The 72,089-nt window shown below is 38.3% G+C and overlaps 1 protein-coding gene across 5 annotated transcripts; it reads right to left on the bottom strand.

Moving 5' to 3' along the window:
- Positions 1-4,365: 4,365 nt before the first annotated feature.
- On the bottom strand, positions 4,366-46,339 carry pfkpa (phosphofructokinase, platelet a). Of its 5 annotated transcripts, XM_058392711.1 has the most exons (23): positions 46,101-46,339; positions 37,789-37,862; positions 36,947-37,024; positions 35,922-36,111; positions 34,135-34,300; positions 33,242-33,286; positions 32,971-33,079; positions 28,306-28,401; positions 26,886-26,978; positions 25,027-25,152; positions 23,727-23,791; positions 23,568-23,637; positions 20,387-20,533; positions 17,537-17,607; positions 17,324-17,411; positions 16,014-16,166; positions 13,137-13,289; positions 11,628-11,792; positions 11,105-11,166; positions 10,675-10,786; positions 10,030-10,129; positions 6,438-6,543; positions 4,366-4,934 (listed from the first exon to the last, which is right to left on the bottom strand). In XM_058392711.1, exons 1-23 carry the CDS (start codon positions 46,189-46,191, stop codon positions 4,778-4,780), a joined length of 2,517 nt encoding a protein of 838 aa, XP_058248694.1. In that variant the 5' UTR covers positions 46,192-46,339; the 3' UTR covers positions 4,366-4,777. The 5 variants fall into 5 exon arrangements, with proteins under 5 accessions (XP_058248694.1, XP_058248685.1, XP_058248660.1 ...); XM_058392702.1 differs by lacking the exons at positions 13,137-13,289; positions 28,306-28,401 and adding an exon at positions 28,623-28,718; XM_058392677.1 differs by lacking the exon at positions 16,014-16,166 and having other exon boundaries at positions 46,101-46,338.
- Positions 46,340-72,089: the final 25,750 nt, after the last annotated feature.

Genomic DNA, 72,089 nt, shown 5'->3' on the forward strand with positions numbered 1-72,089 from the left:
TAGTCTCTTTGCCAGGCCATTTGAATGCTTACCGGCTTTGAGGTTTAATTGGTGCGGCGCTTAAGGTGACTGAGGTATTAAATGAAGATAAAGTTGAGGAAGCACACATCTGGCTCAGCGATGTAACCACAACCAGCGCCTTCATTTACAAGCCCTAATCAGTCTGATGAGATCAGATCAGAGTCTGATTTAAGAGAGGCTAAGAAAGAGCGAGGGGAGAGATGAAATGGTAATTACTATTGATTCCCTATGTGCATATGACCCCTTAGGCCTCGCTTTGCATTCTTAAATCAACTCAAATGATTGGATTTGCTAATTCTTTTTCATGCACCGCGTGCCATTAGGAAGGCTGCTATGAAATACCACCATAAAAAAAAAAAAAACCCACAACACACACCTTCCCATATTCATCCCAGTGATCCCAGGTTTTTGATCATGTTTCTTCCTAAATCCACCTCAAAGGTAAAGGTGATGCCCATGGGGTCGTGTTTTCTTTTTTTCCTTTATCACCCGCGTCTCATCGACACCGCACACAAAGTTAAAACGACTAGCAGATGTAACCGCTTATGATTCGGATCAGCATATACGTGCTGGGTAAATCCATTTAAGTGTGACGCTTTGCTTCAATTACGAGCGCAAAACTGACACAACAAGCCCCCTGGGATGTTAAAAAAGAAGGATGAGAAAATGGCTCTGTTAAAGGACACAACGCATGCCAAATATATAAAACACACACACACAAACACACACACACACACACACACACACACACGTACTGAGAGTAAGCGTATTTCCATTGCAGTCAGCAGTCAGGAAATTTGGCAGAAAGTGAGAAATGAGGCATTGCAGATTATAAAGCATGCTGCAAAAGCATGGCAGGTCCATGCTGCAGAGCACGTGCAGATCCTGTCACTCAGACAGAACTCTAACGCCCTCTACTGGAGAAATCAAACAGCCTGAACTCACAATTTGGCTCTGTAGCAATGTATAAACTATAGCATATGCAAATATATCATATATGCTAAATTAAAGTCTAAAAAAACCCCAAAATCTGGGCCAATTCTGTTTATTTCTCTCCTCACATTCCTTTAATGGAAGTCATATAGCCATGTAGTTCTAATAATAGCTTTCATTTTATATACAGACAATAGAATTGGAATAGAAGCTACAAACAGAAGAATAGAGAAATAGAGAAATATTATCTGTTATCCTGATGGGGGAAGGGGGGCTTTTATTTATTCACTTAATTAGCAGTCTTGGTTTGAGAGCGAAGCATCACTGCAAATCAATACAAAGATCATCTCAGTCATCCTAGGCCAATCCGATCCTAATGGGCGTGGTCTCTTCCACAATGATCCTGCCCACATCCAGAGATCAAAGGGTTCATGGAAGAGTTTAAAGAGAATGAAAACGATGTAACTCGTGTGCTATGGCCGTCCCTCTGACCAATTCTCAACCCGGATGGACGCCTGTGGGGATTTTTGGAGTGATGTATCAGACAGTGCTCTCGTCCACCATCATCCAAACACCTGCTGAGGAAATATCTTTTTGACAAAAAACGATGTTCACTGTACATTTCCACAGACTTGTAGCATTGTTGTCGGTGAAAACTCATTTCATTTAACCACAACCAGAAAAGAAGCATGATTATCATAATCGCCCAATTACATATAGCTACATATCACTTCAGTATGTTTTTAATAATCCCAATTAGAAAATTAATAGATAATTTAACACAAAATTAAAACCATACAGAATCTGACATGAATGTGCAATACCTTGCATGAGTATTCACCCTACTTTGAACTTAGTGGAAAAATAGACAACGCTGGGATTTGATGTCATCTAGCTACACAAATTATCCTGAAATAATGAAGTTGTTGTTGTTGTTGTTTCGGCTGCTCCCTGTTCAGGGTCACCTCAGTGGATCATCTGGTCTGCACACTTGCAGGTTTTACGCTGGATGTCCCTTCCTGATCAAACCCTCCCACTTTATCCAGGCTTGGGACCGGCACTGAGAGTTATCCATTCAGTGGCTAGGTTAACTCCCTTTGCGGGAATCGAACCCTTGCCACGGTGATGAGAGCACGGGATCCTGCTGCTTCTGGACCATCGGGGGACATCCAGTCCCAATATTAAAATGAGTGGAACAAATATGAATATAATTTTTAACAAGGAAGATATCCGTCTCTGGGAGACTCAACAAAACATGAGAAAATGTGATGAGATCTTGGCTTAAAGTGCTATATTTGATGTGTACTCAATACTGATGAACACTTCATCCCCATAGTGAAGCATGGTGGTGGTGGTATTTATGTTGTAAGATCTTGGGAGGAAATCCTGTTCCAGTCTGTTCAGACTTGCGACTGGGGCAGACGTTAAAAACTGAAGCTAAAAATTAAAGCTAAACCTACACTGGACTGATTCCATACCAAGAACCAGTCTAATCCCAGACAGTCTGATCGAGAATCTGAGGCAAGACTTCAATATTACTGTTCACCAACAGTTTTACCAGAGCCATTCTCAAAGAGCTTGGATAGGGGATGCAGTATCTTAGTGGTTAAGTTGTTGGACTACTGATCGAAAGGTTGTGAGTTTGAATCCCAAGTTCCATCAAGCTGCCATTTTTCTGGGCCTCTGAGCAAAGCCCTTAACCCCGAGTTGTGTAAAATGAGATAAAAGGTAAATCGCTCTGGATTAGGGAGTCTGCCAAATGCCAGAAATGTAAATGTAAGCTTGAGAAAATTCACAAAGAAGCATAGGCAAAAATATCAGGATCCAGATGTGCAAAGCTGATAGAAGCTATCCCAGAAGACTCACAGCTGGAACTGTAGCGGAAGCTGCTTATACCATGTGTTGACACAAGGGCAGGGGTTATTACTTGGTAGAAACTCCTTTGGGGGCAATTTAGCAATTTTTTTTGTTTAATAAACCTTCATATGTTTGACATATTGTGAAGTTTTGGGTTATAGAAGGAGAAACTTTTGAAGCGCTCATGAGGAGGAGGCATTCGAATACTTATACAAGGAAAAGTGATTAAAGCCCCGCTCCTGTATGAATGGATAATTCCTATAAAATATTAGAGTGTTTGATAGTAGAGCGTGTTATTTTTGTGCTATCAAATACACAAATATGGAAATGTGAGCTGGGGAATTTGCTCTTTCTCTATTGGAAATATCTTAATGTGAATATTTTTCATGCTGGATAAAGATGATGACAAGTCATATTCAAAAACACATGCTGGCCAAAGCGATCTTCCAATAATTGATTTATAGATTAACGCTGTGTTCATGGTACCTTGTAATTGGTCGTTTGGATGCTTGACAAAAATACATGGATGTCTATATAAAGACGTGTCTTTTAGTTACGTAACACAGTTAAAATGCTTCTTTAAGCTCCCATTGCTAGTTACAGGCCTGAGAGGCTAATAGCAAGGAGCATAGCAACAAGCTAGCTAGTAACAACATGTGAGTAGCTTAGCACCTAATGTTGGTGATAACTCTGTTTTTGAAAACAGTGATAATTATGGTCAATGTTATAGATTTAACCAAGTACTGTATCTGTAACTGATTTACACTGATCAGGCATAACATTATGACCACCTTCCTAATATTGTGTTGGTCCCCCTTTTGCTGCCACATCAGCCCTGACCCATCCTGCACTGTGTATTCTGACACCTTTCTATCAGAATCAGCATTAACTTCTTCAGCAGTTTGATCAACAGTAGCTCGTCTTTTGGATCGGATCACACGGTCCAGTCTTCACTCCCCACGTGCATCAATGAGCCTTGACCACCCATGACCCTGTTGCCAGTTCACCACTGTTCCTTCCTTGGACCTCTTTTGATAGATACTGACCACTGCAGACCGGGAACACCCCACAAGAGCTGCAGTTTTGGAGATGTTCTGATCCAGTGGTCTAGCCATCACAATTCGTCCCTTCGTCAAACTTGCTCAAATCCTTACTCTTGTCCATTTTTCCTGCTTCTAACACATCAACTCTGAGGACAAAATGTTCCCTTGCTGCCTAATATATCCCACCCACTAACATTTGCCATGATGAGGAGATATGAGATCAGTCTTATTCACTTCACCTGTCACTGCTCATAATGTTATGCCTGATCGGTGTAAAGCTACTACTGTAGTAAACTAATGTAAAAGTAGAGAAGGGAGATTTTATACTCCTCACAGAGTGAGCGGCCATGTTGATTTGACGTCACTCTGTACACAGGAAATGAACTGGTAGCTAGCCTAAGTTGATGAGTTGGAATTGCATGTGTGTTTTTGCTCGTACGTGTTCTTGAACGCAGCATAATAATCAAGATGTTGAATCAAAACGTTTAAATAACTCACAGGAATCTTCAAGCAGGTGAAGCAGGTGAAGGTGTACTTTATTGGTTTAAGCACATGATAGTCACATATCCACATCCACTAAAACTGTGCTCGAGAGATTGCACTGGATTCATAAATAAGTTAACAGCATCTGGATACTAACATGTGGATCTATAGTACGGCTCTGTCTTAACAGAGATAATCAGTGAACTGCAAGTTCGAGTCAGCGAACAGTGGATTACATCGAGGGCACAGACTATAAGCTGAGAATGCGACCGAAGTCTAGATGAGAACACTCCTTACAATCACACGGCCGGCGGGGAGGGAGGGACGAGCGGGGTTTAACGACGAGACGAAAAGCCGATGGTTCACGACGAAGATGAACAGAAGCGTCTGTCTGAGCACGCCGTGCACAACAGGGGGACCTGCTGCGACCTTGTGTGACCTCAGATGGCGGCGGTGACGTCACACTCCTTGCCTCGGCTGCGCACCACGTGTTCCAGCTGACCCGAGTCTGACACGTCGTAGCTCGTCTTGTACTTGGCCAAGATCTTCATCAGAGGACGAAGCTTCAGCCACCACTGCTCCTTAGGAATCCTGTGACTGAACACACACACACACACACACACACTTTTTAATGCATTTGTCAGGACAAATCTAACCCCATATGGAGAAAAATACATTTACGATGTACTACACTGGCCAGTTTATTAGGAATGACCTATCATAGGGCATTAGACACACACACACAACTGTTTAACTGTATTTGTCACAACCCCAAACCTCATATGATGAAAGATACCCTAATAGTATACATTCACTGGCCACTTTATTAGGAACACCATACTCCTAGAATACTAATCCAGTCCATTATAGAGCAAAACATCTTACACACACACACACACACACACACACACAGCTTCACACCAAGAGTCAATTAAGCATCACCAGTCCACATAGATATTAATCACTGTTAGCACTGTTCCGTCTCCTCCAGGACGATTACTTCTCTTTTATTCATATAAATAAACTTCAATTAAAGGTCAGAATTTCTTCATGTTTTCAGCATGAGATTAAACCAATTACATTACAATGACTTTTGTATTTTTTAATAACCCATTTCTTCTTTACTAAGCGTGGTAATAATTGTAGAGCTGACTGTAGATTTTTTTTTTTTGCCTTTGATTATGTAAATATTACGAAACCCTGAACTGTGAAATGTCTTCTGACAGCCTATTGCTAAGCCTAATGCTTTTCCAGATGGATCAAAATGATGTTTTAAATCCAGCAAGCGGTTATATACTTAAAAAAAATACTAAAAAAACATCCCTAAGGAGACAGGAGGAAGATAATAACATAATTCACTAAGTGACAAATATATCTCAATTTAACGCATAAAATGGCCCCAACAGCGCTGAGGCTCACACATAACAGTGTGTCACACACACACACACACACACAAAACACAACATCAGTGTACTAAGAACTGAGTGTTGGCTCATTTCCTCTGATGTACAATAAAAAGGAGGCTGAAAAACGGAGTCTATCACTGTTACAACCTACAAAGCTGATGTGATTAGTACCATTTATAAAATAGCTCGCTGCGATGCTGAAAGCTTCCTTAATCGTTTCACAAGCACGAGTAAAAGCAAAGTGTGGGATATGAAGCACTGAACTCTATTCATTTTTTCGGGTTAAATATTCTGGTTAAATAATATCTAAAAATTTTCTCACATTTTTTAAGCTCAGAGATTCAGCTCAATTCCAATACAAGACATTCGTGCTCAATGCAATAATTCTGGAGTGCTCTTATTAAAATGATAAAAGTGTTAAAAAATATTTTTAAAAAATTATAAAAAACTATTTAAATATTATAAAAGTCGTTTGTCCTCTGAAATTAGTTCTGACAAGAAAAAAAAAAAAAGGATAAAAATAATAATGATAAGGTTTTAAACACAGTAAGTGGTGGTCACAGTGGAACAATCGTAGTGTCGGCTACCGAATTCCTGGGTGGCTATAAATGGACTTTTTTTTATCAGCTTATCCTCATTAGGCTGTGTTCAGAAGTCCAGGTTAGTGTGGGAGGAGACTCAGCGTCATACGTACACAAAGTCCGTCTCATCCTTCAGCTGAACCACGGGCTGGAAGACGAGGTTACGGCGACGCATACCCAACAAACAGGCCGAGTCCTCGGTGTTAGCAAACACTCTCCCTGAACAGCAAACACACACACACACACATCATTAGAGGCGTCTGGAGTGATTTCTATCTAAACATATAAGAAGGCTTAACACCTGTACTAACTGGGTTTATATTACAGCTTTAATGAATTCTTGATTCCGATTGGTCTTTTTTTCCTCGCTGTAATACAAATCACAGGTTTCTACGTCATTCTAGTACAGCGTTTCTGCAGCAATGAGTAATCTCATGAAATAATGAAATGCAATGAAAGAATTCAAATCTAATAAAAATCCTATTTAATAACAAAGGAAAACATGTAATATTGTTGATAATGTGAAAGATCTAATTTAAGGAAGAAGTCTCCAGTATCAGTGCTTAGTATCTGAGGTAAAGATAACTACGGTTTTCGCTATAGATGAGTCTTTAGGACAAAAGGACTTTTTACATATCCTGACATGTGTCTTTTAATATTATTAAAAAAATAGATATATTAAATAGATAGGCAGGCAGGCAGACAGAGAGAGAGATAGATAGACAGATAGATAGATAGACAGGCAGGCAGACAGATAGATAGACAGGCAGATAGATAGATAGATAGACAGGCAGACAGATAGATACACAGACAGACAGACAGACAGACAGACAGACAGACAGACAGACAGATAGACAGACAGACAGATAGATAGATAGATAGATAGATAGATAGATAGATAGATAGATAGATAGATAGATAGATAGATAGATAGATAGATAGATAGATATTGTATTTTATTTAAGTTATGTAAGTTATTCAAGAGGCTTCTGATCAAAACGTGTAGCTTTAAATGGACAAAAATGATGACATCTTTTTAAAATCAGAACTGTTGACAAATTAGTTTAGTATTAGAGGAAAAAAACATCTTGCGACTTGAGTAATCGACTACAAGGTGGTGAGAGTAATTCTGCTTTTCATCAGGGCGCACAGCATGGTGCTGCTGATTACTTTCCATGTAACAGCACTCTCCAAATACTGGACTATAAAAACGTGTTAGCCTGCCTCGGATAAAACCGTACGGATCGTCGACACCAGAGAGAGCGATATGATTATCATTCATAACACAATATATTATCACAATGTACATGGAACTGTCATCATCATGGAGGATCACATCTGTGCAATTATCTTTGCTAGCAATACATGCATGATTAAGAATAAAGGGTGAGTTTAGCATTCTCAAAAGCAAGCTCTCATGATGATGCTGATGATGATGATGATGACTGCTCCTCAAAACTCATTATTAAATATTACGTTTTGCTTGATAATTTTATCATAATCATATCGCCCACCCTGTGTTAAAATAATGATATGATAAGAAACCGTCTGCATCTTTATGTTATGGCATTCGATTACGTGGCTGAAAATCTAATGGTTGTGGGTTTAAACGTAAGTAAAGAGTTACCTTCCTCTGTGGTCGGCCGTAGGCAGAGCAAAAAAGGCAAAACACACACACAAATCAGACCCAAGACTCTTGTATATTCATGCATATTAATGAGATAATCTCACACTGAGCCATACTTTTACACTGAACCTATCAGGCTACATACAGCATCTGCTTTATCTCTGTACTTTCAGAGAACGTATTCACACTGATGTATATGAGCGTCTTCACACCACCACATCATTACACACACTACACAGTGTTTCTAAATCATACTACGCAATTTGCTCTATTCATCCCAAGTGCTCTGTAGAAGGATGCGAAGGAATTTTCTATTGTGTTAAATCAGTTAGGGAATCTACTTTATTTCTATATAAGAGGTCGTTTCACAATACTAGATATTTCAGCTTTTATTTACTGTATCAGACTTTCAAGGGGTCAGATGTTCACATGCACTTTGTTGGTGTTTGAACGCTTGGTGTAGTCACACTTCACACAAGCTTCACACTGTATTTTAGCTGCTGGAAATATCTGCTGATTCCTCTCGTTTGGATTTATAGGGCTTCTTGCTCAAGGGTTTTTTGTTTTTTTTTCCAGTGCAACTGTTCTATAGGATTCAGGTCAGGGCTTTGATTTATGTTCCCTCAAATATTTCCATTTTGTTGTTTTTGTTTGTTTACTCAAGAACATCGCCTTGCTGGAAGACTCATTCGGGTCACCTCAATCACATGGCTTCATCCACATGATTTCCATGGTATCAATAAACACTGTATCTGAAACCGTGTACTGTGTCAGTATTTACTGCGATCCATTCAGTACCTGCTGCTCTGCCGCTGATACAGTATGTACTGGTCAGTATATTTGTATAGTATGTGTACAAGCTGGACATTCTACGATACATCCGCCATGTTGGCCCGGTCATGTGACCTACGTCGTCAAATCAACCACAAAAACTTTTGTCCTCTTGCCTTTTACAGGATAGCTCATTTTCCACTGTTTCCATACTGCAGAATCTCGACAGAAGCAGTAGATCATCCAGATTTTTCTCGCCTACTGTTTTATTAATATTGAGTATTCTGATAATACAACTCTTTTAGCGTACTGCTTTTCATCTAGCAGGGAAATACAGCCGCATGTGCGCTCCTAATGATCACAACTAGCCAATCAGAAGTCTGGAATCTTCCTGAATGTTTAAACAGACAACCGACTTGGTGCATGTGAACATCTGACCTACTGCAATTGTGATATAATAAAATAAATAGTATATAATGAAATAAATCTGTGTCTAATCGAGTGTTTTAAAAATGACCCCTGATGCCAAAAAAACAGATGCCCCAACCGAATCGGGTGGAAACGGAGATTAAACATCTGTAGCTGAGGTGTTTATGAACTGAAATAGACTTAAGTGGGACTGAATGTCAGGAGACTACAAAAAATAGCACATGATACAGAATGGGAAAAACAATACAGTAGAAATAAAAATAAAATAAATAAATAAATAGTTATAATAATAATAATAATAATAATAATAAGAAGAAGAAGAAGAAGTATGTGAGATAGTAATAGTATATAATAATAAATAAAATAATTTTATTTAAAATTAAACTAAATGAAATAAATTTATTTAAAATAAAACAAAATTAATTTTGAAAAATATTTTGATTTTTCTCACTATTGTAGAATGAGTATTATGTATAGTGTGTTGAATTGTCTGATATTTCTTTACATTTATATTTATTAGATTTAAGAGCATTGGCTTCAGTAGTTATCTCTCTTGAATGTAAAAACATATTGTTGATCATATCATATATAATCCCAGTCGAGTCCATTTCAGTTTCACAAGGGTGCGAATACTTATACAGACACGGTGCACTGTTAATCCTACATCTAACCCTAACCCTATCATTAGCCTCATCACCCACAACGGGAATATGATGTAAACCAGATAAAGAGGTAATTATTTAGTTGTGTAGGAGCCTCTGGCTGTCTGTGTGGTCGGTGTGATGCTGCGTCACTGCTGCGTGTCTCGCTCTGTCTCTCGTCAGAAGACTGTCTCGGCATGTTAGAAGTCTGTCAGCACCCTCTCTTTGCTCACTTACCCTGCCTGTAGGACTCGTTCAGCTTCTTCGAGATCCACTGCATGGCCTTGGCTGAGATTTTAGTGCCGAAGTTACGGTCGAATGGGGATGGAGCGCCTCCCTGAGGAGAGAGAGAGAGAGAGAGAGAGAGAGAGAGAGAAAGTGTTTACATGAGAACATCATGTTATGTTTAATAGACTTTTTAATAAGAAATACATTTAAAAAAAGCAGATGAGTCTATCTGAAAGAGCAGCTGTGAAGCAGGAAATATTGCAATGTTTTTCTTTTGATCAAAAATGATCAGAGGCAGAGAGGTATGTTTTTATCTGCTTATGGTGACCAAATATTCCCATAATGATAATCGTATTAGCTTAGTGGCTGAGGAAAATTGCACTGTTAAGGTTTAACTTAATCCAGAATAAATTAAAGAGCCCAAATTTATCCTTTAAAAAAACCCTTTTTCTGGTGTAGGGTTATAAGTCGCTATTTTAATGGCGAGCCAGCCAGGAGCTCAACAGGCTAGGAAAAAACTCCAACAAACTGTACTGGGACTAAAGATAGCATTATGTAGCTACAGTAACAAATGGTTTTATAAGAAATACCCTTCTAAGAGTTAAAAAAAATGTGTGTGTACATATGTGTGTGTGTGTGTAGATGAATGTGTACCTGCTGCATGTGGCCAAGTACGTTCTTCCTGCAGTCGAACACGCCTCTACCCTCCTCTGAGTAGAGCTGATAAATAAAATCTGTTGTGTAGTTCTCGTTGCTGTTCTCATTCCTGAAGAACCCACACACACACACACACACACACACAAAACACAGAGCACTGCGAGTGATTAACAGCAAGCCTTGGGGTGCCAATCAAAAGCAGCCCAAAAATATCATCATGTGATGTGATGTGATCTGAGAGGATGGTTAAAATATTCAGGGGCAAATTGAACACACATCCCGGATCCAGTTCTGTTTATGAGGTGAGACACCCGCTTACACACACACACACACACACACACACACACACACACAGAAAACACTTTTGACTAATTTTACCTCTGACGTTTTAACAGTCGGTAAATGAGGAAGGAAAAGAAGGTGTTACCTGAGGACGAGTCCTCTCTGAATGCTGGTCTTCATCTTCTCTGTTAAATGTTCCACATTAGACTGAGAAATAACACACACACACACACACACACACACACACCCCATGTTAGTTCTTACATAACTAGAAGATTATACTTTGTGAAAATGATGTTTGTCTTGTATGCTTGAGTATGTCCTCGAACTACATGAAAATAAAAATGGACTTTTTTTTCTCATCCAGCATTATCACCTGATAGCCCCGCCCCTTTTCCTCTACATAAGCAAAGCTGTGAGTGTTTCAAGTGTCCAACATTCACAGTTGAGTTGAATAAGGGGATCATCCAGGGACTCGCACAATTTATACTACAAAATAGCGTAGTGCATAAGCATGCGATTAGGGATGCACCTCTAGAGTTTTATTCCTTACCCAAGACACCATGTTAACTGATGACTAACACCAGGCTGGTGTTGTCGTTCCTGCTGTTAGCGGGAATGTAATAATACACAGTGTTGTTTTGGTCGCCGGTGTGTATGATGTGTACCTGCAGGTCTCGGATGTCGAAGGGTTCTTCATAAATGTAAGCGGCGTCAGCACCCGCTGCCAGACCGCCCACGCTGGCCAGATAACCACAGTAGCCTCCCATCGTTTCGATGATGAACACACGCCGCTTTGTCCCGCTGGCTGACTGCTTGATACGGTCACATGTCTGATACACACACACACACAACACACACACACACAGAAAGAGACTTTGTCAGCAGGTCCTGCATTAATGCTCTGGATATAACCAAGATCATTGTTCCTTCTGGCTCCCTGCCATGCGTTATGTGGAAATAACAAAATAATAATAATAATAATAATTATCAGGAAATCTGAGCTGCATTAACACGCCCTGTTCTTAGTAACTCGTAAAGAAATACTTACTGGCAAAGGGCAATGATGGAACCGGTTTTAAAATGATTTAGCTTTTGACCGATTTGGACCTGTAAGCTGTAAGATGTAACGAGAGCACAAGAGCCGGATCACGCGTCCTTTTCACCCTCAATGCTGGACATTATTTTCATTTTTTATTTACTTTTAATGGTAAGCTTTGCTAGAGGCTTATTAAAACTAGACAACTGACGAGGACCTTCTGTATTGTGTTGGCAAACAAACAAACAAACAAATAAGTCACTTGTCAAAACTGATTAATTTGTACTGTTTCCGTATGAAGTATTGAAATAATAATAATAATAATAATAGAGAAGTTTCGTTTTCATCTGATTCAGGATTAGGTGTCTGAAGAAAATTCTATTATTTTAAATGTGAGTGTACATAAATGTCTTTAATTTCTCTTGTTTCATAAAAGCTGCCTAAATAAAATGTCCAAAAATCCGTGTTAAAAAAAACCCAAAGCTTTTAACTGGAATATGGAATAAAAGTCTAAATTACAAGGAGAATCAAATACGTATATAAATGAAATTATTTATACATAATTTTAATACATTTTCTCAATTTTTTTATTTAGATTTGGGTTTTTTTGGGTTTGATAATCATGCATTTGTTTATATATATATATATATATATATATATATATATATATATATATATATATATATATATACTTGTTTTATTACTGTTTTCTTTTTCGTTAGATTTTTCTTTAGATTATTTGGTGTTCATGTTGTTATTTTTGACATTTCTTTTTATTTGTTTTAATCATCCTCATTTATGTATTTATTTATTTATGTTTATTTATTTATTTATTGATGTCTGTGACAATCATACATTTGTTTAGATTGTTTATAATTAATTAAAACAACTAAATAAATATGTCATTTTTTCAAAATAAAAATTTAACAATTTTAAGTTAAAAACCAATTAGTAAAAAATTAATGTAAAATAACAGTGTTTGTAAGTTTCTCTATTATTATTTGTAGGGCTATCTCTTGGAATTATACTTGCTTCCTTTTCTTTTTATTTAGACTTGAGGTGTACAGTAGATAAGGGTGAATGCTTCTCTTGTATAAATGATGTTCTAGTAAGAACGAGGCGTCGTTTTCTCTCTTACCTCCACGATGGCATTAAGGGCAGTATCTGCCCCGATACTAAGGTCAGTGCCGGGCACATTGTTACTAATGGTAGCAGGCAGCATACACAGCGGGATGCAAAACTCCTCATAGTGGTTGCGAGCCTCATAGAGCTGCAGCAGACACTCAAGCGCCTGAGATGAGCCCATGTGCACACACACACACACACACACACAAACACAACACAGCACATTGCAGTGCACACGTCAGACCAGCTGAGGAGAGTTCTGGTGCAGGAGTGGACCCCGTCGATCACACACTGACCGTGCGATATCAGCGCCGGCTTCCCATTGGCCAGGAGAGAGATGGTGGGGGAGGGAGAACGGGGAAGTGGGGGGAGGGAGAAGGGGATGAAGGGTGGGAGGCGGTGGCAAAAATACATCATGCTGCACATGGGTCGGTGCATGCATACACACAAGTGCACACAGTGTGAGGTGGGCTCTATTAGCGTGAAGCTAAAAGACGGATCAGGGTGGGAAAACATACAAACCACCAAGCACTTGTTGCCATGACAACAGCAGCAGGATGGCGAGTAGAAGACAGAGTTCGTGCTCATCTATCGATCCCCGTTCGTTTTCCGATCTATATTTAATTCCGCTTAACTGTAAATGGTGCTGTATGATCTAACCAAACACTCCTAAACGTTGTGTTTTGGTTTCTTTCCTAAGAAAACGAATCTCTTTCTAAAAGCACGGCCGTGACTCAGCTCGATTATTTATGCAAATGTTTGCAGCGTGTCAGTGCTTGATTGCGAATTAAGAGCTGAAAATTAAAACCCAATCAAGATTTTGGCAGGCTTCCTGCGGTGTGATGAGGTTAATCGACACCATTTACATTACCGAGGTGCTCTCTCGGCTCCGTCCTGATCCTAAGTGCATTAAAGGTGAATTAGGAGTAAGTGCTCTGTGGATTGAGTTAAACGAGGGATCGTGTTGAATTCCTCTCTGACGCTTGGTGCTGTAATTCAGACTCGGGGAATTCAGCTCTCTAATGAGGCTGAAAGCGGTGCGTTTACAGTCAAGGAACAAGACGGCATGCAGAAAAACGGCAGCGTGTCTTCATGCCTCATCATCATCATCATCATCACTTACCTGTGAGCTACCAGTTCGCCTTTGAGTTTACCAGCGTGCAGTCTCTGACAGCAGCTAAATCTCTGTTACTGCTACACTCATGGTTTAATGATCAGGAATGGCTAACGGCTTTATGATTAGCGCCGGCTCGCGGTAACGATCAGCGGGCCGTTATGGCTCAGCATGGAGTGTGAAATTTAGCGCGTGTTTATGGAAGATAAATTGAATCCTGCTATTAATGCCTATAATCAGTCTTTTAAATCACACCATTCACTGATCCGGCGTGTTCAAACAGAGATCCGCACCTCATCATAACACGAGCCCTCGGTTAACAATAACAGACTCGATTATTAGGTTCATATCCGTCCTCCGAATCATATCCGATTTCGACTGACAACTAAGCCTTCTCTAAAATTACGCTTCAGTAGAACCCGAGAGTCGAAAACCGAGGACTGAGATTTATGTTCTATATTCAGACAATTTCTTTGTCATGTTACACTTCACGGTGGTGGTTAATGGCTCATATAAAAGTAGACGCTCAGGGCTTTTCAAAAGTATTTCTGATTTTATGTAGCCTACTAGGGGCATAGAAAAGTTCCAAAGTTTTTTTTTTCCACACAAATGTTTCTATCTTTATATATTGATATCAAACTCATTTCCGTTCTCTGAGATGCTCCAAGTGCTTGTTCATAAGCGGCTAAAATTGATCTTTATCCAGTAAAATTCCGTGTAAGGTTATCCAACAGAGCTAAAAACACACGTCTAAAACACACTGAAAGCCAACAGACTCATTTTATATCAGACTCACAGCCAGAACATCATTCATTTATTTACACTGATTGAAAATGTCCCATAAGTCCATTTCCATTCCATCAGTGTACTGGAACATCAGTGTACTGGAACATCAGTGTACTGGTAAAAACTTCCTGTAAGAGATTTGTGGATCTCTGCTTTAAACAGAGAGCAGCTGAGTAAATCTGTTCTGATTAAACCTGTCCAGATTTCCTGCTAGCTTCGAAAAAACAAAAAGATGGAGAGCTTCTTTTCTCACTCACCATTTTCCAACCATGTTTAATGATTAAGAAGAAGTGCAGGAATCGGGGTGAGCGCTGGCCTCGATGTCCCAGAATGCAACACGGGTAAACGCTGAGCTACGGCTAATCTAACGTGCTATTAACATGAACGTTTAAGATTTGAAAGCTGATCTGTTCGAGTAGAGAGTACAGAAGGAGAGAGAGAGAGAGAGAGAGTGAGATAGAGAGAATGAGAGAGAGAGAGAGCATGAGAGAGAGAGAGAGCATGAGAGAGAGAGAGAGAGAGAGAGAGAGATTTTGGACACACATTAATTATAAAGAGTTGTGTGAAGTTTTCTTTTGTGAAGCTCTAGGTGTGAACATTATTATTCATTGTAATTAATTTTATAATTTATTCCTAGCATTTTAATTAAAAAATAAAAATAAAAATAAATAAAAGTAAAAACAAAATAAAAAAAATATCTAATATTTATTTTTGAAAATGGTACTCAATTCAGTTTTATTTATTTTATTTTATTTTATTTTATTTTATTTATCTGTTTAAATGTATTTATTTCTGATGACTGATGGAACAATAATACCTATTATGCAACCAGTTGGTTAATCAATCAAGCTACACTTTGTTTTTCCTAACCCTTTCCTTGTGTATGTACAGAGATGATTAGCAGAGATGAAAGCTGGTAAACTCAAAGCACGTAAGCTGGTAAACTGTCTGGCTAGTGTGATCGTGGGCGGGCTGACCAGCCGCACTTACATGAGTGATGGCGTTCAGAGCGGTGTCTGCGCCAATGCTGAGGTCTGAGCCGGGCACATTGTTGGAGACTGTGGCTGGCACCATGACCATGGGCACACACAACTCCTCACATGTTCCACGAGCTGCTAACAACTCCATGATCCCCAGGTAGGCCTGCAGGGTATGGCAGAGCCACGGCTTTAGTGCTGCTGTGAGTGGGCCGTGTGGAAGGGAGATGAAGTGTGTTAAGGGAGAGTGCAGGGGGAGAAGGTGAAAAGGGGAGAGAGAGAGAGAAGGGGGAATGGGACGAAGCCGAGAGGAGAGCCGGGTCCGTCACGACGGACATGAGATGGACAAGGGTACCACTCCAAACACAGGAAATAAGACAAATATACATATAAAATATTCATTCAAATGTTCTAATATATGGACACACAGGTTGTACAGTAGGTCTGTCTGGAAAAGGTTCATTAAACAGATCAGAATTAAAAACTTTCCAACTGAGACTTCCTGCTCATGGTTCTCATATCTGATGTTAAACTCAATGAGGACAGAATAAAATGATCCACATTACATTAAACAAAGAAGAAGCCATCAGGTCACACATGAAGAAGAGGTTTGAACAGAGTTATATACAGCACTCCTTTATACTGAATTCCCCAGTCTAAAACTCACGACTAACAGATCCTGCTTATGATCTAACACTTTATAATAATGAGAGTTTATATGACATATGCAAGCTTTTAGTTTATAACGAGCTAATATCTCATTGCCTGGCTATGCGTGCTCATTTTTCCTAATTGCTTAAATGTCATGTAGATTATTGAACACAATTATTGATTTTTATTCGTGCGCTCACTCTGATATGTAATCGTGTCTACAGTAAAAACTCACTCACAGGGACAGGAAGGCTTTTCAGTCTGCCCAAAAAACAATAAAATTGATTTACAAATGTTGTTTAGCAAAAAAATTGGATCAATTTAGATCTGGTGAAGCTCTGGAGACAATTATTGAACATTTATGGAAGGAGTCTCCAGTGTCAGAGCGAAAGAAGGAAAGCTTTTTTGTTCCTCTATTGAAAATGTTTCCAAATGGAGGAAATTAAAGTCTCTGGATTTTCAGTAACGTGATAAAAACGAGACCCTTAATTGTTAAAAAATGTAAATTATTGCCAAATTGTATTTAAAACTCATAAAGTATCATTATTATAAAGTGTTCCCCAAATATCTAGCAATTTATGAATCTTATCAAACATCAATAAAAAAAATATCTTAGGATCATTTTAACTATTACATGGTTTTCTCGCATCTTCGGTATCTTTCACCACCTACCTCAAATCCTCCGATGACCAGCAGTGCGTTTATGTTATACTTCCTCATCTGCTCGGCGATTCCTTTGACGTGCTTAGCCGGAAGCGTCCTGAAAAAAGAGGACAAGACGTGGACTCGGGTACATTTACAGAAAGTTAATTCGAACAGAATCGCCTTGCCGCAAACCCGCTTGTCACAGGCGCAAGATAAATGTCTGCACGGTGTAATAATTACCTTTTGGTTCCTAGCAGAGATCCTCCCTGGCCTGTCCAGCCCCCTACATCTCCCCATTTAATCTCTTTTATCTGAGACAAGGACAGAATGAAACAGGTTTAAATTACAAAATGGAGAGGACAGAACCCGAACACAAAAGCTGAGAAGCTATTAACAGCGGCATGGGCGTGCTGCGAGCCAGATCCCGCTGCTTCCAATGAAAGGAATCAGCTTCAAAATGATTGGGGATGTTAATAATAAAGTAGAGGGCAGTTAGGTTTATCTAAATGAGACTGTGATGCACAGCAGCAATACGGTTACCTTATCCTACAGGATCTGAAACCTTTAAAGCGTATAGTTTAATAAATCCTGATGTAAGGATGTTGACCTCTCTGGTCCGGGACTCTTAGGCAAATCCAGTAGTCTTGACTACAATCTATATTATTGGTGTTAGGTCCAATATCGAGCGGGCCAGAATGGAATGAATCGGTTTAGTAAACTGTTGACACGTGATAGCATTATGTCGATATTTGACACTGTGAAAATAAATAAATAAACAAACAAACACCATAGTTACACTGTGGAACTGAAATAGCTTTAATTGGGATTAGTGTATAGTGTATCGTCCATGTTTGATTCCCAGTGTTTCCACAGATTCTGGGAGAGTAAAACTGGCCGTGCTCTCTGTGTGGGAGGGATGCAATACTCTCTTTCCACCATCAATCACAGTGACACTAGCCAGCAGTGGGTGTCTCCTGAGCTTGTGCATGCAGAAGATGGCTTTTCTCAGAGTTTGTGAAAGGGCTCAACTGGTTAAGCTTCTGGATTGTTGATCAGAAGGTCAGAGGTTCAAGCTCCATATCCACCAAACAGCCTCTGATGGGCCATTAATGCTCTCTGCTTGTATCATGGCTGACCCTGTGCTCTGACCCCACCTTTTAAACTGAAGAAATGTATTTCTTGTATATGTATATATACAAGAAATGTATATATATATATATATATATATATATATATATATATATATATATATATATATATATATATATATTTGTGACAAATAAAGTCATCATCTTCTTTTAAACAGCATGAGCAGCAGTTAGAGAAGTGCTTTCACGTGTCTCTGTAATCTATCGTCATCGCCCTGCCCGGTTAGTGGACGTCTTATAATAGCAGAGATTGCATAATGGAAGATCTGGAAGAATTGTACATCATTAGCATATTTTGTCAGTAGCTGAATTAATGAGTGTATTTCTTCCATTTGCTTGCTAATAATATAATATGTAATAATAATCTTCAATAAGCAGGCGACAGGACAATTATACTCCAGAACTCGTATGATAAATTAATTTGGTGTGCAGGATTAGAAAGCAGTCCAGTCCTGAGCTTGCGGGCAGTTCGCTTGTAACCTCTGCTCTAAATTGAAACGACACAGAAAACACATGTTCAGGGCGAAGAGTGTGTGGTAATGGGGAATTGCATCAGACTAGCTAATTGACGGCGTTCAGCTGGATGAATTCATCCGTGACTGGGTCAAACCAACATTATCCACGCTTGCTGGATCAATACTGGGATCGATATTGGATGGAAAGTTGGAACTGGTAGTTAATGCGGGGGCCTCGCTTAATCTCCAAGTGCTCTTAATTCTCGTTTCGATTGGCCGTCCGCGTCCAGATTCATGGTGGATTAAGATTTTATCTACCCCATTGACAAAAGTAATTAATGCAATCACTAAATAATTACTTTGGACATGTTTATCTCTATGACCCCAACAGTTTGCAGGTTGTCACTGGTTCTCGCTGCCCCCTGTCAGCTCAGAGTGGTACTGCAGCCTACTCGATGAGCCGTATTGGTTTAAACTAATCCGATAATCCGTGTAATCTGTCTGACGCAGCAAAAGATCATGAGCGTGAGGTCAGAGGGCACGCCGCAGCAGCTTTGGCATTCATCACGCTGTGGAGCTGTGACCCCCCTGATCCTGAACCATTCGCACGGCATGCGAGTGAGACATTTCCAGGATGTTCTGTGGGACTTTGATGCCCTCTAGTTTTCATATTTTACTTGCATCGGTAGAATATTAACACTTATTACACTCTAAGGGCCACAGGATGCTTTGATGCTGATATTTGCTTTCTATGTGCTCTGTACTGTGTATTTACTGCGGGAAACAGTTATACTAAAAGCTATAGCCTTTAATGCACATAAATAGCCAGTAATAAAAATTAACCGTTGCACCAAATAGCATAGTTTTAACACTGTTTTAAAGTTTTAGCTTAAAACACACACCTCGCCTCTGTGTATGTGACATTAGCTGTAAAAACAAAACTACTCTGTAATGATGTTCAAGGAACAAATACTGCATGTTTACTGACTATACATGGGGGGTTTTTTTTTGGGAAGACTATAAATGAATCAGACATTTTATTTATAGAACTCATTTTGCTACAATGCTACCCGTCTCAATAGTAGTTTACAGTTTAGAGCCCATGTTCTGTGTATTTATTGTCCTGCGTATTTATTGTCCTGCTCTCGCTTCACACTTCTCCGAGACATTTTCATTTGCGTACTGATATGTGTTCTGGAGAAACGGCGCTCCGGTCCGATCTAGACAAATCATCTTAGAAAATGGAAAATAACAACCCATGTAGGGAATATTTTTGTGGCGTAAGATCAGTGAACTTGGTGAACAACTCACAGAAATAATCATGTTTGTAACGGCAGATATAGAGTAAGGAATCGTAGCGTATGGGATATTACGAGGACTTAAGTGACAGCACAAAATGTAATGGGAAAATGAAATGTTAAAGGTAAAGTACATCATTATATATGTTTAATATATGTGTGTTTGTGTGTGTGTTTGTGTGTGTGTACCTGTCCCTTATAGAAGCCCTCGAAGCCGTCGTTGATGGCGAACATCTTGTGTCCCTCGGTGATGCCCACTCTGACAGCAGAGCGCACGGCCGCGTTCATGCCCGCTGCCGGAGCGCCGACGTTCAACACCGCCACGTTGAAGTTGCTCTAAAGAGAAACAGGAAGAATGTAAACAGACAGAACTTATGACACTTTTGTTTAATCATTTGTGTTAATATTTCTCAGACACAGTAGCGGGCCGTGCATTTCACACCTAGGCCTTCACCAAATCCATTTCTTCTCCTCTGTCAGCCATTGTGAGTTAAAATATATGTATTTTATTTCGTTTGTGTGGTTCGCTGACTCTGACTACTCCAATTACCCAATCAAAGGATGGGAAATTGCTGACCTAATTGTATGCCTGCTAGAGTGACACCAACTCGAAATCTGATTGGTTAATGTAACAATTTCATTGCCACTTATTTTAGCCTACAGACGCCTGCACTATTGATTCTGAAGGCCTTAAGGCAGATTTCTTTCACCCTGGCAACACATGATGTCAGTCACTGGCTGAAATATGATTGGATAAATACTCTTATCATAAATATACACTACTGGAAGCAGCGCAACCAAGAGAAAAGCTATGAAATGTAGAGAATAGACAATAGAAAATAGAAAAAAATTAGGAATAATTTAATACACCTTCATGGAAAAATATATTAAATATATTAAAATGCAAGTCAGCGCATTCTGATCACTGCTGTTTAGGCCAGCAGAGAAGGCCTTGCTGGCCCTGACGGCCCACCACTGCTCAGATACCAAGATACAGCATATAATCTGTCTAAGGTATAGTATTAGCACATCAGGTCTCAGTGTGTAATATCATCAATAATATCATCAAAACACAATTTGCAGGAATACTCTGGATGTGGATGATCTGGACCTGATTGAATTTTGGGTCTAAATCTACTGAATTTCAACAAAATTAATCAACTAAATGCAGCATTAGCGTAAGCATTATGTGTGACAGATATAATCCCATGTGGCTTACTAGCTAACTTTATAAATAATACAGCAGGTCTGTGTTTTTATTGTAGTGAAGTGAATTATCTCACAACCAATAACTAAATCTATGAAATTAAAATAAAATATTTCTACACATTTTTAATGTACTAATATTATAATATATAAATATTATTTATTTATTTATTTATTTCATCTCAGTGCTCCAGGATTATAAGTATTGCTTACATTTATTTATTTATTTATTTTTATGCCAGTGCGATTTGCTTACAAATGTAAACATACAGCACTGCGATATAGTACTTTTTTACATAAAATTACATCAATGGATATTTTGTCAACATATATGACAAAAGCAAATAACTAAGTTCATAAAATTACAGTGTTTTTGGGTCTCTCCAAACTTCTAAATCTCCATAAACCCAAGAAACAAACTATAATAATGGTCCTATTGATGGCTTTGTGTTTAACTTCTAGATGCTTGTTCTACGTGGAGAGATGTGAGTCAGAGTCAGTGACTTAATGATGTAATGACTTGCAATCACTATTTATACAGGGAATGTTCTCTCTACTCAGACTTGTCTTACATACAATAGGTATTTATAGTTAATTGTGTTTAAGTTATTCCTCTGAATAACCTGAGGACATGTTTTTCTTGTGTAGAGCTTTATATACTGCAGCCTTTCAGTTCTTCCTGTTCAGTTCTATGGAAAGTGACCAACATGGATGAACAGGACATGAACAGGATCCTAATTGTGATAATCACGTTTCTCTGTATTATAACGTGAGCTGCACTCAATATTGGGATTGCATACAAAGTCTATTAACCAATTCATGCTTTGATTCAGAGAATTCTGGATTCTGATTGGTTGGAAGGTGAGAACAGCAGCTCTGACAGTTCTGTGGACCACAGGTTTATATTGTATTACTGTACTGGTTATCATTTCTATAGTAACTAATACACCGGGTCCTGTATCTCAGACGCTTCTCATAAACCTGTGTGTATGGTGAAGTCCTTCAGTATGGTGTTATGTTATTTTAAACTCTGAGTTAATAATAACTGAATTCACATGGGTGTGCTATCAGCTGATGCTTAGCAACCTCTTCACGGGAGAGAGAGAGAGAGAGAGAGAGAGGCGAGAGGAGGACAGAAAGAGATAGAGAGAAAGAAAGAGAGAGAGAGACAGAGAGAGAGAGGTGAGAGGAAGACAGAAAGAGAGAGAGAGAGAGAGAGAGAGACAGAGAGAGAGAGGTGAGAGGAGGACAGAAAGAGAGAGAGAGAGAGAGAGAGACAGAGAGACAGAGAGAGAGGCGAGAGGAAGACAGAAAGAGAGAGAGAGAGAGAGAAAGAGAGAGACAGAGAGAGAAAAGAGGGAGGGAGAGAGGCGGGAGAGAGAGGGGGGGGGGCAGAGGGGAGAGAGAGACAGAGGGGGAGATAAGTGGGAGAGAGAGAGAGAGGCGAGAGGCGAAAGGAGGACAGAGAGAGAGAGAGAGAGAGAGAGAGAGAGAGAAGAGAGAGAGAAAAGAGAGAGAAAAGAGAGAGAAAAGAGAGAGGCAAGAGGAGGACAGAGAGAGAGAGAGAGAGAGAGAGAGAGAGACAGACAGAGAGGGGGGTCAGAGGGGAGAGAGAGACAGAGGGGGAGATAGATGGGAGAGGGAGGGAGAGAGAGAGAGAGAGAGAGAGAGAGAGACAGAAAGAGAGGGGGGGCAAAGGGGAGAGAGAGACAGAGGGGGAGATAGATGGGAGAGAGAGAGAGAGAGAGAGAGAGAGGGGCAAGAGAGACACAGAGACAAGAGGGGGACAGAAAGAGAGACAGAGAGAGAGAGAGAGAGAGAGAGAGAGGCGAGAGGAGGACAGAGAGAGAGCGAGAGAGAGAGAGAGAGAGAGGGAGAGAGGTGAGAGGAGGACAGAAAGAGAGAGAAAGAGAAAAGAGAGAGAGAGATTCTGACCAAAACAATCTTCTACAATGCCGTTTGTCACCCACGGAATCTCACCTCCTCCTCCCCCTCCCCCTCTCCCTGTTTGTACAGTGCAACATGAGCCACGAGAACAAACAGAAGAAAAGAGACCTGCGGATACGATTACACCTTCCTGCTGCTGGGAAACGCAGACATGACCATTGTGTATAACGAATACGCAGCCCTTTGTTCGTGTGTAATGAATTGCAGGAAAGCTCACATGTGGAAGCTCAGATTCCGGTTTGCGGTGAGCCAGGAGCTTGTAGGTCTTCAGATTGTTCTCAAAACTCCTAAAAAACCAAACAAAAAACATTAAATGCATTTCGGGATTTAAGGAGGTAGAGATTTTCCATCATGTACCTGTTTTCCATCACTCTACCTGCCACGAAGCTTTACAGCCTCTTCAAACTTCTTCTCGTCCATGGCCTTCTGCACCTCCTGGGTCTGTTAGGACAAAGCGAGGGGTTTTTACTTACGACAGATATTCATTCTTGACTAGCGGAGATTGTGTTACAATTAAAATATAATCTGTAGCATTACATCATGTAATATGTGAACTACTCTTTATCCAGGAAGTGTGTAATATTATTTCACCTCTGCTTCAGTGTCTCCTACAGCAAAAAAGCAAAGCTGGATGTAAAATTCAGTGTCACTGCACGTGCTCATAATGCTAAAAATGACGTTTTTTTCCCCCTAGCTGAGGCAAGAGGCCTCAAGAAGAAAGAGCAAGCGTCCAAGTTAGAGAGTTATGCCTGAATTAAAAATCCCATTAATCAAATAAATGCAGCATTAGCGTAAGCATTATTTGTTACAAATATTATCCCAGGTGGCTTACTAGCTAACTTTATAAATAATACAGAAGGTCTGTGTTTTCATTGTAGTGAAGTGAGGCAGGCTTTTATCTTCAACAGTACATACCAGTAGATTAGATTAAATTAAATTAAATTAAATTAAATTATAAAATATAATATATTAAAACTTTTTTAATGTTATATAAGGTTTTATTTATTTATTTATTCATTCATTCATTCATTCATTCATTCATTCATTAAGTTAATATAAGTATTTCTTGCAACTGTTTATTTATTTATTCATTCATTAAGCAATCTCAATGCTCCAGTAATATAAGTATTTCTATACGGGTTCTTATTTATTTATTTATTTATTTATTTATTTATTTATTTATTTATTTATTCATTCATTTATTTATTCATTCATTCAATAAGCAATCTCAACGCTCCAGTAATATAAGTATTTCTTGCAACTGTTTATTTATTTAATTATTTATTTAATTATTTATTCATTAAGCAATCTCAATGCTCCAGTAATATAAGTGTAAGTGCAACTATTTATTTATTTAATTATTTTTACGTCAGTGTGATTTGCTTACAAATGTTAACATACAGCACTGCAGTATAGTATATTTCTTCATAAAAGTACAACACTGGACATTTTGTGACTATATGACAAAAGCACATAACTAAGCTAATAAATAAAGATGTAGTTGCGTTCATCCTGTTGCTAAAATCTTTAACCATCTAAAAGCTTCACCAGGTGATTATGTGGACATTTGATCCCTTTTGGCGATTTCTAGAAACGGTTTAATATCTAACACACACACACACACACACACACACACAAACACTCTTCTAAGGCTTGGCCTGCATCTTAGTACGCACCATCTGCACACACTCCATGAGAGGCAGCCTCACAGCCTGGTTTCCACACAGTGAGACGACGCAGGCCGCTGTGTTAGCCGTGGTCTCCAGCAGAGCCAATACGGCCTCCACGCCCATACGACTGGCCTAAACAAAACAGACACACACACACACACACACACAGACATTTAAATAAAATGCCCTTGTACAATATCCACATGGCCTTTCCTGCTGCTATTTTCTTCTTATATAGTTCTGCCTGTAACATGGTCCTACATTTGATCTGAGTGTTCCAACAATCTTCTTGATACTTTCCAAACATCTTACAGTGTAACCATGACAACGGTCCATGACAAGCTAAATCTGTATTCATGTTACCGTTAACAGACTGAGAAATTATAAAACTGTTTACGGAAACGTTTTAAGTTTTAAATTTTTATATTTTTATATCATGAATGAAGCATTAAAATATAAACGAGTAGCTATGATTACCACATAAGTCTTCTATTTATAACACAATATACTAGGGACAGAGCAAATATCTAAATAAATATATAGATATCTCTCTATAAGTCTAGAAAGACGTTCTTATTATCATATTCCATTTCTTTTAATTTAATCATAAGAAATAATAGATGCATGACTATGAGCAAGATATTTTCAGTAACAAATATAAATATTATAATAGAAGTAATTGACAAGTAATACATGTTTAATTAATGATTATTAATAAAACATTAATTAATGATTATTTTACTTCAAAACTAAAATATTTAGTAGAAAATAAATTTTCACATCGCATCAGCTACCTGTTGCTGTAAACCTCTTACACAAGATTATATCTCTTTCAAAAATATGATTATCAAACCCACCTATCTAGATATATATTTAATCATTTCAAGCTTGAAATAATTTGTTATTGACAAAATATATTTGAGAAATTATTATTAAACTACATTATTATTATTATTATTATTATTATTATTATTATTATTATTATTATTATTATTATTAAAATACTGCTACTATAATAACTATAATAATATCTAAAATAATTCAAGCTTTTTTATTTTGCCAAAATCTAATATTAATAATTAATGTTGTTGAAGATATTTAAATATGTATGATATAAAAATAAAATATATAATTTTATGTAAGAGGTTTTAAGTAACAGGTGGCTGATGGGGTGAAAAAATATATTTTGTAGTTTCAGGTTAAATAATTTCAATGTAATATAACATAATAAACAATAATTTTATATTTTAGCTAATAAATAATCAAACCAAAAATGATTAACTGTTAAGTAATTGGTCCATTATAATATCATCAACTTATGATTTGAAATTATGAATAAATAAGCTGCAAAAAATGGTTAGCTAAAAAAAATATCTTGATTGTAGTCAGTTATATATTATCTTTTGCAAAAAAAATAACCAATAATATATCAAAATAATCTGCGTATATTTATTTTTATAATATGCCTATACGATATTTAATTTTGCTAAAATGTAATATTTCTTCTGTGCAATTAACCCTGTTATAAAATGATAAAATGATCAGAGATACATCTAAAGACCTACCTCTTCCTGATGTACTTAAAGTAGTACTTAAAAATATGAATCAATAAAAAAAATCCTGTCTGTGTTTTGTTCTTTCATTATCAGGATGATTGGCTGGGATCTCAAAGCTGTGAATGTAAATGTTATGTGCGCTAGGTCAATGCATCACTATTTAGCCTCATCGGTCAGCCCCATTCTCTCCTCCTCATGATGGAGAGATAAACCACATGTCCGTACAAATCCGTTAATGTGCTTAGACTAAAAGAGGCAACTCTTCCGGGTGTGTATGAGCGGAGATCACAGCCTCTCTCCATCTCTCACCAGGATTCTGTCGAAGGCTGACGGTGTTCCTCCTCTCTGGACGTGACCCAGGATGGTTACACGGGTATCGAAGCCTAGCTGGCGGACCACTAGCTGTAGAGGAGAATTAAAGAACAAAAAAAAAAACACATTAAACAGATTTCCCGGTAACGAATGCCTGAAGTAAAGAAAACAAACAGAATTTCTGAAAGCGACGGGAAATACAATAAAATCTGCAACCGAGGGAACAGCATGCCTTATGGTATAATGCTTTAATTAAAGGAAAACATTCGAGCAGTCAACTAGGGGACTAAGGACTAGGCAGGAATGAAAGAGAGTTTAAGAGATTGTGGCATGCATTAGCAGACATTCACCAAAGAGCTGCCATGCATGTGCAAGTCATTAAGGAATGAACAGCGAACAAAGCATGTTGACTATTACCGAGCGCATGCAGCGAGCACAAGCTCAACTCCTGCAAGACCTGTTTAACTGGGACCCTGGCCCGCTATGACCTTATTGTCCTGTTATTCCTGCTACGTCTCATCTCTTACGCCGGACGCTAAAATGATCCAAATCTTAATATACACACTTATACGGTAATCTATCATGAATTAAATTCAATTTCTAATGTAATCAATAAAATCCGACGCACACTTAAAGTGCTTTTAAAGGCATTTTGGGAAATATCTCATGTGGAAGAAGGTTTTATGCGTCAGAACAACCGGAATATTTCATCAGTTGTTCACACTTCCTGTTTTTTCCACACAGTTGAAATCCATCCTTTTTGTCTGAACCTCCTTTAAAACGAATACTTTTCATATGAAGGAGAGGAGAGGAGGAGGAGGAGGAGGATTGACGCTGGCTAATAATTTATAATAATAATAATAATAATAATAATAATAATAATAATAATAATTTCAGCTGAACGCTATAATTAACTTAGTACATCAGACCTACACTTGCAAAAAGAAAGAAAAATATAATAGTTCAAGCTTGAATTGAGTAAAAAAAAATAAATGTCTAGAAACATTTTATATTTTGTGTATTATACTATATATAATATTTTCGATACATGATACCTATCAAGATCACTTCTGAGATAAAACGCTGTCAAAGGATGTGGCTACTGTGGCTTTTTTATTTAAAATAAAAACATCCTCTTATTGCTATGCACCACAACTACACTATAACTGGACGAACTGATCTGTCTATAAAAGCTGCATCTTCTACTTGCGCTCTGGTATTACGTGATGGACGATTAGGGATGAGAGGAGAGCGTATGACTTGCTGGTTAGCAGAATAAGCTTACTACTGCTATCTTACCACACAGATTCCTAAAAAGGGTCACAAAGCCACACAGTGAAGCCACACAGAGATGTCGGAGAGGTCAAAGTTCAGGTCGATGCAGGAGTCGTGCTGCCAACAAGCCTGATGTACTTACATCTTTCACACGATCTGTGGTTATAGGCTTGTTGCTACGATCAATGGCGCCCTCGGCTACTATAATGATATTCAGCCTTTTTCTTCCTGCCCGATTCTATGAGGTGACGAAAGACACGTTACAGGAAAACGGAAAAAAACGGAGCGCCGAGGGGGTCCCAAAGCTGGAGACTGTATGGTAGAAGCAGTTCAGTTTGCTTATTTTATTTTGTAATTGTTTCGTTTTGGACCAAACGTGGTGAATTTTAGTTCCTGAAGCTGCTTCCTTTCAGGTCTCCATGCGTTTGGTCTGCCCTGGGTGCATGATCCAGTACTCACATCCTTCACCAAACTAGATGTAATTGCTTTCCCATGTCTGTCAATGGCTCCCTCTGCCACTATGATAATGTTCAACCTCGAACCTCTGGATCGAGTCTGGGGTCATGAGCACATTTCAGAATTAACAAGGACACAAAACAACTGAGAGAGGCAACGTCAGCGGGAATCGCTTCCAGAGAAATTACCCTGAAACAGAGCTGCATGATAAAAAATAAATAAAAACAGATCGCAATTACTTTGCTGAACATTTACATTACAGTTATATAGCCAATTTAGGGATGGATCAGATTACAGTGGACAGTTTAAAGGAGCAGTTTGTAATTCTGGAGCCCTCTGCAGCCTAGAGCATGAACTGCAACTAGAATTAGTTTTTACCATAGTAATATCCTATAACTCTACTATAAATACATTATTATATATTTATTACATGAATAAAAACATTTATAAACATTACAATGCTTTATAAAACATTACAGCTTATAATATATAAATGATAAACACATTTAAGACCAAAATAACGATATAATTAATGAATCAGTATGTTTATAACAGTATGATATCATGGCTATGACCGGTCTCTCCCACCTTGTGTTTCGTTTCGACTGGGTATGCTAATACAATTCCTTTTGTCTGCAGTCTGGGTGTAGATTGTAAAATACCTGAGACTGGAAGACTATCAGGGAGAGCTGTGATTGGTCAGACAGGTTACCATAGAAATGAAGTGCGTAGGATAGAATAAGTGTGTATGTTTTGTATTATGGTGTCTGTTATATCTCTCTGTCTGTCTGTCTACCTTCTTATCTATCTATCTCTCTGTCTGTCTGCTTATCTGTCCATCTGTCTATCTATCTATCTATCTATCTATCTATCTATCTATCTATCTATCTATCGATCTATCGATCTGTCTGTCTGTCTGTCTGTCTGTCTGTCTGTCTGTCTGTCTGTCTGTCTGTCTGTCTGTCTGTCTGTCTATCTGTCCATCTGTCCATCTGTCTATCTATCTATCTATCTATCTATCTATCTATCTATCTATCTATCTATCTATCTATCTCTCTGTCTGTCTGCTTATCTGTCCATCTATCTATCTATCTATCTATCTATCTATCTATCTATCTATCTATCTATCTATCTATCTATCTATCTGTCTGTCTGTCTGTCTGCTTATCTGTCCATCTGTCCATCCATCTATCTATCTATCTATCTATCTATCTATCTATCTATCTATCTATCTATCTATCTATCTATCTATCTATCTATCTGTCTGTCTGTCTGTCTGTCTGCTTATCTGTCCATCTGTCTATCTATCTATCTATCTATCTATCTATCTATCTATCTATCTATCTATCTCTCTGTCTGTCTGCTTGTCTATCTATCTATCTATCTATCTGTCTGTCTGTCTGTCTGTCTGTCTGTCTGTCTGTCTAACTGTCTGTCTAACTGTCTGTCTGTCCGTCTGACTGTCTGTTTATCTATCTATCTGTCTGCCTCTGTCTATCTAACTGTCTGTCTGTCTGTCTGTCTATCTATCTATCTATCTATCTATCTATCTATCTATCTATCTATCTATCTATCTATCTATCTCTCTGTCTGTCTGCTTGTCTATCTATCTATCTATCTATCTATCTATCTATCTATCTATCTATCTATCTATCTGTCTGTCTGTCTGCTTATCTGTCCATCTATCTATCTATCTATCTATCTATCTATCTATCTATCTATCTATCTATCTATCTATCTATATATCTGTCTATCTATCTCTCTGTCTGTCTGCTTGTCTATCTATCTATCTATCTATCTATCTATCTATCTATCTATCTATCTGTCTGTCTGTCTGTCTGTCTGTCTATCTATCTATCTGTCTGTCTGTCTGTCTGTCTGTCTGTCTGTCTGTCTGTCTGTCTGTCTATCTATCTCTGTCTGTCTGTCTGTTTCTCTATATAACTGTCTGTCTGCCTGTCTGTCTATCTAACTGTCTGTCTGCCTGTCTGTCTATCTAACTGTCTGTCTGTCCGTCTGACTGTCTGTTTATCTATCTATCTATCTATCTATCTATCTATCTATCTATCTATCTATCTATCTGTCTGCCTGTCTGTCTATCTAACTGTCTGTCTGTCTGTCCGTCTGTCTGACTATCTATCTATCTATCTATCTATCTATCTATCTATCTATCTATCTATCTATCTATCTATCTATCTATCTGTCTGTCTGTCTGTCTGTCTGTCTATCCATCTGTCTGTCTGTCTGTCTGTCCGTCTGTCTGTCTGTCTGTCTGCCTGTCTGTCTATCTAACTGTCTGTCTGTCTGTCTGTCTGTCTGTCTGTCTGTCTGTCTGTCTGTCTGTCCGTCCGTCTATCTATCTATCTATCTATCTATCTATCTATCTATCTATCTATCTATCTATCTGTCTGTCTAACTGTCTGTCTGCCTGTCTGTCTATCTAACTGTCTGTCTGCCTGTCTGTCTATCTAACTGTCTGTCTGTCCGTCTGTCTGTCCGTCTATCTATCTATCTATCTATCTATCTATCTATCTATCTATCTATCTATCTATCTATCTATCTGTCTGTTTGTCTATCTAACTGTCTGTCTATCTAACTGTCTATCTAACTGTCCGTCTGTCTGTCTGTCTGTCTGTCTGTCTATCTATCTAACTGTCCGTCTGTCTGTCTATCTATCTAACTGTCTGTCTGCCTGTCTGTCTATCTAACTGTCTGTCTGTCTATCTAACTGTCTGTCTGTCTGTCTGTCTATCTATCTATCTATCTATCTATCTATCTATCTATCTATCTATCTATCTCTCTGTCTGTCTGCTTGTCTATCTATCTATCTATCTATCTGTCTGCCTGTCTGTCTGCCTGTCTGTCTGTCTGTCTAACTGTCTAACTGTCTGTCTGTCCGTCTGACTGTCTGTTTATCTATCTATCTGTCTGCCTGTCTGTCTGTCTGTCTAACTGTCTGTCTGTCCGTCTGACTGTCTGTTTATCTATCTATCTATCTATCTATCTATCTATCTATCTATCTATCTATCTATCTATCTCTCTGTCTGTCTGCTTGTCTATCTATCTATCTATCTATCTATCTATCTATCTATCTATCTATCTATCTATCTATCTATCTATCTGTCTGTCTGTCTGTCTGTCTGCTTATCTGTCCATCTGTCTATCTATCTATCTATCTATCTATCTATCTATCTATCTATCTATCTATCTATCTATCTATCTATCTATCTGTCTATCTATCTCTCTGTCTGTCTGCTTGTCTATCTATCTATCTATCTATCTATCTATCTATCTATCTATCTATCTATCTATCTATCTATCTGTCTGTCTGTCTGTCTGTCTGTCTGTCTGTTTATCTATCTATCTGTCTGCCTCTGTCTATCTATCTATCTGTCTGCCTCTGTCTATCTAACTGTCTGTCTGTCTGTCTGTCTATCTATCTATCTATCTATCTATCTGTCTGCCTCTGTCTATCTAACTGTCTGTCTGCCTGTCTGTCTATCTAACTGTCTGTCTGTCCGTCTGACTGTCTGTTTATCTATCTATCTATCTATCTATCTATCTATCTATCTATCTATCTATCTATCTATCTATCTGTCTGCCTGTCTGTCTATCTAACTGTCTGTCTGTCTGTCCGTCTGTCTGACTATCTATCTATCTATCTGTCTGTCTGTCTGTCTGTCTATCCATCTGTCCGTCTGTCCGTCTGTCTGTCCGTCCGTCTATCTATCTATCTATCTATCTATCTATCTATCTATCTATCTATCTATCTATCTATCTGTCTGTCTGTCTAACTGTCTGTCTGCCTGTCTGTCTATCTAACTGTCTGTCTGCCTGTCTGTCTATCTAACTGTCTGTCTGCCTGTCTGTCTATCTAACTGTCTGTCTGTCCGTCTGTCTGTCCGTCTATCTATCTATCTATCTATCTATCTATCTATCTATCTATCTATCTATCTATCTATCTATCTGTCTGTTTGTCTATCTAACTGTCTGTCTATCTAACTGTCTATCTAACTGTCCGTCTGTCTGTCTGTCTGTCTATCTATCTAACTGTCTGTCTGCCTGTCTGTCTATCTAACTGTCTGTCTGCCTGTCTGTCTATCTAACTGTCTGTCTGTCTATCTAACTGTCTGTCTATCTATCTATCTATCTATCTATCTATCTATCTATCTATCTATCTATCTATCTATCTATCTATCTATCTATCTATCTATCTATCTATCTATCTGTCTGTGTTTGTAAGTTTGTCTGTCTACCAATGTATCTACTAAAAAAATCTACAACAATAAACTAAAGCCTATAAAATATATAAAAACATCTGTAGGTGAGGAAGAGCTCGAGTTTGTTTTACCGCAGAGAGTTTCTCACACATCTTCTCCTCCCAGCCGTCTTCCGGAGGCATCTCGGGAATCAGAACCCAGTCTGCACCGCAGGCCAGTGCGCTCACCAGCGCCAGGTAGCTGCAGAGAAATAATCGATTAACATCATACACTTTACAGTAAAGATTATAAAGAGGGACTCTCAGTATCTGAACATCAACATGAATGTGTCATTTTAGCTGTCAGTGATCTGAGCACAGAAAGAGGCTGATTAGATTTTAAAAGATGACTGGATCGTCTTACCCACAGTGTCGACCCATCACCTCCAACACAAACGTCCTCTGGTGGCTGAAAATCACATACAGTAATGCCAGTTAGTTCAAAACTAGTGTATAGCCAATGGTTTTAAATTAAAGATAATTAATAAATAATAATTAATTAATTAGAATAATTATTTACTTCTTTTTCATCTTGGTTCTTGTATTCTGCTGGTTGTAATTTTAATTCTTAATATCAGTGAAACTGAAATTATTTTACCCAATAACATGTGATTATTAAGATGTAATTGTTTTTAGCTGGTTTATTAATTATTATTATTATTATTATTATTATTATTATTATTATTATTATTATTATTATTATTATTATTAATATTCACTGTAACTTGATACATAATGGAAAATAAAAAACACTTAATTATAACACTAATCATATTTTTAATATGATAAGAAGAAAGAAATACAAATAAAATAAAAAATGATTGTATAATACTTTTATATTATTATTATTATTATTATTATTATTATTATTAGCGCATGGACCACAAAAAGCACTTAGCTGCATCTAAAGTGATTAACTGATCAGCTAAAATATTAATTAATGTAATATTAATGGTTTATTTAATTTAAGTTAAAATAGGTGTTAATTAAGTTAAAAAAAATGAATAATAAAAATAAAAAAATTGAAAAATATTATGAAATATTATAAAATAATATTTATAATATGAATAATATAATAAAAATTTATATCTAAATCCCTGTACCTAAACAAATATTGTAAATATTTTAATACTGCTAATAACTGTTATTTCATTAATACTAATGCTTTATAATGCTAATAACTCTTATAATGGAGAATTTTTATTATTTATCTGTACACAGCATGTACTTTACAAGCTGTAATTTGTCAGCTCTAACCTCTGAGCAGTGGTCATGATGGCGTCCACCACTTCGATGATTCTGTGGAGAGCCGAGTCTGTGCCGATGGTCATGTCTGTGCCGCAGAAGTCGTTGTCGATGGAGCCCACCATTCCTACGATGTGCAGGGCTGAATATTTCTGTACAGCCTCGTCATCGATCAGACCTGACCGGGACATGACAGAATTTACTCAAACAGCACAGAAATGTTCGTCTCTTTCTCTCTCGATCATGGGGAGCATCGGATCATCAGAGGGAATAAACTGTGGATGCCAGATAAGCTTTGGGAAGTGATAAGTGCATTATTTCATGTTAGTCTTATTCTAAGAGCCTTATCATTAGGCTGTAGGGGGTGTGGCTTAAAATCTGCATAATACAGTCATGTTTTTAACATTTACTCTTAAACTTCAGCATCTGCCCTTAGACTTCCATTACAAGGACATTTGAAGTAAACAGGTTTGCTGTCCTTTTCTCAGTGGAGGTAAATGTGTTCAAATTAAACACACATACATGAAAAGGTCCACAGAGGATATGAGGAGATGAGTATAGAGTACTCCTTCAATTCTATTACAATTCTGTTACCCTTAATGTTACACCTAGTACTACTGTATTACTATTACAACTTTATCATGAAGTACTGTAGGCTGATTATTCAGAACACACACGCACACACACACACATACACACACACAGTGCTGAGAGATCAGTATGGCTCTAATCCAATGCCCAGATATTCAGCCTTATCTTCTAACTCTGAAAATAAACACACGCACACACACACACCCAGTTTAAAAATAAAAATTTATCATTTTTGTGAGGACTGGGGAACGTGAGGACATTTGACACTAAGTCTGCATTATGAGGACTACTATGTCCATTGGACCATTGCATTATGACATTGCGAGGACATCGGACATCGACATATTGTGTCAACTTCTGACGCTGACCGATCACCATGAGGACATCTTATGCTGACATATTTTGCTCATTGTGAAGACATTTGACATTGCCATGTCATTATAAGGACATTATGAGGACATTTGACACTAATATGTCATTATAAGGACATTTGACACTGATATGTCATTATAAGGACATTTGACACTAACGTCATTATAAGGACATTTGACACTAACATGTCATTATAAGGACATTTGACACTAACATGTCATTATAAGGACATTTGACAGTGATATGTCATTATGAGGACATTGGACACTGATATGTCATTATGAGGACATTGGACACTGATATGTCATTATGAGGACATTTGACACTGATAGGTCATTATGAGGACATTTGACACTAATAGGTCATTATGAGGACATTTGACACTAATAGGTCATTATGAGGACATTTGACACTAACATGTCATTATGAGGACATTTGACAGTGATATGTCATTATGAGGACATTGGACACTGATAGGTCATTATGAGGACATTGGACACTGATAGGTCATTATGAGGACATTTGACACTGATAGGTCATTATGAGGACATTTGACAGTGATATGTCATGATGAGGACATCTGACACTAATATGTCGTTATAAGGACATCTGATATTGATATGTCATTGTAAGGACATTTGACACTAACATGTCATTATAAGGACATTTGTTACTGATAGGTCATTATAAGAACATTTGACATTGATATGTCATTATGAGGACATTTGACAGTCATTTTGATTGACACTGATATGTCATTGTGTGAACATCTGACCCTGACATGTCATTGTGAGGACATTATTCACACACACACACACACACAGTGCACTGCATACCCTGCTGCACGAGCTCAGCCAGCAGGTCGCTCCACTCCTCCCTGAAGAGGTTGGCGCCTGTCAGACTGCCGTCTCCACCGATGACACACAGGTTAGTGATGCCATGCTGCACCAGGTTATGAGCCGCCTTCAGACGTCCTTCACGTGTCCTGAACTCTTTACACCGCGCACTTCCGATCACAGTGCCTCCCTGATGATGATGTGGAAGAAAACATTTCGATTCAAATGACACGTGAAAATGAAGAATACAAAGAAATAAACTACGACAAAGGGCTACACAATAACAACAAAAAATATAAGCACAACAAAAAACATTCTATAGGCTACCATAGACACCACTGGAAATATTAGAAGAAGAAAATTGTTGTTAATGTAATAATTATTAAATGTGTTCCATGATGTATTTAAGCCCATTAAATAATAATAATAATAATAATAATAATAATAATAATAATAATAATAATAATAATAATAATAATAATAATAATAATAATAATAATAAAAACAATAATAGGTTATTTGTTAAATGTGAGGAAGGCAAAAATGTTCCAGATTAAATTTGTGTGTGGTCTGTCTATTATTGATCCTCTTTCCATTATTCATTTCATTTTTACTGTAATTTGATTTTATTTATATAATGTTTGTGTGTATGTCTGGCTGCTATGTGTTAAAGCTGTGTGAGCGGTGATGCTGCTTATCTAGGCCAGGACGCTCTTATAAGGGAGATGTTTTCATCTCAGTGTGTTTTTCCTGGTGAAATGAAGGTTCAATAAAAAAGAAAATAAATAAAAAATAAAAATTACACATATCAACAGCTAGTTAAGATTTCCTATAATAACCTCTATATGTAGGGTAAAGTTCTCCAAAGATGTTAAAGTTTCCCATTTAAGCGGTGTAGATCTGACCGCTAATGTATACACAGAAATGAAATATGCTTATTGGAAAGGTTTTGCTGTGTTTATGTTTGTGTGTTTATGTTTGTGTGTGTGTGTGTGTGCATGTCTGAGCCTTATCACAACACCCACCACTTGCAGCATGCTGGAAACACTCTCCCAAGTAGCCTCTTTTATGTTATCACCTCCGTCAACCATACCCTGATATCCCTGTAGAACGAACACACACACACACACAGCAAAATTAGCCTTTCATGTCCCATATCCTTTCATGTCCTTTTTACTGTAATTCAATCATCAGTTCGATTATAGTTTGCTACAATTGCAATCTGAATGTCATTAAGTCCTTTATACACATCAGACATTTAATAAAAAAGTGTGTGTGTGTGTGTCTGTGTGGAGAGAAGCATTTGAGTGCTGTACATGCGTGATTGAACCATTATGCTGCTTTATAAATATACCACACACACACACACACACACACACACACACACACACACACTCTCTCTCTCTTCCCTGGGTCAGCAATGATTAGCAGCACACAATCCATTATAGGGAAACTAGGATGGCACAGTTTCAGCAGAAGACATGGTTTATTTCTTTGGAACAAAAGTAATGGCACCATTAACATCATTAAAGAACATGTACACAATCAATATTACGGAAACATATATAAAGACCAGGGTATTTACACTTCTAAAGACATTTTAAGAGCCTATACATAAAATTGGTTCTTTCAGGGCTGACAGGAAAACACTTGGGGGAAGAATATGTAGAAACCCTTCAAATGAAATGTTACCCAATGTACTGTATTACAAAAAAATGTGTGGCAAATTCTGCAATACATTAAACCATAAGCGTTAGTGTCGAGTTGCACAATCACAAGCACGTGCTGTGACTCGAGTGTCCTCGCATCGCCTCTTATATTCATTCCTCTCGATTACGTGACATGCATGTGGACAAACCTGACATACCTCATGAATGAAGTAGACTTTGGCGCCCACGTAGATTCCCATTCGCACCACAGCCCTTACGGCTGCGTTCATACCTGTAACACACACACACACACACACACAATGTCAGATATTTTACCCAAACTCACTGACAGATAGAAGATGATCACAGGTCCACTGGACATACATCAAAGCTGGACAGTTTTGGACAGAAGAGCAGAAAGTCTACATCTGATTTAAGTAATTGTAAGTGTAGGTGTTACATTAATTGCACAAATTAATGAGGCCAATAGATCATATGGCCATGAGGTCATGAACGTAGTCATTGTCATTCATTTTTAAATTAATAATTAATAATAATAATAGTAATAATTATAATAATAATAATAATAATATACAAATATAATAAAAACATAATATAATATATTATTAAGATTAATAATAATTAATATGTAATATATAATAAACAATATAATAATAATAATAATAATAATAATAATAATAATAATAATAATAATTAATACATTAATAAATAATAGTAGTAATACCTCTTATTGTTGTTTTGTTGTTGTTATTATTATTACTATTATTACTATTACTATTATTATTATTATTATTATAAATTCAGTGGTGCCAACAGAGAAGAAAGAAAAATAATAATACAAGTTTTGGTGGACTGTACTGTACTGCATTCTCTCTCTATCTCTCTCTCTCTCTCTCTTTCTGTGTGTGTGTGTGTTTGTGTGTTCTTACTCTCACACACGGCCATGTTTGGTAAAAGCTGAGTGCGTCCCGATTCCTCGCACCCCCTCAGTCTTTTCTGAGGTTTTGAGATAAGTTGCTCAAATACTTCACATGGGACAGAGACTTACTCCAACTCCTATGTGTTCTATTAGATGTATTAAACTATGAAAACCTATTAAAGCCCTTCTTCGCAGTTGTTTGCTAAAACCCTGAAACATTTGATTTATAATGTAATGCCGGTGCTAAGCAGCAAGTCAAACGCAGACCAAACACTAGAGCTGTGGCAGACAAAAAGCTGCAGCTCCATTTCCCAGAGTCTACGGAGGCGTTTTGTCTGTAAATGGTAATCGTTTTAGGATGTGTCTTCATATTAGATAGACAATTAGATAAGAAAGGTTTCCTTCTCAAAGCATCGAAGCACTGCGGTCAAAACCGTAATACAAATAATATGGCTTTCACACCGGGGGGATTATGAAACTCTCCTCCGAAGCATGGTTAGCATCATGCTTTTTTGTAGTGTTATCCCTGCGTTGTTATGCCAAACATGTAGCGTGTGAACGGATGTGGTGTTAGAATGCTAATGTTCGATGCTTAGCAACAGACAACAATCAGAACTGAACCTCGTGTATAATTTATACAGCCTTGTGTGTCGTGTATACAGCATTTGAGGGGGAAAAAGTACATCACATTTTCTTGCCTTTGAGCATCACAAAAGGCTTAAAACAGCCAAAGAGGATTTAAGTAGCATCGTTTTTATCTCATTGACAAGCCATATTTATCCAGTCATGGTTGTTGAAATGGGTGAATCAGAAGGTTAAGGCAGGGTTTAGGAGAGAACAGTGTGAAGCATTAGATTATGAAGAGCCAGGATTAGCTGTTAACCCCGGGGAAAGTATGGGTGGCGTGAAAAGGGAAACAAGACAACCAAGGATTCTGTTTAGTCATTTAAGAGGAACTAGTTCAAGCATGTAAAGCCGGTTGTCTAACGTTTTATGTTCCACGTAAACACGAAGATCTTTCACTTTTACACGGATGTGATATTTCAGTAAAAGAATGTTTACACTGCAGTGCTGCTTAATTCTTAAATCTGATTGGTCAGGAGTTCACACCACAGGTTTATATGAATGCGCTCGCTTTAATATAATCCTTTAGAGAGGATTGTGCGGCAGGCGCTCCAACCGTAATCGTTGATATGGTGATGTTTTCTGCAATGAGACGTTTATATAGTCAAAGGTAAAGCTGATTAGCTGAGGCTCAGGAAAACTACAGCAAGAAAAGGAGCAAAAGTAAAAAGAAAATAAGATATACACCGATCAGGCATAACATTATGAACAGTGAGAGGTGACGTGAATAACACTGATGATCTCCTCATCATGGCACCTGTTAGTGGGTGGGATATATTAGGCAGCAGGTGATCATTTTGTCCTCATAGTTGATGTGTTAGAAGCAGGAAAAATGGACAAGCGTAAGGATTTGAGTGAGTTTGAGAAGGGCCAAATTGTGATGGCTAGACCACTGGATCAGAGCATCTCCAAAACTGCAGCTCTTGTGGGGTGTTCCCGGTCTGCAGTGGTCAGTATCTATCAAAAGTGGTCCAAGGTAGGAACCGTGGTGAACCGGCGACAGGGTCATGGGCGGTCAAGGCTCATTGATGCACGTGGGGAGTGAAGGCTGGCCCATGTGATCCGATCCAACAGACGAGCTACTGTTGCTCAAACTGCTGAAGAAGTTAATGCTGGTTCTGATAGAAAGGTGTCAGAATACACAGTGCAGGACGGGTCAGGGCTGTTTTGGCAGCAAAAAGGGGGACCAACACAATTTTAGGGAGGTGGTCATAATGTTATGCCTGATCCGTGTATACAGTATAGAGAATGTGTGCAAATCTGTTCATATATTAGTATACTGGGGTAGTTATATAAAACTTCTCAATGTAAATGAAAAAGCATGCAAAAAAAAAATATGGACTGTGCAAGTGAGCTGTAAGTCTTCTGTCATGAGACAATTTACATTTTCGGGTTTTGCCGTACCACAAGAAGAAGAAAAAACCAGCACTGTCTTATTAGCATCAGTGAGAGAAAGGAAGAGAGGCTGTTGGTTCGGGTGTTTATAGTTGCTATAACATAAGCGATAACAGGTAATAACTTTGCTTCACAGACATTCAGCTGTAAACTAATAAAATGTAAAACGTGCCATTCGGTCATTCCAGTAATTACTTGCAATAAACAGCAAGCTGTTGTGTTATAACAGACAGATACTTCCTTATTCAGATATCCAAAGCCACCCTCATAGTCAACTTTTCTAAATGCATGCAGTTACTAGATCTTAGATCAGCCTGTCCTTGTGGGTATTCTCTTCCCTGGTGATGGACATGGCGTTTCCATGTTGTCTTGCCCCTAGAGCTTCCATGTTTTCTACCCCACTGACGTGCATGCGGGTCTATGCAAACCTGCTGCTGTCCTTCAGCTACATCATCAACAAACCTCCAGAGGGATTAAATCAATACATGTCACCTGATCCTGCTGGTGATCTTCTGCGATTCCAGGAAAACAAACACAGAAAAAAGGCAGCAGGTCTTATTAAATTGTGCTGACAGGGTAAATGTTGCCTGCTGTGCTTGAATATCAGCTGCCAAGATGCTGTGTTGAATAACCTGGTGGGTGGGAATAACTGATGAGCTTCAGAGTGACGTAGGAATCCATGACTATATTTCTGCCTCAATCAGATTATATAATGATTATTAAGCAAGATGGCGGCGTGAGCGGACGTAGTGGCTAGGCGCTCCCAGACTAGCAATGTTTAATATTTTATGTAAACGTTTACTAGTAGAAGTAATTGGTGCACACCGTATACGAGTCTTAATCCTCAGTGGTAGCTCAAGTGATTATGGTTCTGGGTTATTGATGTTGATGCCACTATTGGGCCATTGAGCAAGGCCCTCAACCCCCCCAGCTCCAGGGGGGCTGCATTATGGTTAACCCTGCCCTCTGACCCCAACCCTTCAAGGAGGGGCTATGTGAAGAAAAAATTTCACTGTGCTGTAATGTATATTTGACAAACAACGGGGCAGTGGTGGCTCAAGTGGTTAAGGGTCTGGGTTGTTGCTTAGAAGATCGGGGTTCGAGCCCCGGCACCACCAAACTCCACTGTTGGGCAATTGTGCGAGGGGCACTGACTCCAACTTCCTCAGCTGGGATATGTGAAAAAAAGAATTCCACTGACCTATTATGTATGTATGTATGTAGGGATAATAAGGACTACTTCCTTCCTTACAGTCATGAATCAGGAAATATGATCATCTGACTAGAGAGGAACCTGCTATGAAGGGATGTGGTAGCTCAGTGGTTAAGACGTTGGACTACTGCTCAGAAGGTTGTGGGTTTGAACCCCAGCTGCCTCTGCTGGGTTCCTGAGAAAGTAGTCAATTGCTCAGTTATACTAAATAAATTAGATTAAAAAATGTATGTTGCTCTGAATAAGGGTGACTGCTAAATGTAAATGTGGTCTTCTGCTGGTTTGACATTCTGAGATGCTTTTCTGCTCACCCATACCAGTCTGGCTAATCTTCTCCGTAGAGCTCCTGCTCAACGAATGTTTATCTTCTTCACCATTTCAATGTCAGTGATATGAAGATTTTTCTTTATTCTTAAGTTTGGAAGTCCAAAATTCTTAACCTGCATGTTTTTGTGCACTGCGCTGCTGCTGGGCTGATCTGAAAACGTCTTGAATGAGAAGATCCAGACATCTCTTCCGCGAGACACCAGGCGATATTTACACTCCTGTCAGCTTTTTATATTATGAAATCAACATGAATATATCATGAGTTAAAACTGTCAGCAATGTTTTTATCCGGCTGCATTAAGAGAAATTTGAGCATGTTGTGTGAGAGAGCTGTCAGGTTAAGTGAATATACAATATCTCATGTTCTTTGATCAGCAATGCATCAGAAATAGCTATAAAATTCTTGCTAACAAACAGCTGACAGAGGTCTCGTACCCTGGCACTGACACAGCTGGCAACTCACTCAACTGTCCACTTCTATCTTCATGTCCAAATTTGCCATGTGTTGTAGTTGTTGCGGTTTTATTGTTGCATTTTAAAGCTGGACTTTTGTGTATTACATGTAAGAACATGTAAATAATTGTCACAGTGTGTGAGGTCCACAAACAATCACGGGACACATCTATGACCCCAAACTGTTGAAAATTCTAAACTGTTGATCAAACTGAGTACGCGTCCAGGTATGGGAAAGTATTTCCTAAATGTACAGACTGGTTATTCTATTTAGGGCTCGTTCAGAAAGAGCAACCAGAGCAGCGTCTAAATAGGTCAATGACTCTCCTGTAATACTTGGGATGATTCGTTATGACCTCTTCAAACATAAATTCTCCATGTGTCACATTTAACATGTCTGAAGCATGATTTCATGCTGGGAACGCTTTCCTCAACTGTAGTCTGCTGTTATACAAGCAATGTGCAGGGAAGTGAATGCATTTTCAGAATTCTGTATTGAAGTACTGGACGGCATCATGCACTTTTTATCCCAGGTGGCAGCTTAGCTGGGATGGGAAGGACAATGCTAGTGGAAAACATGTTTTTTCATCAGTAACTGAGGAGCTCTAAGATCTGTTGGTGTTAATATTTCAACTAGAGATTTGTTTGTGTAGAGAACAGCTGTAGACAAACAACTCTGCATATGGTAACCTCGTGAAGACACCTTGGTGTGCCAAGGTTGGAGTGGAAAAACCAGAGTGGCCTAGACAGAACCCTGACCTCAACCTTCTTCACCTCAGGCCTTGCCTCACTTGACATGTGCCTGACCTCACTAATGCTCTAAAGCATTCCCAGTAGAGTGGAGGTTATTATAACCACAGAGAGTGGAATAGGAGAGTAAGAAAGTACATATGTTTCTGATGATCAGACGTCCACAAATTTTTGGACATATAGGCACTGGGTTACTGCTCGGGGTCAAACATCAGCACTGCCAAGCTGGCACTGTTCAGCAAGGCCCTTAATCCTCTCTGTATCATGGTTCACCCTGTGCTCTGACCCCAGCTTTATAAACTGGGATATATGAACAATAGTACTACCCTGTGCTGCTATGTGTATATGACAAATAAAGTCTCATGTTAGCCCACATCACACCTCCATGCTGTTGATGATTATCTTATAAATTCATGTATCCAAGCGTTTAATTTCTTTTGTGTTGTACAAGCTTTATGATTCGTGTAACACAGGCTTGTGATATGTAAATGGTAGGTAGAGAGATCGCCAGACTGAAGAAACTCTTGTTTCCTAAAATATATAATAAATTCTTCATCAATGATGATCTAGATTAGATAGATACAATGATCAGGCATAACATTATGACCACGTGCCTAACATTGTGTCGGTCCCCCTTTTGCTTCCAAAACAGCCCTGACCCGTCCTGCACTGTGTATTCTGACCCCTTTCTGGACAGCATTAACTTCTTCAGCAATTTGAGCAACAGTCTGTTGGATCGGATCACACGGGCCAGCCTTCACAATAAACATGTTCAGTGTTTACGGCTCAACACTGTAGTTTGGGAAATGCTGGACGTATCGTATGAAAACACAATCCTGCATGCATGAAAGAAAGAAAGAAAGAAAGAAAGAAAGAAAGAAAGAAAGAGTGACAGAAGAGTAGCTGTTGCTCTGTATGGTTTGATGTAGAGTCATGTTTGGTCATGGAAAAAAAAAAGTTCTTCATGCTGCCAGCTTCTGATGATTTAACAATGAGAAAGAAGCCAAGAAAATCTGCGAGATCTGTTGTTACTTGTAGAGCCTTGTCAATGTCACACAACACTACATAGCATTGCAGAAATGTGACTCAGGAAGATTTAACATGAATGTAAAAGCAGGGGGTTCTCATCCTTTCTTGGGGGAAACAACGCCGAGTTTTGCCTTCATTAAACAACCCTGAGCCTTATATAACCCCAAGCCTTTCTTTTTTTGCCTCTATTCATACTCTGTTGGTTCCGCCCCTGCTGCTGGATCATCAGAGAGTCTAGACATGGAAAGACCACAAGAAAGCAAAATCTCTGTTAAAGCTTTCAAATGAAGCATCTACGACTGGTCAGAGATGACGATTACAGTGGACAAACTAAATATTCAGGTTTTGAAGAAAAATCATCAAGAATCAGAAGAACAAGAAGAAGATCATAAGAATAGTTTTGAAAAGATATAGATAGTCACTCAGCATAAATTGATGCTGTTGGACGTGTGTGTGTGTGTGTGTGTGTGTGAGAGGGAGTGAGTGAGTGAGTGTGAGTGTGTGTGAGGGTGAGGGTGAGTGTGAGGGTGAGTGTGAGGGTGAGTGTGTGTGTGTGTGTTTCTCACCGCAGGGTGACGTGCCTTTACTCTCGTAGGCAGAATAGAGAAACTGCACGCATGACTGTATATTTCCGCCGGTCGTTTGGGATGCCAGATTGGGGTTTTTAACACATTTGAACACGTGGGGATTTTTAAAAACATTTTAAAACATATATTTCCACTACACGAGGGAAGGAAACGTGTAGTATAGTATATACATGCGTTATACTTAAAGCGCGACAGAGATCCCGACAGAAAACAAACCAACATGGCAACCTAACCTCAGACAGGTAACTTGCAGCTTATCACGTAGCCTCCTCGGTGACGTCATTTCCGCTCCTATGTAAACCCGTAACGCCCAATAAAATATTTAACAATTATATGATGCGCAATAAAGTGATGGACTGAAGCTAAAATAGGGCGACTTCCTGGTTCGGAGTTATAGGCAGGAAAAACAAACAGACAACGGGGGAAATAAAAATCCCACAAACGAATAGATGCCGTTTTAATGATTACCGGAATGGTTAGGGGTTGCCAAGGCGACCATACGTCGCGCGGAGGGTTTGCATCTTGGCTACAGTAGGCTAGCGTATGCGTTTTTCCAGCGCAGCCTACGTGATGTTCACGACTCCGCAATGCAGTGCCAGGGATTTTCTAATCATCCGCGGCGTCTTAGAGCTGTCTTGTATTTTATTACACTTCATTACGGTCTGTATAAACAAACTGTAACCTGAGTTTGCTCGGAAAGACGCAGGTAAATAAATATACTGTATACTGATGAGCGGACCTGTCTCATATTCTACACTGTGCTTGTGCACATGAGAGCAAAACTTGCTCAGGAAATGAGATTAAGCACATTTAAACGCATTACACCCGGAGCAGTAAATATAGAGTTAATCTACATAGGATGTCATTAAGATAATCACGAGAAACCAGGGCTTAATTCCTGAATTTTTATTTTTTTTTAAAATGCTAGTTACCACGTATATTCTGTTTGGAAATAAGCCGTAATTAGGTCTAAGATTATATTTAATTACCGGTTAAACCCTGTCTAAAGCTGTCATGACTAAAATACCGCTGTCTCCGGTGTTGAATTTGTCCTTTACAATGTCATGGAGAACATTCTCAAACACTGGCTGCATACCAAAGCAAGCCCTAGTTCACTACATATTGTATAGGCTCGCCGTTATCTCGCACCCTACGAAGTGCACATATGTAGGTACTAGGCAGGTTATTGGGACACGTCCCGAGACACGGTACCTTGAGCATCTCCTCCGCTTGTCAGCACCGCGATGGCTTTCCCAGCTCCGGTGAGGTTCTCAAAAAACTTCTTGGTGTCTGGCTTCGACATTTTCGTTCCACCGAAATAGCGAAACGGAAATGTATTTAAGAGAAATAAAGAACAAAACTGCCTAAAATTGTGCCGGTAGAGAGACACCGTCCGCCCCCTTTTCCTGTCTCTCGATACACCGCTTTAGCACGTCCGCTAGCTGAGCAAGTGCTTATTAACATAACGGGAGTATTCGACCAATAGCAGGACACGTCATGGCTGACGTTTTTCGCGTCCACCAATCAGAGTGTCCATATTTGGGACGCTTCCGCATAGGGCAACATGGGCGGGACATGGAAGTACGTCTCGACTGTATGGTACGTGATGGTGGAACGTGCTACATCTCGTTTACAGGTACTCTTTAAAATAATGTTTTAGGAACAAAACCACGTTTTCCCCCTCACGTGCATAACGTTTTTAAAGTCACAAAATCAAGTAGATGAGCTGGCAAGTAAAAAATAAAATAAAATGAACACTTTTTAATGTCATGTGATAAGTCCAATAAAATAGCGTATTATAGACTTAATGCATTTAAAATACAACTCAAGAGATTGTATGTGTTATGCCAGGGTTAAAGAAATTCTATAGTGGAAATCTGTGGTTTTGTTAAACTTACGATACAGTTATGTATCGTTCACGAATGAGTCGACTCTTTGAGCCGACTCCTAGTAGATTCCTTCATCCTGTGGTTGAAAAGATGTGAAAGATGGAGTTTGGCATAAATAATTATTTAACCATTCAAAATGCTTAAGGAGAGGTGGTAGCTCAAGTGGTTAAGGCTCTGGGTCGTTGACCAGAAGATGCCAATAAGCTGCCACTGTTGGGCCCTTGAGCAAGGCCCCCAACCCACCCTGCTCCAGGGGCGCTGCATCATGGCTGACCCTACGCTCTGACCCCAACCCCCAAGGATGGGATATGCAAAGAAAGAATTTCACTGTGCTGTAATGTGCTGTATGTGACAAATAAAGACAATTTAATGTACAGGATCCCGATATCTTGTGTTGAACACCCACTTCAGATCAGGCATGGATGTTAATTAGCTCCTTAGTTAAATCAGGTGTTTATGACAGGAGTTATACCGGTATATTGAAGTGTCCATATATGTCGTAAGGTGGTTTTACATTTATTTAATAGCATTTGGTTGATCAAATGTATCAAGAGATTGAAGGTTGATAATTAGGCAAAGATAGCAACTTTGACCAAAACAAATCAAGGAGTCATTGGTAAGCTGAGCCAATTGACTCACAGGAGCCTTAATTCTAGTTAATATACTGTACTTTTTCTTCGAACACATTTGTTGTGAGCGCTTGTACAGGTGAGGGCTTTTCGTGAGGTTTTCATGAACACACACCACTGATTCGACTCAATTAGTAACTGAAGTATGTATGAAATGTGTACTGTTCTTATTTAAAGTGTGTGTTATAGCTCCTACAAGTATAGAGCCACCTGTTAGACTTAAAACATCCAAAGATCCTCCTTCTGGTGTCATCAGTTACTGTCATCAGCACTGTGCTATTTCCCTGCCTTCTCTGTGTGTGCTGAGTCACATGACGTTTGCAACTTTGGTAATTGTCTCTAATTACATTCCCAGGAAAGAAGTCTCCTCAAAACAATGATATCATCTTCTAGGGTTTCATAAGTCATTAAATAAATGAGCCCGAACTTCCCTTATTGCTTTCTGTCGTTCTGCCAACTGCCTGGTTCTGGCTTCAGGAGTTTATACAGCATCAGGCAATGTGTGAAAACATTTATACGCATTTTATAAAAATGATATAACGTATTACTCGTATTACTAATTTTGACCACAGTTCAGTTTAGGTCTATTAAATGGTACAACTGTTCAAATAAATATTAAAAACAGATATTTTTTCTTAATGTGACAAATGGCTTGAAGCCCTACATAAAAAATAAACTAAATAAATAAATGTATGACTGAATAAATAAATAAAATAAACACTGTATCCCAGATATACATGATGAGATTAACTAAGGCTGTATTTTAAAGCATAAATACATAAAAAATAAAATAAATAAATAAATGTATGACTGAATAAATATAAAAAAATGAATGTATGACTGAATAAATAAATAAAATAAAATAAAATAAAATAAACACTGTATCCCAGATATACATGATGAGATTAACTAAGGCAGTATTTTAAGGCTTAAATCAGTCTAAAGAGATGCTTTATTAAGAGAAGTACCCTTAAAACACAATTATAGTTCTTAACCTAATGGAAATCTTACAATTGTGACACAAACAAATTTTGAGAGGGTTACAAGGTCAACATTTCACATTTTACATTTTGCCAGAAGTCATACAACCGCTCCAGGATGATATACCTCCTGTACAACAACGACGTACTGTATTCATTTCCCCTGAAAGTTCATTTAAAACGCCAATATGAGATATGAAATGTCAGTGGATCTCATTGTATGAGACACCTCCTCGAACTACAGCTTTCTATTACCAGCATGGATCAAGTTACTTTTCTTAGGCAAGACCAAATTTGCAGGGATGATACACCAAACATAAAACACACATTTTTAGTTATTTAGAGAACAACAACTAGTGTTGACTCTAAGCACTCCCGTAATGGAAGCCTAAACAGCTGATGTCACATGATCTAAATATAAGTACAGTACTTCCTGTTTCCGGAAGGACAGAGAGGTTTTGAGAGAACATAGGAGAACAACAACTCTGGCTCATAGAGATTATTAGAACTAGATTTCCTGTATATATCGGCATTGATGTTGTTACATCAATAGAAAATCACATACAGCTTTGTCTTGGTGTAAATCATTAGTAAGTAAGAAATAATTCACAACAGACTGTACAAAAATAATCCATTCTGGGGTTGTGTAATCTGTCACGGTGTGAAGTGTATAACCACAAAGACTAGAGTGGTTTATTCCACTTAAACCACAGCAGTTTGGTATGGCATGTTGCCCATTTTATTGGCTTGTAGTTGGATTTAATGTTGTGCCAGTACGACTGTACTGTAAGCTATATATAAAAAAAAATAACACACCTTCTGACCAATCAAATTTGAGAATTCACTCGCACGCAGGTATAAAGTGTACTAATCGTTATAAACCATGGTCTGCTTGTGGAAAGGGTTTAGAGCTTCTCCAGGAGACAGACGAGAAGATTCCTGGATTGTCTTGATACAGAAGAAAATGTTTTACATCGTGTGGATGACCTGGTACATGTGCATCACTTGCACTATGGGAAGAAGGTAAGCTGGAGGAGGTAGTGTGATGATCTGGGTAATGTTCTGCTGGGAAACTTTGGGTCCTGGCATTCATGTGGATGTTACTTTGATAAGTAAACTTTGTTGAAGATCACGTTACACTCCTTTATGGCAACGGTATTCCCTATGAGCAGGATTCCCTATTCCCTATTCTTTCAGCAGCATAATGTTACTGCAAAAATGGTTTAGGAATGGTTTGAGGAACAAGTTCACGGTGTTGATTTGGCCTCAACATCTCAATCCAATCGAGCGTCTGTGGGATGTGCTGGACAGACTAGTCAGATCTATGAAACCACACAACTTACAGGACTTAAAGCATCTGTTGCTAACATCCAGGTTCCGGATACCACATCACACCTTCAGAGATCTTGTAGAGTCCATGCCTCGATGGATCAGAGCTGCTTTGGTTGCTCAAGGAAGACTTGTGTACTTATTTTTTTTATCAATGTACTTAAGATTTCCACCTGATTTCTGAATGTTGGTTTATTTTTTGGTAAAATACAACTACATATTTCCACATGTCTCCACATGTTAAACTAATCAAGTCCAAAAAGGGCTTTAGAGGTGAGAGTGTTAAGGTATGCAATCTTGGTCATAAGCAGCATTGTAAGGAATATCATATTATCGGTCTCAGTGTGAGGTGTGTTTTCAGCTGTAATGGAGTCTGTCTTTCAGTGTGTATTCTCAGCAGGTATGCAGCGTGTAAGCCGACTCTGTGTGCTGCGTAATGGGTAACAATTCATTCAATATCTCAACTGAAAATGGCTTATTTCTGATTCCTGCTGGTTCATGATCGTATGAGACGAACAGCTGCAGAACATCAAAACATCAAAATTCTGCCACATGAAGGAAAAAGATGGAATAAAGATCAAAAATAAAGAGTTAGAAATATCAAAAATATACAGTTTAATGTTAATGAAGAGGTTTAAGATTTAAGATCGCTGATCTTGATACTGGCTCATCTCAGGATCCAAGATCATACACGTCTCACATTTCTCATATCTTCATGCTCTTTTCTGCAGACTGCTTTAGTTTTATTTTAATGAGTTTGCTCTGGCCAAATGAAGCAGAAGGCCTCGTTTGCCACCTGGGGTTGACACGTGTTCTCTAACTGATAAACTGATATTTATTCAGTCCTAGGTCTGGTTAATAATCAGTGGTAGCTCGGTGGTTAAGACGTTGGATTACCTAAATGCCAGAAATGTAAATGTTAATAACATTAAAACCACCTGCCTAATTTTGTGTTAGGTTCCACTGGTGCCTCCAAAACAGCTCAGACCTGTGGAGCCATGGACAAATCAATAAATAAACACTTTTATTTCATGAGAGTGCACCATTTTTTAATTTGTACATTTCAGGATTTCTAAAGCCGTGTCCCAAATGACGTACTACACCCAATGTACACTAACACTCTGCTGTAGTGTCTAGGGTAGGAATTTTCGAGGACTAGTAATGTCTCAGATGGAACACTAATGGTTTTTACTAACAGGAAGTATAAGACGTTTCCATGTCGATGGCGATTGACAACCTCAAACACACACAGTGTGATGCTGCTAGCTTTTATGAAGAATTTTTTAAATGATGGAAAATAAACAATTTAAAGGACATCTGAGTGCCTTCGGCCATCTTGAAATTTTTTTCACCCAGCCTCGGTGCCTGGTAGCCCCGCCCCTCTTCTGCATCCTTAGGCAAAACTGGTTCAACATGTTTTATTTATTTATTTATTTATTTATTTATTTATTTATTTATTTATTTGGTCGAATAAGTTCATCATCCTGTGGTACTGGAAGTGCTTGGGATTTTCAGTGTAAAGACATAACTTACAGTATTTAAAATGGCATAAGAATAGTTAATAACTATAGAGTTTTGGATGCACCTTAAATCTTCATCATCTGAACTTTGAAGTATCTAATAATTTTAATAATTTTTGACTAGAAAATATTAAAACGTTCAACCATTAAACACTGCAGTTCCAACAGTCTCCACAGGGTGGAAGCAAAACTCTTTTATTCCATCCTAAAGCCTCACCTATCTCACTGTTCCTATGTACAAGTTGCTCATCTCATAGAAACTTTTTTATCCAAAGCAACCAAAAACGATAGAAGAATCCAAGCCAGGCATAAAGCTGAGCATTTGAAATCTAACTTTATGGCCCACTTTGTTGAGACTTTCTATTCAAAAACATATTCACAAAACTGCTAAATGAAACATTTGCTAAAGACTAAGCCAGGAGTAAAATAGGAATTAGCCGAAATTAGTTTCCTTCGTAGGGTGGCGGGGTGTTCCCTTAGAGATAGGGTAAAGAGCACTGTCACCCAAGAGGAGCTCAGAGTAGAGCCGCTGTTCCTCCACATCGAAAGGGGCCAGTTGAGGTGGCTCAGGCATCTGTTTCGGATGCCTCCTGGATGTCTCCCTGGGGAGGTGTTCCAAGCATGCCCCACCGGGAAGAGACCCTGGGGAAGACCCAGGACACGCTGGAGGGACTATGTCTCTCGGCTGGCCTGGGAACACCTTGGAATTCCCCCGGAATAGTTGGAGGAAGTGTCTAGGGAGAGGGAAGTCTGGGCATCCCTGCTTAGACTGCTGCCCCCGCGACCTGGCTCCGGATAAGCGGGAGACAATGAATGGATGGATGGTTTAATAGACCCTGTGTAATTTCCATGAATTTGTTTGTTTGTTGTTCGTTTACTCACTGTAATCCCAGCTGTATCAAATATCATTATAGTTATAGTTAAATATTCATTATAGTTCAGATATAGTAATAGATAATTCAGAATCATCATCTGGACACAAAACCCCAAACGCCACGTGTCACATCCAGTCAACCAATTACTGATACTGATACACACAACTGGACTCGTCACAGAAAATTGTTCTGCCAAAGAAGCTCTCGGATCCTCAGAATTTTGACACCAAAAGTAGACATTATTGAGATTCAACAAAGCCGAGTTGCTGCTTTTGGCTCCAAAACCCTAAGATTCCAAGAACGTCTTTGGCAGAAGAATTTTCTTCTACAGACTCACCAACATGACACACCACTTAAAACACGTTCCACACTTATTCACACTGCAAATGATTCATTCAGCTCTGTGTGTGCATTTGACGCTGGTCAATATTTCATGTATGGCTTATATTTCATGTATGGCTTCAGCTCCATTGCCTTACCATAGCCCTCTGTCTGCCCTGTTAAAAACAGTCTAAAAAGGCTGGACAGACCCAACAGGCTGTGTGGAACCTTCTGGAAGCCTTCACTAAATCCCCCATCCTGATCCATCGAAACCCTTTAGCAATGAAGTGGATGCATTAAACACCAGAGCAAGTTCAATTCTCTCAAAGCTCTTCAGAGAGAAACCTAAACGGCACCCAGAGGCTTTCTATTATAAGAAATTCACACCAGCAGAAATGAATTATGATCTTGGTAACAGGGAATTCCTGGCAATTAAACTGCCCCTAGACTAGCATGTCCATTCTAATCCAGAAAGGGCCGATATAGGAGCAGGTTTTCATTTCAATCCTGCAGGAGCAACACGTGATTCTACCTTTTTAATTACTTTATCTTGGCTTTCAAAATACTATGAGGTGTGGCTTCCTGCATCCATACTAGTTCTCCCAGGGATGTGATAGATTAGTGGTTAAGGTGTTGGACTACTGGTCAGAAGGTTGTGAGTGAATTCCAGATCCACCAAGCTGCCCCTATGGGGCCCTTGAGCAACACCCTTAACCTTCAGTTGCTCACTTGTATAAAGTCATAAAAATGTAAGTTGCTCTGGATAAGCCTGGTAAATGTATCTGGATAAGATTGGACTCCTCTGTCCTAGAGGAGCAGAGACACTGGCTTGAGGGCTTTCTTCTTATTTTAAAGTAGTCACTGATCACAAAATCATGAATTATCTGAAAACAGTGAAACGTTATTTACTATTCCTACTATAATAATAACTTCAAAATAATGTACAGTAGTCATAATGTCTTTTTATCCTTAAAGGTTTTGGCACATGAACTGTTAAATCAGCCGGTGTTGAAGTATGAGCTGCTTTTAGTGCTAAAATGATTAAAATAAAAGTCTCAGTAGAAGAATTCACATTTTCTAAAAGTTGCTCCCATCTTTAGCTTTATGAGTTTTGTGATGTTGAGGCTGATTCATACTTTATTATACTATTCGAACCCAAACTTAAGAGAAATAAACCGCAGAAAGACTTGGGACGCAGTTGTGCGTCCTTGTACAAGTGTCAAGTCGTTTTTTAGTGGTTAAGGTGTTGGAAAGATCAGAAGGTTCAAATCCCAGGTCCAACAAGCCCTTGGACCCTTGAGCAAAGCCCTTAATCTCTAATTGCTCAGTTGTATAAAATGAGATAAAATTGTACGTTGCTCTGGATAAGGGTGTCTGCTAAATGCTGTAAATGTACAACAGTCCAGAAGTGTTTAATAAAAAACATATTTTATTTGAATGTTATCACATTATTATAATTATTATTTTTGGGCACATATGAGCCACTTTGGTTTAAATATTAAAGCTAAATCAATACAAAGATATCGATAAAGTGCAGACGTCGATACTGCTTAGAATGGATAAAAAAAAGAAAGAAAGAAAGAAAGAACGATAAGAGATGAGCTCAGCGTCGTTTGTGGAGCATTCGTTTCTCCAGTCGCTGAAGGATTTCCCTCATTGTCACATTTACTATCTCCCACGCACAGCTCTCATGAGACTGAAAACAAGCAGAGAGAACAAGAGAGATTGAACAGGCTGCATTTTAACAGATTCAATTATTTAACATGATAGAGTTAGGGGCTGTTTAATCATCTGTCTTTCATCATTTGCAATATATGAAAAGGATTACCATATTATCCTGAATAAAAGCCTCCAGTTTGTTAAAGCACGCAGCTACAGGCTTGTGATCGATGTTCATGGAGTGATGAGTCTGGAAAACAGCGTATGCAGTATTGTTAATATTAGTGCATAGTATTGCTGTATATTTATTTTAGCAATTTTCTCTGGGCAAAGCTTTACATGGATCCCTGTAGGAAAAAATGTCAAACAAAAAACCCCATAAGTCCTGGAGATAGCTTTAAAGAACTCCATTCTCTGAGAACCATATTCTCTAATAAATTATAATATAATATAATTGAGGAATAAGCCAGGGCAGATATAATAAAAATAATCAATTTATGAATAATGTTCCCAAATTTTCCAATATTTAATTTATTAATTTAATGTATTATATTTAATATATTGTTTAATTTTATGTATTTTTATTCTATTTATTTTTTATATCTTAATTTATTGTTTTTATAATTTGTTTTATTTTTACTTTATTATTTTTAAATTATTTTTTTTTATTTTAATATTTAAATTGTGAATGCATTGTTTTTGTCAATTTTATTTTTACTTTATTATTTCTATATATTTTTTAATTTTATTATTTAATTTATTCATTTAATTTATTCTTTTTTTTTAGTGAATTATATTTAGATTTAATATTGTGGAACATCTGAGAGACGAGTTAGTTCCTCTCCTTGCTTATGTTACAGCCGTAATAAACAGTCATTCTTTTAGTATGCTCTCTCTCTCTCTCTCTCTCTTTCTGAAACAGAAATTCAGCTTGCCATTTTTCTGAGGTACCCAAAAGCATGTAGATTTTCCAGCATGGAAAATCTTACACAGCAACCTGACTGTTATAAAGAACCTCCATAATTTTTTCCATAAATGTTAACTAAATGTCTCTCAACAACAAAATAATTACCACATCAATGATTATACTTGGGTTAGGGTTAGGATATTTTTTTAATCTGTTAATTGGTCTTATATTATGTGGTACCTGTGTATAAGCTGTTACTATAGAAACAGTAGCATATAAGAACAACCACGTTAATGCATTAGAATGAGTTGAACTAATGTTTAATAACCTACAACTTCTGACCAATCAGATTTAAGAATTGAAGCACGCAGCAGTATAAATCTGATTATTCTGTTAATATGCTAACTGTTATGACCGGACCTCGGCATCTACTCTGTAAATTCAGTGTTGATTGTTCTGATAGCTGAATGGTTGCTACCTCATATTAAGTACTTGTATACAGCATCTGGTGCTTTCGGTCAGTTAACATGGACAAATGTTTTATTTATTTATTTATTTATTTATTTATTTATTGTTTTTTGATAAGCACTGTAATGCAGATTCTCTGAGGGTTTAAGTTAACTTACACATGGAGTTAGAGTGTGTTGAGCGTGCTTTAGCAGGTGGATGAAGTGCTCAGGGTTTGGATTTTGCCCGTAAATAGATTCTGCTTTCTTCATGACATCAGACAGCAGCATGGCATTGAGCTCCACCTGAATTCATCAAAAATAATCAATACATCAGCTGTGTATTTTAATTCAACATTTTGATTTAACTTTTCTCTTCATGCAGTATTCTCCTTTTTCAACTACTCCTAAACTAAATAAAATAAAATTAATTAAATGTAATCAGTACAATAAAATGTATTAAATATGTAGTGCTTTTAATATATAGAAAAATATATATTTAATATATAAAAAATAAAAATAAAAGGTATTATTCAATTATTATTATTTTAAATTTTATTATTATTATTATTATTATTATTATTATTATTATTATTATTATTATTATTAAATGTATTAAATATGTAGTGATTTTAATATATATAAAATATATGATTAATGTTTAAAAAATAAAGTATTATGAAATTATTATTATTGTAAATTATATTATTAAATGTACTAAATATGTAGTGCTTTTAATATATATATATATATATATATATATATATATATATTTCATGTATAAAAAAAATTATTAATTAATAATTATAAAAATTATTATCATTATTATTTTAAATTATATTAGTATTGAAATATTAGATATATAGCATATAAAAACAAATTATATATATATAAAATAAAAATAACAATCTTAAAGTGATGGCACAAAAGTTTTAATTGTCTTCCTTTTAATTTTAATTTTTGGATTCATTAAATTTGACTTATTTTAAATATTATATTATATGGAAAGTTCTTTGTGCTGGAAATATGCATTTGGTATTTATAAGTTAAAAGATTTATGTTTAAATGTCACTGTTTTAACACTCATGTCTTCATACCATTACTATTTGTCAGTCTGTGAACATTCCAATATCATTATGAAGCAGATGTTTTTAGAATGTTACAGTAACATTGTTTCTGGAACGTTCTAATAACGTTCTCTGTTTGTACTGCTGTTCTGAATTTGATTTACACTCCAGATTTATGAAGATGTAGCATTAATACTTCACCTGATGTAGCATCTGCGATGGATCACAAAGTCTGTTCTTGTTATAGTGATGAGCACATGTTTCAGATATCCCGCTGCCCTGTTATACACACACAGACAAATCCACACATAAGGATAATTCATGTGTAAACTAGTCTATTTAATAATGAAAGTGATCTTTGAAACAACATTAAAACAGCGTTTATTCACCATGCTGTTTAAGGCCTGGAGGAGGTTCCCCCATTTTATCAGCTGTGTGCAGTGTTTATGGGCTTGAAGTAGAGCCAACAAGCTGCTCACGATCAACATCCGGATCCAGATCATCTTTGATGCGACTGTGGGATTGGGAATTTTTAGAAATGATCAGTATTTGTAGCTTTACATGGCTGATTACAGGTGGAACATACAGCCTGTAGATGCTTGTAATCCAGTTTAAGGAAAGAATTTGTTGTCAATTAAAAAAACATTTGTGATTGATTATTGAATAAACTGATTTTTTAAAAAGCGCTAGTCTCTGATATTCCACTAGGGGGCAAAATAGAGCAAGAAACGCTAACATAATGACAATAATCCCAGTTCAAGAGGGTAAATAATTGTGCATGCACTGTCTATATATACACATTACTGTGCAAAAGTCTAGGCATCCTAAATTTCTGTAATGTTTATGATGTGTGCATGTTTGAATCAGTACAAATAAACCATTTCAGATTTCCAGACATTACTTAACCAAAGCTTAAAATCGAAACAGAGGAATGTTTGCATGTCAGTAAAGAAAGTAACATAGCAATAGATGATAATATCAGATATCAGATATCATGTCAGATGATGATGCAGAAGCAGAAATTTCTAGATTTTGTCTTAAAGAGAATGTAAAAAAAAAAAACAAAACAGCTAAATGTTGATTTCTAATGTGAAACAATAACGATATTTATAATAACTAGAATGTTGCATTTCCGGAAGTGTGATTGCGAATATGTTGCTTAAACTATTGCAAGACATGCTCAAATAATACGTAAAAGCTAAAGTCACAGTTTAAAAAGTTTAAGGTAGTACGTGGCTGTAGAGTAAGAACTCAAGCTGTAGGAACAGTTTAAAGACGATGCGACCTTAAAAAAGCTTACACACACACACACACACACGCAGTAGCGGGCTGAAGTCCTTGAAAAATACATTTAAAAATCCATATAAAGTAAACTATAATACTTATCAGTATGAAAAGTAATAAGCACACTTAAGCACAACATGAGCAACATTTTAGCGTTGGAACCATATATATGTGTGTATATGAGACATGTTGCTTAAACTATTGTGAGAACTTCTGAAATAATATATAAACACAACTCTGAGCGGGTCTCGAACCCGGGTCTCTAACATGAGAGGCGGACGCGCTACCTAATAAACCATTGCAAGACATTCTCAAATAATATATACAGACTAAAGTCACAGTTAAAATATGAAGTCTAAACGAACTAGTGCGCGCGCTGGGAACAGTTTAAAGCCAACCTCTTCCCTCACTGTAGCTGATGTCACACACACACACACACACACACACACACACACACAGTAGTGGTCTGAAGTCCGTAATGCATTTAAAAATTCATATAAAATAAACTATTACACTTATCAGCATGAAATATGTAATAGCACAACATGAGCAGCATTTTAGCGTTGGAGCCATGTTTCTAGCTATTATCGTTTATGTTGCTTAAACTATTGCAAGAAATTCTGAAATAATATATAAATACCACCCCGACCGGGTCTCCAGCATGGGAGGCGGGCGCTCTACCAAATTAGCTAAACTGCAGGTTGTAATGTTATTGCCATCAGTGGTACTAATATTTTACAGTATTTTACACGGGTCTCCAGCATGGGAGGCGGGCGCGTTAACAAAGTGCCACAAGCGATGAACGTTACAAATATAAAAGCTATACATATGATGTAATACAAATAATGAATACAATCTAACATCACAGTTAAAATATGAAGTCTAAACGAATTAGCGAGTGCGCTTTGCATTTAAGCATAAGTCCGTATGAAACCCATGAAGTGAAGCATAGCTAAAGTTTAATGTAGTCTGTGTAAGTAGTATTTACCAACACCGCTTTGCCTGCACCACCGCTAGCCTCCGTTACATATACAAAAGCTATACATGCTTAAACGATTGCAAAACATTCTCAAATAATAAACACAAACTAAAGTTACAGTTAAAATATGAAGTCTAAACGAACCAGCGTGCGCGCTATGCTGAAATGTCACTTTAAAGACGATACGACTTAAAAAAAACAAACTTCTTCACTCACTCTAGCTGACATCTCACACACACACACACACACACACACAGCAGCGGTCTGAAGTCCGTGAAAAATACATTTAAAAATCCATATAAAAAACTATAACACTTATCAGCATGAAAAGTAATAGCACACCTAAGCAGCATTTTTTTAGCATGTTTCTAGCTATTATCATATTATCGGGCGCTCTACCAAATAAGCTAAATGCAGCTTATAACACTACTGAGATCAGTGGAGTAATGTTTTACATGCTTGTTTACAGCCTCTACAGAGGCATGTTTACGGCAGCTTCCGAAAACCTCCGAGAAAGACCGAACTGTACGGAAACCGGGAAGTGAAGTCCGTAAAAATGCATTGACAAATTAATATAAAATAAACTACAATACTTATCAGCATGAAAAGTAATAGCACACTTAAGCACAACATGGGCAACATTTTAGCGTTGGAACCATGTTACTAGCTATTACCGTTAAGGACTAGTAATGTTTTAAATGCTTGTTTACGGCATCTCCCGAAAACCTCTGAGAAAAAACAAACTGTGCGCGCTCTCCTTAAATGTCCGTGCGGAAACCAGGAAGTGACGTCTGTAACAAATGCATTTAAAATTAATATAAAATAAACTACAATACTAATCAGCATGAAAAGTAATAGCACACTTAAGCAGAACATGATGAACATTTTAGCGTTGGAATCACGTTTTTAGTTATTACCGTTTAGGACGAGTAGCAAAACGGAATAATAATAATAACAATAATAATAATAATAATAATAATAATAATGAATAGTGATGATAACAAGAGTGCGATTGCTTATGCAATCACACTAATAAAAGGTTTTCATCTGATAATGAAAAGCAGTTTTAATGTTTTGTAGGTGTTGCATGTTCAGACAGTACCTTTCAGATAAATACTGATAAAGGAACTGATTTAAAAGGAGTTGTTATTGTATTGTCGGTCACTAAACTCGTTGGTTTGGTCCAGCCATCGTGTATAAGATTTGAAAGCTTTAACGCTTCTGATTTAAATGATAATATTCTTTACAAAGCTCTCACTGACACTATAGAAATCTGTCCTCAGAGATTACAAACATTTGCATTAACAAAAAAGCTTACCTTTGGTGAAGCTGTGTCTCGTTCCAATCTGTGTGTTAAGGATGGAGCTGTGATGCTGAGCCTTGAAGCTCCATAGTGCTTTTATAGAGAAAGGATGCTGCAGCAGGTACACCACACCTGTCCCTCTTACCCAAAATGAAACCAGATGATTCCTTCCTCACATTCCAGTTTGCCATGTGGGAGTCCCCGTCAGTAACAAGTGTGGAGGTGTATAATTGTTTACGTGAACTACATTTTGAGGCTGTGTCTTGAAAGGAAGTAAGGCAGCTTTGCAGTTCTTTTTTTTTTTAATGTCAAGCCCATTAAGGGACAGGAAAACACGCCTATTTGTTACACCGGAGGTAACCTTTTCAAAAGCTCACAATGAGATAGTTGAATGTCTCTTAGATAAAGGCTTTAACAGTCTTAACCTGCCTTAAAGTCACATTTAAATGGCTAGACTATTCTAAGGCTGGTATAATTTATTGATTTATATATGCATTATGCATATTCATTTCTTCTTTTTACATCATGCCGCTGGCATGAAACAGGGCTGTGCTTAAACTAGGGCTAGCATAAACAAAAACACCAAACTGGAGAAATATTTTAATCTGAAGTGAGTTATTTATTTATTTATTGTATTTTTTTTTTGTAGCATTGTCCTTTTGTTTGCTCCCATGCTGGTGCAATGGATAACGCTGCTATCTTACTGCTTCATGGTACCCAGTTTGATCTTGAACTGTCTGTATAGATCTTCACATGTATGTGTGGGTTTCCTCTAGCCTTCCATAAACATCCTCTAATGGACATTTGGGGGACAAAGTTAGGGAGAGGCCAGATTAAGATGGTTTGGACATGTTCAGAGGAAGAATGTTGGACATGGAGCTGCCAGGCAGGAGGCAAAGAGGAAGGCCAAAGAGGAGGTATATGGATGGAATAAATAAGGATATGAAGCTAGTGGGTGCAAGTGTTGAGGATGCAGAAGATAGGGATAGGTGGAGAGAGATGATTCGCTGTGGTCATCCCTGAAGGGAAAAGCTGAAAGAAGAAGAAGAAGATAGTTGACCATCAACTGCAACCATATATTTATTCTTACTTAAGTACCATAATCTCAAGCAACTAAATCTCCTGCACATATTTATTAGGCTTGCAGTGTTCCTCAGCCAGAGAGCAGTTAGACAGGAGCTTGGCTGCTTTAGGAGAATCTTCTCACAATGAATTGTGAGATCCTATTTTTGCAGAAGTCAATTTCCAGCAGAGTCACACGTCTCTGTGAATTATTGTGGTTTCCTGCTAAACGAGATCTTTGTTACACTAATAATACAGGTATTACATCTGCCTCCAGGCACTGCAGGTAAACCCCACGTTCTTCCTGAATGATGTTATTCTGATACGAAGCGAGAGAGCAGGAGGTTCTGTGGAGGAAAATGAAACTGGAAGCAGGCTGTTAGGTAATTAATTAGTCACTGTTACATCACGGTAGCGAAAAGGGAATCCTTTTGTAACATAATCTAACATAGTGCATTATAGACAAATACACATGTATAGAAATGATTTCCAACACTTCTATGTACTGTTAAAGATTTATTTCCATGACCCACAGTTTACATATCCTATTTAAGTAAGTAAATTCAAATAAAATGTAATTTGCACAAGAATGCTGGCTTAAAATTTAGTTGACCCTATGCATTTAAGCAGCAGGTATTATTGCTGCCTCACTGCTCTGGGGTAACTGGTTTGAAAATGAGGCAAGTCAAATACTTTGGCCTTTAAAGTCATCAGATTTAATCTATGAACTGAAGACCTACAGAAACGTTTGTGTTAGATAGCGCTTTCCCCACCGTCATCAAAACACTAAACAAAAATTTTTTGGAAAATGATGAAAGAAGTACATTGATGTCTCCATAGAAGCGCTATGCTGCACAACACCACATTGTTCAAGTCTACAATGTACGAGAATTAGAAAAGTGCAACTTTCTGTTGAATCAGTTTGTAAGAATATTCCAGGTTACCGAAATTGAAAGTTTTCACCATGTGGGTGTTGGTTAAGAAATTGAAACCTTTAGATAAAACACGTACAAGCCAGGAAAAGGGTGTTGTTTGAAAATTCTTGACATGTGACATATTTTAGCACCTCAGTGCATTGCGTCAATACCACGCCTTAGGCATTTGAAGGTATTACTGTTAGATTTTTCATTACAGTAATTGTTTACCCAGAGACAAGCAGGCATACAGCTCGCTAAATGACATGACAGGCCATTTAACGTTAAATGACATTGTCTTGTGTCAGAGCATTGATTGTGTTTGCATATGAGTGCCAAGAAGCGAAAGTACGATGTGATACACTGTCAGTTTCCAACTGCTGCAGAATGGCAGGATTAAAATGTGTTCTGATGTGATAATTAATGATGACAGGTTTTAGAGGAACAGTGACTCACACTGTGGTACACCAGGTGACAACAGAGGCTGATCCAATTCATATAAACCCACACAATTAATCCTTTAATTTATTGCCTGGTATTAATTTCAGTTAAGATAGCAATAATTTATTTACATGGTTAAGTTTTCAATAGGCATGAGTTCTCACTTTATCAACAGTATCTATAGCAGACTCTGTCTAAACACATGAGGTAAAAGTCAACGCGGTAACATTGTGGACAATTTTAAAGCTGGAGTCTGATTAGAAATTGACTTGCATTGGCAGACACCCTTATCCAGAGCAAATTACGTTTTTATCTCATTTTATACAACTGAGGGTTGAAGGCCTTACTCAAGGGCCCAGCAGTGGCAGCTTGGTGGACCTGGGATTCAAATGCACAACCTTGCGATCATTAGGCCAAAGCCTTAAATACTTATCTACCACATCCCCAGATAGAGCTGGTGTGGATGCAGGAAGTCACACCTCATAGTATTTTGAAAGCCAAGTTTAAGTAATTAAAAAGATGAAATCACATGTTCCCGTTTAATTGAAATGAAAACCTGCTCCTCTATCGGCCCTTTCTGGATTAGACTGGACATCCTAGTCTAGGGGCAGTTTAATTGCCAGGAATTCCCTGTTACCAAGATCATAATTCATTTCTGCTGGTGTGAATTTCTTATAATAGAAAGCCTCTGGGTGCCGTTTAGGTGAACTTGCTCTGGTGTCTGATGCATCCACTTCATTGTCAAAGGGTTTTGTTGGATCAGGATGCCTGAAGATGGGGGATTTAGTGAAGGCTTTCAGCAGGTTCCACATAACCTGTTGGGTCTATCCAGCCTTTTTGGACCTTTCTTTAAGAGAGCAGACAAAGGGCTATGGTAGGGCAATGGAGCTGAAGTCCCTCATGAAATATAAGTCCAAAGCCCAAGAATTGTTAAAAATGAGCTGGATGACTCTGGAGTTGTGATGGAAGTTGAGGTGGTTAACAAAGCAGGGCTTTGTACGATGAGATACTTGGCCATGATGGGGATTAATCATGAGATTCAGCCCCTTATGGATTAGATTGTACACTCTAGTCTAGGGGCAGTTTAATTGCCAGGAATTCCCTGTTACCAAGATCATAATTCATTTCTGCTGCTGTGAATTTCTTATAACAGAAAGCCTCTGGGTGCCATTTAGGTTTCTCTCTGAAAAGCTAAGAGAGAATTGAACTTGCTCTGGTAGCTGATGCATCCACATCTATGGATCAGGATTCCTGACGATGGGGGATTTTGTTAAGGCCACTGAGCTACCACTGCACTAATTAAATAGGTTTGTGGCATCCCTGAACAGAGAGCAGTTGAAGGACAACACTAACATGCCCATTCAGCTGTGGCGTATAGTTATCCTAAAACCTGATCAAAGCCTCACATTAACTCTTAACACTTAACACTGTTACCAGTAATCTCAGGCTACACTGGGCACTGAAGGGCTGACTAAAAAAACTAGGAAGTTGTATTGTCCAGTTTTGGTGAGACTATTCCCACTGTAGCAAGAGATTCCTGTTTTTTTCCTGACAGAAGTGTTAAAGTGATGTGTCTGTCATGTTGTAGCTCTCCCAGCTCAAGGTTTGACAAGGTTTGAATTCTGAGATGCTTTTCTGCTATTTGAGTTACTATGTCTGTCCTGTCAGCTTGCACCACTTCTGGCCATAGTCCTCTGACCTCTGACATCAACAAAGCATTTTGTATGTTTCCTTTAACTCTTTAGAGACTGTTATGCACTAAAATCCTAGGAAATCAGCAGTTTCTATGATACTCAAAACATACCATAGTCAAAGTCACAAAGATTGCATTTTTCCCCATTCGAATGTGTGATGTGAACATTTTCTTGACCTGTATGTCTTTGATTTTATACATGGCACTGATTGGCAGATTGGATAACTGCATGAATGTGCACAGGGATGGGTTTGCCTTTTAAAGTGGCCTGTAATGTACACGCTGTATTGCTGGAAGTGTCTTAAATGCATGTTTCTTGGCTGTGGGGGACATGGTCAAGATATTTTTGTGAATGGAGGTGGAGTCTTGGAGAAGGATTGGGTAATATTATGAGCCAGCATACACTTGTGTCTAATTAGTGTTGCTTCTTTTTTTGATGCACTTTATTTTGCAGTAAGAGAGGGATGGCAAGCAGAGAAAGTGCCTATAGCCTTTTTAATTGTGTTCATTTAGATAAGATGGCAATGTAAAAAGCCCAGACAAAAAGGCTTTGATGCAAACCTCTGATGCAATACTTTAATGTAACTACGCTCATGTAGCTCCCCAAGTCCTCACACCAACCAGGGTGTCATAGGAGTGATACAGCATCCAGAAGTCCTCATCCCTAGCTGAGATCATCATTCATTATGTCCTACATGTATTAATCTGCAGGTTGTTCTTGACCTGTGTATGAATCAAGCCCTGGTAGAAGCATAGGCCAAAGATAGACAGGTACCCTGAAGCCTGGTGCAACCCACCAGTACTCCAGTTGCTGCTGCCACACCTGTGGCACTTATCATACTCACCAAAACAATGCCCCAGCAAAAAGGTTATCATTCACATGGTCAGAAGAACAGTAGAACTCTTACCATCAGTGGCTGACTTTTCAAATTTATCCCTTATAATTTCACAGATGGCTGCAGACCAAAGGATGGGACCTAAATTCTGCTGTGGAGCTGAAACAGTTCACTGTGTGATTGTTGTCAAGAACAGATGATATAATCCAACTGGAAGAGGAAGTAATGGTGGATTAACCAGAGGCAGCTGTTCTCTCCTCTTTTATTTTCTCTTTCTCTTTTTCCCACACCCATTCCCGCAGCAAGTGTGAAAATATACAGAACTTCAGCAATCATACTGTAATGCTAGGAAATGAGACGTTCTAGCATTTTAGCTTTAAAAATGTCTGCAATGCTTCTGCATTGACATTGTGCAACTCAGAACAATTTGCTACAAGCTCAGGAACATCAATCCCTGACTATATAATAGGGAAACTTGGCTGCATGAGTTTTCACAAGGAGATTAAGTGCTTGTACTGTATTATTACCCATGCCAAACTTAATATTACTTTCAAAGTGCCAACGGCCCTTTGAGGTTACAGGAACATTGAGCTAAGACAAAAAAAATAGAGGTGGGGCAAAGCAAATAAACCACGTCAGCCTCCTAAAACCATGAGACCTGGACCTCATGTGGCTTTGGTGAATTCTGAGAGAGATGAGGTGGGACCTGAAATGAATCTAAAATCCAAATGATGGCTACTTGCAATCAAAGTTTACCAAAATGTTTTTGCCTCTACCTGGTTGCACTAATCTCATAGAACACCACAGACCCCCGAGGAATGTCATGAACAGCTACTGTTTGCTTGTATAAAAATAATGTGGCTTGAAAGGGACTCCATGGCATGTTAAATTTGAAGGTAATCCAGGAGTCTCAAAGTGATTGGGGTAGCCACCTTATAGAAGAAGCCTTTATTATCACTACACACATACATTACAGCACAGTGGAATTCTTTTCTTCACATATCCCAGCTGAGGAAGTTGGGGTTAGAGCACAGGGGCAGCTATGATGGCCCAACAGTGGAAGCTTGGCCATGCTGGGGCTTGAACCTTGACTTTCCGATCAACAACCCAGACCTTTGCCCCTTTAGCTATCACTGCCCCAATTATTGTGGCTCTCAATGCCGAGCGTTCGATCCAGTTCTGTGATGACTGCATCAATGCAGTGTCTATATCTGATGCTTATCCAATGCTGTACATTGTGAAACAGCTCAATGGATTTAACTAAAGAATACTGGAAGATCCCCTTTACTTCAATGTCAAATAAAAAATGACTTTTTTGCACTCTGTTTGGGTTACACTAATTTATCAGTGTGGTATCTGGGCTTCCACTCCAAATTGATAAGACAGCAATGATTGTGGCCTTCCCTCTAGTATTCCTTTCTCATAACAGGTCCGAGTGCCAGGTCCGGTCCGGTTGATGGAATCATGTAAACAGGCCTTTACCCAGGTGAAATCTACACTTTGTATTGACACACTCTTACATTCTTGTGACTCCCTTTTGATAGGCAGTGGCTGGGGATAGTGTTGTGGTAGTGGGGAAGGAGAGCCCAGTGCTGTAAATCAGCCTCATCCTCTCATGCAGGAGTGCAGATACAGTACATATGAGAATGAATGTCTGGCCATGAAGTTGGCAGTCCTCATCCTCAGCTAATATCTGCTGAAATGGGCCTTCACTTTTTGCTTGGACAACACACTGCACCAGTGCCATGAAAGATCCTAGTGCACAAATGACTCATTGGTATCTAGGATGTCAGCTATTTATGTTTGAGGTCTCAATGGCGCAGGGGAGTTGGTGGCAGGTTGGAAGGGTTTACCTGGCCTGACTCGGCCAGCGAGCAGGTGTCTAGCAGAGGCGTAGGTAAATGGAAGGTGCTTGTGAATGGAGGGTGGATTCATAAAGAAGATTTAGATGAACAACTGTTTCTGATTTGCTTCTTTTATATACTCATTATCTTTCAGCAGGGGATGCCAAGTAAAGGGAGATCCTGCTGTGCAGAGCAGTGCGACTTTTCCAGATGTCTTTATACTAAGCGTGTACTGTACTTTATTTTGCTGTGCTGTGTGTGTGCATGCAAATTTTGTAAAGGAAGAGTTTTTGTTAACACAGATTTCTGTGAAGAGGTTTGCTGAGATGAAAAGCCCAGACAATATGTTTTTTTTTTTCTGTGGAAAGCATTTCTTGATCATGGTCTAACAAGGAGTATGATGTAGTAGCTTAGTGGATAAAGTGTTTGAATCCCAGGTTCACCAAGTTGTCACTGCTGGACCCCTGAGCAAGGCCCTTAACCTTCGATTGCTCAGTCGTATAAAATGAGATAAATTGTAAGTCGCTCTGGATAAGGGGCGTCTGCCAGATGCCAGAAAGGTAACCAGCAATTTTTACAATTATATTTTGGTGCATAGGATAAATATAATCTTGCCTTTATGCATTCGGTATTTGAACAAGTGGTCAAAATATGAAAATTAGTGTCTGTCCGCACATCTAATATTAGTCCCAGTGTTAGAGGTGAATAGGAGGAAAACCCTGCCACACCTGTTAAAGAGTAAATGTGCGTGATTCCTGTAATCACATCTACACTGGCACTCCTATAGTAACGGTTACTTTAAAAGAAATGGTATGAGAATAATTCCCTGGAGGTAAACAGATAAAATATCTAAACGGTGTTGCCAGAGGCAGTTATATTGAAAGTACGATATGACACTTATCACATAGTATCAAGGACAAAGATGTAGTGGTTAAGCCTCTCTGAACTGTGTCTTAAAAAACGGTTATTTTGTTCCTATGCATTGTTTGTGTCTTTCTTTCTGTTATGTTGTTATGCTTGTTATGTGTTTTTTATTCAGTTCAGTTAAGATGCAACTGTTAAGCTAATTCATATCTAACAAAATGTTTTAAAATGAAAATGCCTCAGTGTACCGCATCCTCCTGTACTGTGTTTATTGGGTTTACTGTGTCCAGTGGGAAATCTAAGCTCTGGTCAGGGCTGGAGTATCAGGGCTGTTTTTGAAAGATGGGAGGAAACCAGAAAACCTGGAATAGATACAGAAATAATATGAGAACCTCCACACAGACAGTGACCCAAGCTCAGGATCAGATTGGAGTTCTTAGATCTGTGCCAATTACAATATTAGTAGATAATATAATATATCTTAATAATAATAACTAGATGAAAAAATCAGGCTTTGATTTTCATAGAGATAATATCACGCCACAGTCTTTCATTGCCCCATGGTCCAGTTCTGATGCTCATGTGCCCATTGTCGGTGCTTTCAGCAGTGGACAGAGGTCAGCATGGGCTCTCGGACCGCTCTGCAGCTAAATAGCTCCATAGACAGCAAGCTGTGATGCACTGTGTGTTCTGACACCTTTGTATCCTAGCCATGGGATTAAACACTGCATACCAGGAAACCAGGAACACCTTTTAAGACCCGCTGTTTTGGAGATGTTCTGACCCAGTCGCTTAGCTGTCATGAAAGGCGGTGGTGGCTCAAATGGTTAAGGCTCTGGGATGTTGCCCAGAAGATTGGGCGTTCAAGCCCCAACACAGCCGAGTTGCCAGCTGTTGGGCCCTTGAGCAAGGCCCTTAACCCTCTCTGCTCTGGGGTGCTGTATCATGGCTGACCCTGTGCTCTGACTCCAACCTCCAAGGATGGGATATATGAAGAAAGAATTTCATTGTGCTGTAATGTATATGTGACAAATAAAGTCTTTTTCTTAAAGTTGCTCATATGCTTACGCTTGCCTTTTTCTTGTTTCTAACACATCAGCTTTGAGAAGTGACTCTTTGCTGCCTAATAAATTCCTCTCCTTGACAGGTGCCATTGTAACAAGATAATGAGATCAATTAGCACTGTTAGGCATTTTATTAATTGTGTGTGTGCAAGAGAGAGAGAGAGTTGTTTTGCTTTGTTTTTCGTAGCAACAGGAAATAAAGCATAAAGGCAAGACTTTCTTGTGAAGAGCTTGTTTTGTAGTTTCAAGCTGAAATTCTTTCACGTAATCAGATAACATCTCTTTACAAGCAGAAGTATCATCATGGTTTCATGCTTTCAACAGACCCCCTACACAACACAACATAAAGAGGAAAGAATGATGTAAACTTGGCAAAATATCAAATCAGTCATGCAGGTGTGTGTGTGTGTGTTTGTGCATGTGTGTGAGTGTGTGTGTGACTGAGGGGCAGGCACGTGCATGTATTCAGAAATGTTGAATAACTTGCTTGCACACGTTAGAATTTGCATATAACAGCAAAAGAACTTTTACAGATGAATCTGTATGTTGTCTTTACCAAATGTACTCTTCAGGATACATCTTTGTTTTTGTTATTAGAGTGATTGCTAAGAGACAGTAAGTGAAAATGAAAGTCAGATAAACTGTGTTTACAGGAATTCAGTTTACTCAACAGTGTATTTATCAGTGATGTTCTCGTTAAAGATTACAATACATTAAAATATATTGTAACGTAATATGTTTAACACATCAAAATACCTTGTTTGTTTTGGATGAAAGTTGTTACATTATAAATTCACGTACCCAACTATATAAAATATACACTGACCAGGCATAACATTATGACCTAATATTGTGTTGGTCCCCCGTCCTGCACTGTGTATTCTGACACCTTTCTATCAGAACCAGCATTAACTTCTTCAGCAATCTGAGCAACAGTAGCTCGTCTGTTGGATCGGATCACACGGACCAGCCTTCGCTCACCACGAAGCCTTGGCCGCCCATGACCCTGTCGCGGGTTCACCACTGTTCCTTCCTTGGACCACTTTTGATAGATACTGACCACTGCAGACCGGGAACACCCCACAAGAGCTGCAGTTTTGGAGATGCTCTGATCCAGTGGTCTAGCCATCACAATTTGTCCCTTTGTCAAACTCGCTCAAATCCTTATGCTTGTCCATTTTTCCTGCTTCTAACACATCAACTTTGAGGACAAAATGTTCACTTGCTGCCTAATATATCCCACCCACTAACAGGTGCCATGATGAGGAGATCATCAGTCTTATTCACTTCACCTGTTACTGCTCATAATGTTATGCCTGAGTCATTTGAGAGTACTGTTATACTGAATATCAGCATGTATTTAATAACCAGTACTGTTGAGTGTGTTATTGTTTTTGTATAACGGCTCTATGAACAAGAAATAATTATTGAGTAACTTCCTGATTAGCTGTTTCAATGTAACAAACTATTAAAATAACTTATTTTCTATGTTTTTGCTGCACAGAATTTCAGAGTGATAGAAACAGTGCTGTTATAATAAATATCAGTATTTTCGGGATCATCTCTTGTCTAATCAAATTAGTGGATCTGAACTAATTGTTATATAAATATGGAAGTACACATGACAGACCGTGTGGATAAAAAAAATAATAACCCATGATGGGATGTTATTCAGTTCAATGTACAAGAGGCAAGTTAATACTTATAGCTATGATAAACAGTCGTTCCCTCACTAAGACAAAAGAGCAGGTTGTGGACTTCACATGAGGATATCCACAGCTCCAATGATCAATAGGACCACAGTGGAGTGAGTGAGTGAGCAGGTTCAGGTACCTGTGTGTAAATATCCACATGGAATCAACACAATTCAACTGCTATAAAGAAGGTGAGACAGTGTCTCCTCAGCTATGCAGAAGAACTTTTACACCGACATTATACAGAGCATCCTCAGTGGGAACATCTCCAGCTACAGGAACTGCAGTGGTTAGGAATGTAGAGGTTGGTGAGCTCTGAGGAACAAATCACCAGGTGAGCACTGCTCAGTGGTTCAGGTCCAGAGAAGCAAAGATCTTCAAAGATACCACACACCCATACAAAGGACTGCTCAGGATCAGGATTCAGGATTCTGATGGCTTGGGGGATTCCCAGCCATGTGGATGTGGAGGTGGGCCAGGACTGAGAAACTAATGAGGATCTTCTTCTTCCAAGACACCAGAATCCTGAACTCTTGATCACTGCTCCAGCTCCTAAGACTTTTGCACATAAATTGCACTAGGGCATGGCTCATACATGTCATATATGGGATATTTGTACAAGCACTGGACATTTTAATGTATAAACATTATACATGTACTTTCCTACCTGTACTGTTCCAAAATGTACTTTTCTACATTAACACATACTTTCCTACCTTTTCAGAAGTCTATTATTTGTTTGCTCTTGCCCTTGCCCCCCTTTTATCCTATATATTCATGGTCTACTGCCTTCTGCAAGTAAATAGTATAAACACAATGTTTTCAGAACATCATGAGCTTTTTCTCTCGACATTTCATCACTTCACTTCTCCCATAACAACAAATAGCAGTGCAAACAGAAATGTCCATCTCTGATGAAGTTTCTCAGCTCTGGAAAGAAGAAATCTTTCAGTCAGGTGGTAAGAAGGTGCACAAAAGGCTCAGTCAGCGTTCAATTTTGGTTTGTACAGCTGGACATATCTCTTGCAGGAAAGACAAACAACAGTTTCTGCTGTTGGAGTACAACTGGAACGTCTATGATGGTTGAATGCAGAAGATGTATTTAGGCTGGTCATTTAATTTACTCCTGAAAAACTATGCTATGTCCTTGGTATGTTTGTTTCATCTGTAGGAGATGAGAAGAGGTTCCTTTACCCTCTGGAATAGAAATGGTACATTATACGGTACAATAGAATTATAATTTACAGTGATATCTTTATCCCCTAAGCTAAAAACATTGTGTACGTCACTAAACCATTATTAATATTCAAATTATGTGGTGTTATGTGGTGTATGGGAATCTGGTAGCTTAGTGGTTAAGGTGTTAGTCTACTGATCGGAAGGTTCGAAGTCTGAATCCCAGATCCATCAAGCAGCCGCTGCTGGGCCCCTGAGAAAGGCCCTTAACCCCTGGTTGTATAAAATGAGATCAATTGTAAGTCACTCTGGATAAGGGTGTCTGCCAAATGCCAGCATTGTAAATTATTTTTATAAATCAGAAGACTGTTTTTTGCAGCAAATTTGACTAATTACACACACACAAACATTTTATCCAAAGAAAT

The sequence above is a fragment of the Hemibagrus wyckioides genome, linkage group LG01, assembly GCF_019097595.1.
Source record: "Hemibagrus wyckioides isolate EC202008001 linkage group LG01, SWU_Hwy_1.0, whole genome shotgun sequence".
In the NCBI taxonomy this organism is placed as follows: domain Eukaryota; kingdom Metazoa; phylum Chordata; class Actinopteri; order Siluriformes; family Bagridae; genus Hemibagrus; species Hemibagrus wyckioides.

What these genes read in the sequence shown, in the direction of transcription:
- pfkpa (XM_058392711.1), bottom strand. Translation starts at nt 46,191, where the DNA reads ATGTCGAAGCCAGACACCAAGAAGTTTTTTGAGAACCTCACCGGAGCT. An exon ending in AAGTCTACTTCATTCATGAG is followed by an intron (nt 37,025 to 37,788) that starts GTATGTCAGGTT and finishes TTCGTTCTACAG; the next exon opens with GGATATCAGGGTATGGTTGA. An exon ending in TCGACATCCGAGACCTGCAG is followed by an intron (nt 11,167 to 11,627) that starts GTACACATCATA and finishes GTTATTTCTCAG; the next exon opens with TCTAATGTGGAACATTTAAC.